The 72,089-nt window shown below is 35.0% G+C and overlaps 4 protein-coding genes and 1 pseudogene across 4 annotated transcripts; all 5 read right to left on the bottom strand.

Moving 5' to 3' along the window:
- Positions 1-10,005: 10,005 nt before the first annotated feature.
- LOC125586026 (fatty acyl-CoA reductase 6, chloroplastic-like) lies at positions 10,006-11,681 on the bottom strand. Its single transcript, XM_048755801.1, has 5 exons — positions 11,551-11,681; positions 10,806-10,906; positions 10,512-10,738; positions 10,241-10,251; positions 10,006-10,192 (listed from the first exon to the last, which is right to left on the bottom strand). The coding sequence occupies exons 1-5, from the start codon at positions 11,679-11,681 to the stop codon at positions 10,006-10,008; spliced, it is 657 nt and encodes a 218-aa protein (XP_048611758.1).
- Positions 11,682-35,891: 24,210 nt separating this feature from the next.
- On the bottom strand, positions 35,892-37,457 carry LOC106447879. The gene is made up of 4 exons (XM_048755800.1): positions 37,272-37,457; positions 36,796-36,955; positions 36,303-36,649; positions 35,892-36,170 (listed from the first exon to the last, which is right to left on the bottom strand). The coding sequence occupies exons 1-3, from the start codon at positions 37,455-37,457 to the stop codon at positions 36,366-36,368; spliced, it is 630 nt and encodes a 209-aa protein (XP_048611757.1). The 3' UTR covers positions 35,892-36,170; positions 36,303-36,365.
- Positions 37,458-43,324: 5,867 nt separating this feature from the next.
- Positions 43,325-44,588, bottom strand: LOC106445238 (annotated as a pseudogene).
- A 228-nt stretch (positions 44,589-44,816) lies between these two features.
- Positions 44,817-45,516, bottom strand: LOC106445239 (sigma factor binding protein 1, chloroplastic). The gene has a single exon (XM_013886753.3). The coding sequence runs from the start codon at positions 45,421-45,423 to the stop codon at positions 44,971-44,973; it is 453 nt and encodes a 150-aa protein (XP_013742207.1). The 5' UTR covers positions 45,424-45,516; the 3' UTR covers positions 44,817-44,970.
- Positions 45,517-49,403: 3,887 nt separating this feature from the next.
- LOC106445240 (CDPK-related kinase 7) lies at positions 49,404-55,696 on the bottom strand. The gene is made up of 11 exons (XM_013886754.3): positions 54,687-55,696; positions 54,356-54,486; positions 54,195-54,236; positions 53,990-54,098; positions 53,813-53,891; positions 53,051-53,347; positions 52,859-52,971; positions 52,665-52,772; positions 52,187-52,249; positions 51,930-52,097; positions 49,404-51,845 (listed from the first exon to the last, which is right to left on the bottom strand). The coding sequence occupies exons 1-11, from the start codon at positions 55,161-55,163 to the stop codon at positions 51,708-51,710; spliced, it is 1,725 nt and encodes a 574-aa protein (XP_013742208.1). The 5' UTR covers positions 55,164-55,696; the 3' UTR covers positions 49,404-51,707.
- Between the last annotated feature and the right edge of the window lie 16,393 nt (positions 55,697-72,089).

Genomic DNA, 72,089 nt, shown 5'->3' with positions numbered 1-72,089 from the left:
TCAACTTGATTCTTTTAGGCAATCATAAGTCTCATATTCCATAAGATCATCTTGATCATGTTCGAAATTATTTTCACCATCTTTATACACCAAGTGAGTTTCCGGATTCTTCCCTTTCAGACTCTCTTTGATAGAGGTCACAAAAATGTTTGGGAGTCCTTCGTATCTTAGCCCAATGGTTCCCCATTACACATCTATGGCACACTGATTTGGTCGAGCTTTGTGGTTTAAAGGATATACCACGGCCACTGCCTTGACCATGGCTCAAATTGGGTTGATACCCACGGCCTCTGCCATAGTGATTCCCACGGCCAAATGTGTTATAGTGGCCATGGCCACGTCCTTTCCATCCTCCACGGCCATGACCGTGTGGTCTATCATTCTGGACGTGGTTACTTTTTTTTTTCTTATGCGGCCTTATTGGTATCAGGTAATGGGATTAATCCATGAGGTCTCAATTCACTGTTTCTCATCAGTAATCCATTATTTTGCCCAACTAGCAATAGACTCATCCACGGACTTATAATCCTGGATTCTGGGATTCCTCCAATCAAATAGGGCCTTTGGTAATAACACCGTTCTTTGGTGATCATATTTTGATTTTTAACTCTGTCCAAAGGTATAGAAGATTCTCTATAGTCAGATACTGATCTTTGAGACTCTTAATAAGATGATGGCTAATAATTAATATTGCCATGTATCAATCTTTCTCATTGGCATTATTGCCTTCTATGATACATTCACCAAGTCTTTTTGACTTTAGGATAATCTTTGTATCCAATGCCCACTGTAAATAATTATCTCCAGAGAGATTTAGGGCAGCAAAATTCATGTTGATTTTCGACATCTCAAATCATATATCACTCAATATTTAGGTATAATTTTCATGCGGCCTTACTCTTAAAAACAATCAATCCGGATTTCAATCTTGTGAGGACAATGAGACTATCAATCTTAAAGGCATTTAATCAATCAATCAATTTCTAGCAAGTTTCAGCAATACTATTTCTATGTGCTCATAATATTATGGTTTATCAAGACTAGCAACATGTATTCAATTAATCATGCAATTAGGTTTTAACAATCAATGGATTTTAGCAAGACTAGTAAAAAGATTTATTAATCACTTAATCAGATTCAAGTTTGATTTTAGCAATACTAGAATACAGATTTCAAGCATGAATTTCAATGAATCAATTTCAAAGCTGATTTTAGCAATACTAGAATATAGATTTCAAGCATGAATTTCAATGAATCAGTTTCAAGGCTGATTGGTATTTAGCATAAACCATGTGTAAATAATTTATCTAGTATCTAAATTTATCAAACCTCAAAAACATATAATCAGATCAATCAATTTAATCGAACTTAGCATACAATCTTAAACCTCAAGACATTAGATTTTATCATGAATCTATCAACCTAGCATACAGATTCTCAATTCTCAAAGACATCCAAATCAGATCAATATAACCTATCATACAGATTATTTAGGGTTTCTATTTAAAACAGATCAGATTACAAAACTATCAATCCTAGCAGATGATATTAAACCTCAAGAATCATGCAATCAGATCATTCGGATTTTAAACAAGTAAACCTCAATCAATCTATCAACCTATCGGATTATATAAGCAAAGCAAGCTAGCAACCTATCGGATTCAATCAATGTTTTAACAGGCTGGTCGGTTTTAACAATTTTAAATCAGATGAACAATTAACCAAGCAGGATGAGAAAATAAATCTATCAATTTAACGGTCAAACAATTCTAGCAACATAGCATCAGCATTCAATCAGATTTAAAACCTCAATGATCAAAACCGAAAACAGTTTTGATTTCAAAATATTCGATTAGGGTTTTAATATGTGATTTGATAATTATAGTATAATTAATTCTGATACTTATATTATGTAGGGTTTATAGATATAGGGTTAGGGTTTATCGGATTTTAACTTGTAAAAACCGATTTGGGGTTTTAATCATGTAGGAACATGATTTAGGGTTTGGGGTATCGAAATTTTAGAGCTTCGATTTACTCAATTAGGATTTTTGATCTATTACCCTATGGTTTTGATTCATAAAGATTAGGGTTTTAGGGTTTTAGGGTTTCATTCTTTATCAATCAATCCATGTTAGATTATGGATTCTTAGGTTTTAAATTACCTTTTAACCTTAGATGATTGTTGAATCGGACCACCAAAGGAGTTGAGCCGCGAGCTGGACACGAACGGGACGCAAGCTAGAATGGATCGAGTCGCTTCTATCGGGTCGCGGACGTCCTTTGTTGCTTGATCGGGAACGCCTTGATCGTCGAACGCGAGCTGTATGATGCTGTCGCGAACGAGGAAGAAGTCGCGTGCTGGAGCTGCTCTCGGGTCGCGAACGTCTGAGCTAGCATCAGGAATGCCTCGGGCTGAAGCTGATCGGGGACGCGAGCTGGAACAGATGCGGGAACAAGAGACGCGATCGGGGTTTAGGGTTTGTCGGATCGCCGGCTAGGGTTAGGGTTTTAGGGTTTTTCGATTTGGGTATTAGCTTAGGGATTTAGAGTTTCGTGTTGATAACGTGCTATAAAAGTAATGGAAAAGTCTATCTTTATTCATAACATAGAGGTTCTTTATATAGGAGATTACACCGTCATAGATAAATGGAAAGATTACAAATCATAATCTCTTGATTATGAGACATCCAAAATCTGGTTCATAACAGGTAGAAAAATAATGTGATAATTTGTCACAATCTTTGACAATATTTTTTTATTGCAATGAGAGGTAGAGAGAGACATAGAGAAAGAGAGATAGAGAGATTGTAAAATTACAATTTCTATTTCATTCTTGGTAAATATAATAGAACACAATACTATTGTAATATTACATGTCAGACAGAGAGAGAGAAATTGTACAATTACAATTCTATTATATATTTATAGATAGAATATAATATAATAATAATTTATTGTAAAATTACATATTAAATTTTATAATTATATGTTTGTTTTTATAATTCAAAACATGTAATATAATAAGAAATCTATATATTTTTAGAGATAAATAAAATATTTGAATAAGTAACTTTTAAACTGATAAAAATAATTAAAAATGAGAGGTAAATATAATGAATGATGAAATGGTAACTATACAAGTAACAACAAAAAAACATTCCAAACCAACTCTTTAATATACACATAACCATCATGAGCAAGCAAAAATAAATCATACCACATATAATCTCTTTTCCAATCAAAGCATCCACGTCAAGCATATTTTAAACACAAAATATATCAATTCCATTCACAGTTTTAACACACAAATAACAAAATATAAAAATAATTATACAAATCAGAATAACAAGAAATTCATATCTACCGCGTAGTTATAAAAAGAAAAACAGTCACCGAAATAATGCTTCATGCATAATATAGCCAAACCTTCAATTTAAAAACAAAAGTTCAGCAAAACACACAAAAAATGATATTTGTTCATTCCTCTCATCAACTTATATAATTTCCAATAAAAAAAATGGATACTAACAATTTTGAAATTTTTAAAAAGAAACAATGAATAATTTAAAATAATTTTATAATTGCTTAACTACTTATATATTTATAATAGATTATAATATTTAAATATATTAAAATTAACATACTAAATATATAATCAAAATTAAATTTTAAACAAAAATATCGGACGTAGCCCGGGCCTATCCTAGTAGAAGATAAAGTATAGAACTGGACATAGATGGAATATTATGATAGTGTTGGGGGTTTTATTCCCTAAATTAATCATGATAATTGTTAAGTATGCGGGTTCGGTTAGTTTGGGTTCTTTTGGGCCGGTTAGTTTGGGTCGGTCTATATCTCGCTGAATTGAACAAAAAAGTTCAGTTTGGTTTGGTTTTCGGTTAATTCAGTTTCAAAAATTTCTACCAAACTTCGGTAAGGTTTATAAGTTAGGTTAAATTTTGGTTTAAATTAGTTTAAAAAAATTGGTTAATTCGGTTATTTTGGTTCAAATTTTGGATAATTCAGTTAGATTAGTTCGGAATTTTGGTTAAAATTAGTATAGTTTGGTAAAAAACATTTTTTTTTTGAAAACTGAAATAACTAGTTACGAAACTGACCCAAAACCCAATTTTTTTAAACTTTCCGAATAGAACCGAATCTCCTAACCAAACAGAACCGTTAACCGAACATTTTGGTCTCGTTAACCGTATGCCTAATTATTGTATTAAGGAAAAATATAATTTGTGGTCTGGAACTTGAAATGTAACTTCACTTTTTGGTTCGAATGGATTTTAGGTGATTCATATCCGAGAGTCAAACGTTGATTGATTAACTTCAAAATTCATAAAGATAGGTGACACACTTTATGAAACACAAGTAAAGAAGTCTGTGATGGAGTACTAGAAGCTATGTAACAAATTGGATTAAGAGATCTTCGAGGAACTCTCACAATACTTCGGATATGTTGGAGATGGTTAGGAATCGAAGAGGACAAAGGGTGAGATAGTACTGTGCAACACCAAGCTCTTATAGATTTTATTTTTTTCACTAAAGGATTCATTGATTTCTAACCAAAGTAGTACACAAGGTGGGATACAAGGCTAACGAGTCATGATGACTCTTAGAAGCTAAGCCGGCAGGAAACAACTTTCTTCCGGAAGCATTAGCCGGCTGATTTACAGAATTTCCTGAGACAAACATAAACATTGCCAACAGAGTTTTAAGAACATACAGAAAACTAGTCTAGATCAAACAAAATAAATTACACTAGAAAGTGGAACCACCGAAGGAGGAAGAAGAGGATAAGCGCACATCAACCGGTCATACTTTATTTGGGAAGTGTTGGACATGGACTTTGTCCCCACAAGGTTTATAAGATAATGGGCTCAGCCCATTTAAAAGGGGTGTCAATAGGAAATCCTAAACCTCTTTTTTCTATAAATAAGGAGTCAACCTCCTTTGAGACGCTGGAGGACTCTCTTTTGGTTTCTCCTCCATCTCTCTCTACTTCTAGAGAGAGAAACACTTCAACACATGCTTTCATCTAGGCACTTGTGATCCTTTGTTGTAGAACTAAGATTGGCTTGATCCCCTTTCGGGGTACATAGGCAACCCTTCGTCGGGTCCAGCTATAATCATTAAACACTTTTTTTTATTCTCTTCGAGTTGGCTCCATCAAGTTCAAGCTCAGCATGAAGACTTCTCCTAACCCCACCGACGAGTCCTCGTCTCTTTCATTCACTAGTTTGTTGACAGTTCTCAGATCAAACAGTTGGCCCGAGAGAACGATCCGAGTGACTGCGATAGAGCGATCCAAGCCGAGTAACTGCGAGAGAGCTATCCATGACGAGTAACCACAAAGAGCGAGTCGAGTGACCGCAAGAGAGCGAAACGAGTGACCGCGACAGACCGAGTCGAGTGACCGTGAGAGAGATCCGTGCGACTGCGAGAGAACGATCTGTGCCGAATAACTGCAAGATAGATCGATCCGAGTAACTGCGAGAGAACGATCTGCGCCGAGTGAGGAGAGCGAGCGATTGACTGCGAGAGATCGAGCCAAGCGACTGCGAGAGATCGTGTCGAGCGACTGCGAGAGATCGAATAGAGCGACTGCGAGAGAACGACATGCGCCGAGTGAGGAGATCGAGCGAGTGACCGCGAGAGATCGAGCCAAGCGACTGCGCGAGAACGATCTGCACCGAGTGACCGCGAGAGAACGATCTGCACCGAGTGACGACAGAACGGTCGAGTGACGACAAAATGATCGAGTGATGACAGAACGGTCGAGTGACGACAGAACAGTCGAGTGACGACAAAACGGTCGATTGATGACAGAACGGTCGAGTGACGACAGAACGGTCGACTAACGACCGAACGATCTGCACCGAGTGAGGAGAGCGAGCGAGTGACCGCGAGAGATCGAGCCAAGCGACTGTGCGGGAATGATCTGCACCGAGTGACCGCGAGAGATCGAGTCGAGCGACCGCGAGAGAAAGATCTGCGCCGAGTGACGACAGAACGGTCGAGTGACGACACAACGATCGAGTGATGACAGAACGGTCTAGTGACGACAGAACGGTCAAGTGACGATAGAACGGTCGAGTGACGAAAGAACGATCTGCGCCGAGTGAGGAGATCGAGCGAGTGACCGTGAGAGATCGAGCCAAGCGACTGCACGAGAACGATATGCACCGAGTGACCGCGAGAGATCGAGTCGAGTGACTGCGAGAGAATGATCTGCGCCGAGTTACGACAGAACGGTCGAGGGACGACAAAACGATCGAGTGATGACAGAACGGTCGAGTGACGAAAGAACGGTCGAGTGACGACAGAACGATCTGCGCCTAGGGCGCCCACCGTGGGACTCGAATCCACGACCACACGGTTTATAAGAAAATGGACTCAGTGCTTTACCCATGTCGCAGACGATTATCATGAATGGGCCGTTATGGTTAGGTTGCCATAGATGAAGTGTCATAGACAGACCGTCTCGGGCGAGCTGTCATCGACATACTTCTGATTCCGATCAGACTTCTTACTCCGGGATGGTTGCGCGAACGATCTGTGAGGAGAGTGTTCTGAACCATCGGAGCAAGTTGCCATGGATGAAGTGTCAATCGACAAACTGCCAAAGACAAGTCGCCATAGACATCATCATGAACGTACCGTCATGAGCGAACCATCACAATCAAATCGTCACGGGTGGACATGTCTTCGCGGTATCACGTCATGCTCGAGACTTGCGAGCAATCCGAGTGACTGCGAGAGATCGATCCGAGGGACTGCGAGAGAACGATCTGCGCCGAGTAACTGCGAGAGAGCTATCCATGACGAGTAACCGCAAAGAGCGAGTCGGGTGACCGAAAGAGAGCGAGTCGAGTGACCGCGAGAGATCGATCCGAGTGACTGCGAGAGAGCGATCCAAGCCGAGTATCTGTGAGAGAGATATCCATGACGAGTAACCGCAAAGAGCGTGTCGAGTGACCGTAAGAGAGCAAGTCGAGTGACCGCCATCTGCACCGAGTAACTGCGAGAGAGCTATCCATGACGAGTAACCGCAAAGAGCGAGTCGAGTGACCGCAAGAAAGCGAGTCGAGTGATCGCTAGAGATCGATCCGAGTGACTGTGATAGAGCGATCCAAGCCGTAACTGTGAGAGAGCTATCCATAACGAGTAACCGCAAAGAGCGAGTCGAGTGACCGCAAGAGAGCGAGGCGAGTGACTGCGACAGAGCGATCCAAGCCGAGTAACTGTGAGAGAGCTATCCATGACGAGTAACCGCAACGAGCTAGTCGAGTGACCGCAAGAGAGCGAGTCGAGTGACTGCGAGAGAGAGAGATCCGAGCGACTGCGAGAGAATGATCTGTGCCGAATAACTGCAAGATAGATCGATCCGAGTAACTGGGAGAGAACGATCTGCGCCGAGTGAGGAGAGCGAGCGAGTGACTGCGAGAGATCGAGCCAAGCGACTGCAAGAGATCGAGTCGAGCGACTGCGAGAGATCGAATCGAGCGACTGCGAGAGAACGATCTGCGCCGAGTGAGGAGATCGAGCGAGTGACCACGAGAGATCGAGCCAAGCGACTGCACGAGAACGATCTGCACCGAGTGACCGCGAGAGATCGAGTCGAGCGACCACGAGAGAACGATCTGCGCCGAGTGACGATAGAACGGTCGAGTGACGATAAAACGATCGATTGATGACAGAACGGTCGAGTGACGACAGAACGGTCGAGTGACGACAGAACGGTTGAGTGACGAGAGAACGATCTGCGCCGAGTGAGGAGAGCGAGCGAGTGACCGCGAGAGATCGAGCCAAGCGACTGCGCGAGAACGATCTGCGTCGAGTGATACTGAGAGATCGAGTCGAGCGACTGCGAGAGAACGATCTGCGCCGAGTGACGACAGAACGGTCGAGTGACGACAAAACGATCAAACGACGACAGAACGGACTCCAGTTTAATCTTTTTCGAAGATATTTCCCCATGCCCCACAGTGGACGCCAACTGTTTGATCTGAGAACTGTCAACAAACTAGTTAATGAAAGAGACGAGGACTCGTCGGTGGGGTTAAGAGAAGTCTTCATGCTGAGCTTGAACTTGATGGAGCCGGCTCGAAGAGAATAAAAAAAGTGTTTAATGATTATAGTTGGACCCGGCGAAAGGTTGCCTACGTACCCCGAAAGGGGATCAAGCCAATCGTAGTTCTACAACAAAGGATCACAAGTGTCTAGATGAAAGCATGTGTTGAAGTGTTTCTCTCTCTAGAAGTAGAGAAAGATAGAGGAGAGACCAAAAGAGAGTTCTCCGTTGTCTCAAATAAGGTTGACTCCTTATTCATAGAAAGAAGAGGTCTAGGGTTTCCTAATGACACCCCTTTTAAATGAGTTGAGCCCATTATCTTATAAGCAGGTACAAAGTACATGTCCAACAGACAGCAAACGCATGTTGCACCTCACTAGATTGCTCTGAAGATCACTTCAACGAACCACAAGGAACAGCCGCAGACAAGCTCTTATAGATTATGTACAATAATATTTTGTTTTCAACATCTAATTTCTTCTTCTTCTTTTCAATCCAAATCATCTTATCTTTCTTCCACTTCATAGTTCAATAAATATTTTATTTTATATCATACAATGGTTTTACAAAATAAAATTCAGTATATTAATCTATTATTTTATTTGATTTTTATTATGTATATTCAAATTAAAAACAAGTTTATATTTGTATAATATAAAAATGAGGAATTTGCTGTATAAAGAATATAAATAAAGTAACCTGTTATAAAAACGGTTTTAAATAACTAGAAGGAATTAAAAATACTAAAAATTACAGTAAGAAAAAGGAACATGTCATGTGGTCTTGGTGGTTTCATTCTTTGTTTTCATTTAACATATTGAAAGAATTCAACTCAGTTTAACCCACATCATTTTATTTTCTTTTTCAACACTTTTATCGCGTTATTGTATATATGAAAGATTTGAGTTCTCTTTTCAAGTTAAGTTTTTTCAAAAACAATATTGAATGTAAAACAAAGACTCGCGTTCCTTGTACAGTTTATAAATTTTTTTAAAGCTATAAATAAACTTTTTTTTAAAAGGAAACAACACTTTCTAGAACAAAAGGAAAATACAAAACCAATTTAAATTGGAGAGCACATCAAAACACCTAAACATAACTGGATAAGGATGCGATGCATCAATTTGTCTCTTAAATCACTTTCTTTAACTGGATCTTTGACGAAAGAGTTCCCTTTTGAGACTTGGAAGATGAATGTTGATAAAGTAATGCTCCCAATCAATGCAACTGCCATCAAAGTCAAACATCTGTCTCTCTTCCATTGACAACTCATGTATTAGACTCCTTGTATTGGACTCGTCAAACCTGGTATATATATACTTACTATAAGTCAGTAATATGAAGCTTATAAATCAACCAGGCCCGTGAAATATTATTTACCGACCTTGAAAGAACATGTAAGGCTGATATGTTTTTGCTAAGGACACAAAATACTTTAGCTTCCTCTTCCCCTTCATGCTCAACGTGGTATGTGACTCTGTTTCTTCTTCTCCATTCTTCATCGCTCTTTCTTGTTTCCTTATTGCTTTGGAAACAGAAGAGGTGAACTCCTCTAAGGAACTGTGGAATTTCATAAGCTCAAATACTTTTGTTGTGGTCTCAGTCAGTGGAGAGTCACACAGATGTTGATAAGAGAAGTCCATAATCTCGCCCATTCGCAGGGGATGCGCATGAGATGTTGAAGTAACATTGTAAACTTTGACCTCTGGTACATTACCACAACCATGTTTCGCCATGACTGCTATTATTGCATTAGCAACCATATCAACAGGTATAACATCACAAGAAGATTGATAATCTCCCAACAAGTCAGGAATCTGGTCTTTTCCATTTCCCAATATTAATGGAGCAGTCATCCTATTTTTATTTTGTTTAATACAAAATCCAAATAAATATGTCAATTAAAACAAAAGGCTAATTTACTAAGTCAGAAAATCATTAACCTTAATTATTCCTTGGAGCCAGCCAGGGAAAGGCTCCTTGTAGGAGCTTTCTATAACACTAGGCCTTATGATCACTACAGGCAAGTCTCCTCGATTGCTGTGAAGTAAAGACTCACCCATGGCTTTTGTGAATCTGTAAGCCTTTTCCCATCCATAGCTTTGAGCTCTGATTTCTCATCATAATATCACACCGAAATTTTCAGATGAAACATACGCTTTGATCCTCTAAATCAAATTTTAAAGAGTTAACACTAAATTAAAATGTTTATAGTATCCAAAATTTCAGGACCAGCTATTAAGTAGATACATAAAGTAATTCTCTCTTTTGATTTTCACCTTTCAAAACCAAGTTCTTTCAGTTTCTTGGATTTCACTGCCATGGAACATTTTTTTTTTTTTTTGATTAACTTGGAGGGATCTCAACCCCCCAGGGGACTAACCACTCGGCGCGAGGCAGCCCATTTGTTACTATGGGAATTAGATACCCAATTGCTTGGCCAAACACTTGGGCATATCTGAGAGGGAGGATCGAACCCGCGGCCCTTAGGACCAACGAACTCGTCTCGCGCCACTCGACCACAAGCGCCATGGAACTTTCTTGCAGCTTCTGAAGCTAGTTTCACCTCGTTTTCGATTTTTAACTCAGAAGTTATGTTTTTTCCTATGCAGAGAGGAGTCTCTAGTACTGTTCCCTCTTTACCAGTCACAAAAGCTAGATAACAAAACATGACATCAGTTTCCTAAACTTCTTTTTAACCAAACATATTCTAGCTCAATACCAGTTGAAACGTGGAGGAAAAGTTTCAGTTTCTTGCATTCCTTTGCGAAGCTTAAGAGCCTATCAGGGCCAAGAGCATTGACACTTAGGGCAGCGTCGTATCTGTTTCAGTTTGGTTGTTAGTGTAAGCATTAAAAATCTAGTTGAGCAAGAAGAAACACCTGTCGTCAAAGTTGTACGTCCAGCACTGTTTATTTTGACATCAATCTCGTCACTAATCTTGTCTGCTGTTTCGACATCTATCCCCAGATTCTCCTCTCCAATGTCTCCAATTACTGGAATCAACTTGCTCTTCATGAAAGCTTCATAAGAGCTCCCGTGCATTTGCTTCTGAAGCTTGAACAGATCCGAGCTGATGATCTAAAGCGATAAAAAAATATAATATATATATATATATAAATATATTTTTTTATTTATATTTTTTTTTGAAACACAAGCGATACAAAATATATAAAAAACGAACAAAGGAAACTAGAGAGTTGAGAATGTAAATGTTTAACCAAGAAACCTCATCATAGAGTCTTTTGTTGGCTGATTCTTCATCTTTGGATTTCAACAGAATAAAAATCTTCCCAATCTCAGGACTTGCCCTTAATAGTTTCTAAATCAACACTGCATCAAATAATGTTTTTTTTGGTGCATCAAATAATGTTCCAAGTAAAAAAAAAAAATCAGTTCACTTGGACAAGAAGAAAAGTCTCTGCTTTTTTTTTTTTTTTTTTAAGTCTCTGTTTTAGGTTTAGAACCCTTTTTGACCTTTGCCTAGAAACCCTGTTGCACCTGTAACAAAATAGCTCTTCCCTCTCAAGAAACGGACGATTCCAATGCCATCACTGGTCTCAGGCATAACAACCGGCTTCACAGCTTTCAACGACATCTCGCGGTACTGTTTGATTAGGTTTAATCCAATCGATGATTGGTCTCATTCTATTGATATCATTATATAGTATACTTTGTACAAAGGAGCCGTTAGAGGCACATAACTATACCACTACAAGAAAACGTGTCCATAACAACGAACATTTACGACGAAAATATTTCGTCGTAAATTTACATGGTGTTTACAACGCAGTTACGAGAAATCCAACTTTCGTCGTAAACGCCATGTAAATTTACGACGAATAGTTTTCGTCGTAAACTCCATGTAAGTTTACGACGAATGTACGTGGAATGAGAAATACGTCGTAATCATTACATCGACATTAAAACGAAACATGTTACCGTTATATTTAGGTGAAAACGTGTATTCAATGTGCTTTAACTTACCTAATTTCGTCGTAAAGTCGTTGTAAATATTATGTTAAAACCATGTAAAATCCATGTAAAATATTCCTTGTAAAATCGTTGTTATATTTCAACTACCCAACTCGAAAATTTCTCTATATATATGTCATTTCCCACAACTCTCTTCCTCACAACACACAAACGGGAGAAAAAAAAATCTGAAAAAAAATCTGAAAAAAAAGATTTCAAAAAAAAATCTAAGAAAAAAATGGCCGGTGGCGGTAGTATTTACGAGTTACGGAGTTGGATGTATTTGCACAAAGATTCCGACGGGAGGGTGACGAACGCATTTCTGAGCGGGCTAGAGACATTCATGCACCAGGCGGGCTATAAACCGATCACACAGGAAAGCGGTAAGATGTTCTGCCCCTGTCGGAAATGCAAGAATTCAAAATTTGCACGTAGTGAAACTGTATGGAAGCATTTAGTAAACAGAGGATTTACACCACAGTACTACATTTGGTATCAACATGGAGAGGGTTATGGGGAAATGAAGCTAGTAGTAGTAATAATAATTTTGAGGATGGTCATCATAGTGAAGAACCGAATCATTTGCATAATGAATATAATTATCATCAAGATCATGAGCAGATGGTAGATCATGATAGGGTTCAAGATATGATTAGTGATGCATTTTTAGAAACAACTACAACAATAGCTGATGGAACTGGAAATGTAGAAGAACCTAATTTGGATGCAAAAAGGTTTTATGAAATGCTAGATGCTGCAAATCAACCAATCTACACTGGTTGTAGAGAAGGTCTCTCTAAATTGTCTCTAGCAGCTAGGATGATGAATATTAAAACGGATCATAATTTACCTGAGAATTGCATGGATGCATGGGCGGAGTTGTTTAAAGAGTATTTGCCAGAAGACAACGTGTCTGCTGAATCTTATTATGAGATTCAGAAATTGGTTTATAGTCTTGGGTTGCCTTCGGAGATGATTGATGTTTGCATCGACAACTGCATGATCTACTGGAAAGAAGATGACAAGTTAGAAGAGTGTCGATTCTGCAAAAAACCACGATTCAAACCGCAAGGCCGTGGGAGGAATAGGGTACCGTACCAAAGGATGTGGTACCTACCAATTACAGACAGATTGAAAAGATTATATCAATCTGAGAGGACTGCTGCGTCGATGAGGTGGCATGCGGAACATGTCCAGAGAGATGGTGAGGTTGCACATCCATCAGACGCAAGAGCGTGGAAACATTTCAACAAGGTACACGCAGATTTTGCTACAAATATTCGGAATGTCTATCTTGGGTTATGCACCGATGGATTTAGTCCATTTGGAATGTCTGGTAGACAATATTCTTTGTGGCCAGTCATTCTTACGCCGTACAATTTACCGCCGGATATGTGCATGGAACAAGAATTTCTATTTTTGACCATATTAATCCCTGGGCCGAAGCATCCAAAACGGTCTCTTGATGTTTTTCTTCAACCGTTGATAGAAGAGCTAAAGCAATTGTGGTCAGAAGGGGTGAGGACGTACGATTGTTCCTTGAAAAACAATTTTACGATGCGAGCAGTTCTGCTGTGGACGATAAGTGATTTCCCTGCTTATGGGATGTTGTCTGGCTGGACAACACATGGAAGATTATCTTGTCCATATTGTCTTGGATCGACGGATGCTTTTCAACTGAAGAATGGTAGGAAGAGTTGTTGGTTTGATTGTCATCGTCGCTTTCTTCCACTTGCCCATCCGTACAGAAGAAATAAGACATTGTTTCGGCACAAAAAAATTGTCAGAGACGGTCCTCCTCCATATCTCACCGGCCAGCAGATCGAAGCAGACATTGATTATTACGGAGCTCAGGAAACAGTTAAAGTTGGAGGAAATTGGCATGTTCCTGGAAATATGCCTGATGGGTATGGTGTGTCTCACAATTGGCATAAGAAGAGTATATTTTGGGAGCTACCCTATTGGAAGGATCTTCTCTTACGCCACAATCTGGATGTCATGCATATTGAGAAGAACTTTTTTGAGAACATCATGAATACATTACTTAACGTCCCTGGGAAGACAAAAGATAACAAAAAGTCAAGGATGGACTTACCTGATATTTGCTCAAGAAGTGAGTTACATATCAAGAGCAATGGAAACGTTCATGTTCTCATCTTCCGGTTGTCATCAGACGCCAAAACAACCTTGTTTGACTGGGTTGCATCAGAAGTTAAGTTTCCTGATGGTTATGTTTCAAATCTGTCAAGATGTGTTGAACGAGGTCAAAAGTTCTCTGGAATGAAGAGTCATGATTGTCATGTGTTTATGCAACGACTACTTCCATTTGCTTTTGCCGAGCTCCTTCCAGCAAATGTCCATGAAGCACTTGCAGGTAATTATAAATTTATAATATATATATATATATATATGTTATGAAATGTTATTAATTTGATTACTTTTGCAATATACAGCCATCGGCGCTTTTTTCAGAGATCTTAGCACACGTACGTTCAAGGAAGAAGTCATCGAACAACTTCATCATAACATTCCGATCATATTGTGCAACCTGGAGAAGATATTTCCTCCTTCATTTTTTGACGTCATGGAGCATCTAGTTGTCCACCTACCGTATGAAGCATTGCTTCGTGGACCTGTTCACAACGGATGGATGTATCCGTATGAGCGACAGATGAAACATTTGAAGGGGAAAGCAAGAAATCTTGCAAAGGTGGAAGGTTCAATAGTTGCGGGGAGTTTGACAGCCGAAACATCTAACTTCACATCATACTACTTTGCTCCAACTGTTCGTACGAGGAAAAGAGTTCCTAGAAGATATGATGATGGTGGAGTACCGACATCATATCCAATTGATGGTGTTCCTGACATTTTCTGCGAAATTGCACGGTTTGGTGGTAAAACGAAAGAAGTATGGTGGTCATGTGAAGAGGATAAACATAGTGCCCACACTTATATTCTGCTCAACTGCGAGGATGCAGTGACCCGTTACTTTGAAAGGTAAATATTTTTGTGAATGTTAATTATATGAATTGAAGTTAATTATGTATGACTTGATTATTTGTTTAATTTGCAGCATGTTTGTATCTCAAGTTGAAGAAGCAATACCAGGAATATCTGCAACTGATGTGGACACACGTAAAGATAAGCACTTTGTCAAGTGGTTAAAATCACAGGTACGTAATATATCTCATACATTGATTAATTAAGTAAGTGTTTTGATACTTCAATATTAATTAAGAATAACTGCTTTTTGCAGGTTGATTATGACGATCCTTATTATCCCGTATGGTTTCACGAATTGGTTCAAGGTCCAGTTGCAAAGGTCACCACATCACCTATGTATTTCACACGAGGATTTACCTTTCACACATACGAGTATGGGAGACATCGGGCAACGAGTAACTACGGAATATGTGTGAAAGGTGAAACGGACTTTTACGGGATCTTGCAGGAGATTATTGAAGTGGAATTTCCGGGGTTATTGAAGCTAAAATGCGTCCTCTTCAAATGTGAATGGTTCGATCCTGTTGTGAACCGAGGGATTCGGTATAACAGATTTGGTGTTGTGGATGTCAATTTTGGGAGAAGATACAACAAATTTGAGCCTTTCATTTTAGCTTCACAAGCCGAGCAAGTTAGCTTTGTTCCTTATCTTCGGCTTCGAACTTCCGGGATAAACTGGTTAGCTGCTATCAAAATTACACCTCGTGGACGCATTGTCGCTGGAGAAGAACCGCCCTTGCAAGAAGAAGACGCTATCAATGAAGTTGAGGTACCAGAACAACCAACTGATGAAATCCTTTTGAGCGACCCGAAAACTTTCAATATGAAGATATTCCCGAAGATGCGACAGATGAAGCACGTGAAGACGAGTTCGAAAGAAGCGACGATGATGATTGTAATGATAGTGATGAAAACGATTTAGAGTGATGTAATATTGATGAGAACGAAAACGATTTAGAGTGATGTAATATATGTAACAAATGTTGTATTTCTCTATTGTAACGTATGTTTAAAGAAATATTGTTTTTTTACCATCCTAATGTATGTGTAACAAATGTTGTTTTATATAATATGTATTTGTTTAGTTTTTAAAAAATTATTTGGAGTTTTAGGGTTTTAGAGTTTAAGTTGGAGAAAGAGCACAAAGTAGTAGAGAAGAGATATGATATTAGATGATATGTGACTTTGGGGTTTAGGGATTTCATTCTCGGTGTTTAGGGTTAAGCGTTGTAAAATCGTCGTAAATGGTTATCTATTCCACGTAATTTCGTCGTAAATGGAAAAACGCGGGCCTGGTAACTTCGTCGTAAATGCGGGCCTGGTAAATTCGTCGTAAACCGACGTTTCGACGTAATTTCGTCGTAAATCGAAAAACGCGGACCTGGTAACATTGTCGTAAATGAAAAAACGCAGGCCTGGTAAATTCGTCGTAAAAGCGGGCCTGGTAAATTCGTCGTAAACCGATGTTTCGACGTAATTTCATCGTAAATCGAAAAACGCGGGCCTGGTAACTTCGTCGTAAATGAAAAAACGCGGGCATGGTAACTTCGTCGTAATATTACGTCGCGTTTACGACGAATCCTTTTCTATATATTGAGATGCCGAGACGAGGCTGCCTCGTTCATTCCTCCCAAACTCCTCTCCTCTCCCTCTAAGGTACATTCTCTTTCCTCCTTTTTTTTTTTTTTAAGTTAGTTTAGGTTATTAATTAGTTAGGTAATTAGTTTAGGTGATTAGTTAGATAATTAGTTTAGGTGATTAGTTAGATGACGGAATACTATAGTTTAAGTAATTAGTTAGGTAACGGAATAATTTTTTAATTATGTCGTCATAATTGATTAAATTTATTTAAATTTTTTTTAGATGGCTCCTAGAAGGAAACCAGCAGCACCTACTTATGCCCAGTTGTTTGGCGATGGTTCCGGTACATCTTCTTCCGGTCCATCGTCTTCCGATGCAGTTCCAGACTCTCAGACTTCTCAGAGAGTTTTTTCGAGTCCTCCTCTTCCACCGCAGATGCCTCCACCTCCTCCTCCGGCGCCTGCACCTGAGCCTGTCCCAGAAGGTGCAGTTCATCCGGATTTGCGTGTGCCTTCATATGCTCCCTTCGCGAGATATACGGTGGAGGATTTGCTTGCCCAGCCTGGACGGGAGGGTTTGGATGTTCTAGACCCCGATAGACCCCGAGGAACTTATTGGTAAGTTATTAATTTTTATTACATTAAAATTTAATTAATTTTTATTTTCTAACGGTTAAATTGTTTTTTTTTTCAGGTTTGGGGCTAACAACCGTGTTAGCCGGAGCGTTTCGGCGACGATTAAGGGTTACTACGACGGGGCATACCCGAACTGGAGCAAGACACCAAATCACGTTAAGATCACGTGGTTTAAATGTTTTGCGGTAAGATTTTTAAATTTAATTAAATTTTCACTTTTAAATATATATATATATATTTTTAATATTTATTATTAATTGTAATATTTTCAAAAATTTTATGTTTCAGCAAAAGTGGCATTGGTCTTTGGGAATCACCGAGAGGGTGAAGGCGGAATTCGTTGCAAAGGCAAAGATACGCCTCTGCAACACAGTCTCTGATTGGAAGGACAAGTGGGAGATCTACGGGTATGAGGGAAAGCCCACTGAGCTCACGACGGATGTGTGGGATGGCCTCATCGCCTATTGGGAGCACCCCTCTTCGATCAAAAAGGCCAATTCGTGCTCGGCTTCTCGAAGGACGAAGGATAAAGATGGTCATTTGCCCATGCTTCACAGAACCGGACAAAAACCTCATGCAGGAGTCCGTCTAGAAGCTGTAAGTTTTGTTTTAAATATATATTTTAAAATATTCAATTAATATAATTTATAATATTTAATTTAATTTTTTTTTTGTAGTTCGAGAAGACGGGAGTCTTACCTTCTCTGTCTGACCTATTCAAGATGACTCACGCCACATCCGACGGAGTTTTTGTGGATCCTGCATCTGAGAAACTCTTCCAAACAGTGGCTGGTCGGATTGAAGAACGGGAGACGCAACTAACCCAGGAGTCTTCCGATGGATTACCAGTCACATTGTCCACCGAAGAGGTCGACAGAATCTTCGAAGAGGTACAACTTAAAATTTTTGTTTACATTATTTTAAATATTTTAACATAATTAACTATATTAATATATGTTTTGATTTTATAGGTGGCTCCTAAAAAGAAGGGACGGATAGTCGGTATAGGCTCTGTTAACGAAGTTGCAAGGGCAACTTCGTCATACACTTCGAGACGGGATGAAGAGACTGCTCAGATGAAGGCTCGAATGGATAGCCAGCAGGTTCGTTTAGACTCTCTTGAGGATTTGCTAGACGTGATGGCCGTGGGAAACCCGGTTATGCAGAGAATGTTGAGTGAGAGACGAGCCGCTCTTGGAATGCCACCACGAGATCCCCAAGAGTCCGATCCAACCCGTCAACAGCCGAGCAACCCCACCAACTACTTCGAGAATATGTAGTTTTTTTTATTTTTCTGTTTGTATTATGAATTTAAATATTATTGTACGACTTTTTAAAATATGTTTTCCAATTTCATATTTCGTTTTAAAATTTAAATTATTTTAAATTCTGAATATTAAATATAAATTAAAATCTATTATATACAAATTAATAATAATATAATAAGAAACGATGTAAACTCCTCGTAAACATTACATGGAGTTTACATCGAATGTTTACGAGTGATTAACATCGAAATATTTACGAGGGTTTTACATCGAAATGTTTACGACTGATTTACAACGAAAGTATTTACGTGTGCTTTACATCGAAATAATTACGTGTCGTTTACGACGAATCCTTTCCCTGCGCTTTACGAGGAATATATTCCGTCGTAAACGTAACGAGTCGTTTACGACGAAACCTCCGTTACGACAGACGTTTAACAACGAAACGTCTTTCGACGTTAATTCGTCGTAACACCCCGTTTACGACGAATTTACAACGAATACTGCCCTAGTAAAAAATATGTTTTCTTGTAGTGTACTACCTTAAATGAATATAAGAATATATACTTTCCTATGCTAATACCCTCCCGCAGTCGATACGTGGTGATCTCGTACGTGAAGACTGTACTTGAATTATTTGAATAGAGAGGTACGGAGGCCTTTTGTGAAGATATCAGCATATTGATGCGCAGAGGGGACATGTAGGACACAAACCTGGCCGAGAGCCACTCTTTCGCGGACAAACAAAATGTCTAGCTCGATATGTTTTGTTCGATGGTGTTGTACTGGGTTCGTGGAGAGGTATACCGCGCTTACATTGTCACAATAGACAATTGTTGCTGTTGAAAGGGGGCAGCAGAGTTCGGTAAGAAGGTTGCGCATCCATATTGTTTCAGCTACTGCGTTTGCCACACCGCGGTATTCGGCTTCTGCACTAGATCGAGAGACCGTTGGTTGGCGTTTAGAAGACCATGAAATGAGGTTATCACCTAGGAACACTGCAAAACCGGATGTGGAGCGTCGTGTTGTCGGACAACCCGCCCAATCTGCGTCTGTATAAGCTGTTAGTGTCGCCGTCTTGGACGGAGAAATATGTAAGCCTTCTGCTATGGTTCCTTTTAGGTAACGAAGGATGCGTTTGATGGCAGTGAAATGCGGCTCGCGAGGATCATGCATGTGCAGACATATTTGTTGTACGGCATACGCGATATCAGGGCGAGTGAAAGTGAGATATTGTAGAGCACCGGCGAGGCTACGATAGAGCGTTGGATCTTCGACTGGAGGCCCATCAGCGGCATGTAGTTTTGCGGATGTGTCCACCGGGGTTGAAGATGGATTGCAGTTGGACATATTAGCGCGATGTAATATATCTGCCGCGTAGTTTCGTTGGTCCAAGAAGAGCCATTGTTGTCCATGCGAACCGAAATGCCAAGAAAATAGTGAAGCAGACCAAGATCTGTCATTGAGAATTCAGATTTGAGAGAGGAGAGAATAGACCTTAGAATAGTGGAAGAAGAGGCTGTGAGGATGATATCATCCACATAGAGGAGAAGATATGCAAGTTCTGAGCCTTGGCGATAGACGAACAAAGATGTGTCGCTCTTGCTGTTTTTGAAACCAATCTTTGTAGCGTACTGGGTGAAACGTTGAAACCATGCACGTGGGGATTGCTTAAGGCCATATAACGATTTCTTGAGAAGGCGGACATGATTTGGTTTTTCTGGATCAACGAAACCTGGTGGCTGGTGCATATAGACTGTTTCCTTAAGAGTCTCGTGTAAAAATGCTTTTTTGACGTCAAGTTGGTGTAGTGGCCAGTTCCAAGAGACCGCAAGGTGGAGGACAGTGCGGATTGTTGTTGGCTTAATGACTGGACTGAAAGTCTCCTCACAATCAACACCGACTTGTTGAGATTTTCCATTTGCGACGAGCCGTGATTTATGTCGTCGTAGCGTACCATCTGCATTAAATTTATGACTAAACAACCACATGGAACGCACAACATTAGTGTTTAAAGGACGCGGCACAAGATCCCATGTGCCACTTTCAACTTGGGCGTCATATTCAGACTTCATTGAGGCATTCCAGTTTGGGTCACGAGCAGCTTGAATATGAGACCGAGGAAGAGGAGAGACGAGGTCTGTGTGCAAAGAGACAATATTCTTGGCTTTGTTGATCCCGCTTTTACTCCTGGTTTGCATTTGGTGAGGGTGGACAGGAACAGAGATAGCAGGAGAAGGGGCAACATTAGTAGAAGAGGTATCATGAGAAGGAATGGGTTCAGGTGTAACAGAGGAAGGATTTTCCGAAGGCAGAGATGAGGGTTGGGGAGGTGAAGTGTTTGTTACCGGTGAAGCAGAGGAAGGAAGAGTGGATAATGATGAACCAAGATTAAAAAGCGAAGGGTGATAAGAAGTGGGAGCGATGGGAGTGTTGATAGATGAAGGTGTTGATGTAGAGAAGAAAGGGAAGGTAGCTTCATCGAAGATGACATGCCGAGATAGAATAATGTGTCGAGAGTCAAGGTCAAGACATCGGTAGCCACGATGGTGTGAGGGATATCCCAAGAAAACACACCTTGTAGATCGGGGAGAAAGCTTATTAGATGAAGTTGCTAAAAGGCTGGGATAACACAAGCAACCAAAAACGCGAAGATGATCATACGAAGGTGTTTTGTTAAAAAGACGAGTGAAAGGAATTTGGTTATCAATGGCAGTAGAAGGTAGTATGTTAAAAAGATGAGCAGCCATGTGCAATGCTTCAACCCAATAGGTGTTTGGCATATGAGACTGAAAAAGAAGGACACGCACTAGATTGTTGATGGTGCGGAGGGTTCGTTCAGCACGGCCATTTTGAGGAGAAGTGTATGGACAGGAAAAACGTGGCTGAATACCATGAGAAGAAAAGAAATCCAACATTTCTCGATTATTAAATTCGCCACCATTGTCACACTGAAAACTTTTTATAGGAATTTTAAACTGAGTTTTGACAAAGTTGTAAAATGTAAAAATTTTGCAAAAACCTCACTTTTTTGACGAAGAGGATAAATCCAAACAAAATGTGAGAATTGATCTAAGAAAATAACATAATATTTAATTCCACTAATACTGGACATTGGAGACGTCCAAATGTCGGAATGAATTATTTCAAAGGGAGAAGAAACAACTGATGAAGAAGAATAAAACGGTTGTCTAATATGTTTTCCAAGTTGACAAGCATGGCACAAAGAAGAAATATCAGTTTGCGAGCAATCAAATAAACCAGAAGAAACAAGACGACGAAGAACAGAATGACCGGGGTGTCCTAAACGGTGATGCCAAGTTGAAGCAGTGGCAGAGGAAATGAATGCTTGTGGTGAAGAAGGAGCAGAGGGAGACGAGATAGAGTAAAGCGGGCCTTTGCTATCACATCGGATGAGAGGAGTCCGAGTACGAAGGTCCTTAACAAGAAAACCAAGAGGGTCAAATTCGACAGAGCAAGAATTGTCAATGGTAAATTGACGCACAGAAATTAGATTTTTTAAAATTTTTGGACAGGGAAGAACGTTGTTAAGATGCAGAGGACGAGAAGTTGATGGAAAGGATGTTCGACCAAAAGCAGTGACCGGTAAAATAGAACCATTACCAACAGTAACAAGCGGAAGTGACGTATGCGAAGAAGAAGATATAGTTGAGAGAGTACCTGGCTGAGAAGTGAGATGAGCAGTCGCACCTGAATCCATGTACCAGCCAGCATCAGATGGATCAGTGAGAGTCATGGTATTGAAGGCGTTAGCAAGAGTTGTGGGTATGAGATCGTTAGATTCCACAGAAGGGGCTTGGTGCATTCCTGCAAGATAAGCTGAACCAGTGGAAGGAGGTGCTGGACCTAAGATCCCTGGGGACGGACGGGACTATCTCTGCAGTGTATGAGGCGCAGCCGCAGCTCTTACTTGAGGGTTTGACTGAGACCACGGCGAACCAGGCCACATCGGCATGTTGGCCCATTGTGGGTACATGGACCACGGAGGAAGAGCAGGCCACTGCAGCTGATTGTGTCCATTCCAAAAAGTTGGCTGTTGTTGATTCCAGTTGCCACTATTCCAATTTGAGTTGCCACGTCCCCTATTATGGCGACCACCTCCTCTATTTACACGGTTGTTGCGACCACTGTTTCGGTTATTTTGGTATTGAGGAGCTGAGGATGCTGTTCTGTTGTCATAGGTCTGTGGTGATGCAGCAAGAAGAACTTGGGGAGAGGAGGCATGATCAACGTGCGAAGGATCTGGTCGTCGTTGCGTCTTGAGACGGTCTTCCTCATCTTTGAGCATTGAGCGAGCATCATTGAAAGAACATGGAGGAGATCGATGTTTGATGACGTTAACAATATTATCAAATTTGGAACTAAGACCATTTAGGAGATGCATCACGAGGACACATTCTGTGATAGGCGAGTTGACATTGGCTAGAAGATCAGAAAGAGTTTTCAGTTTCTGACAGTACTCATGAACGGACAGGTCGCCAATCGTCAATGACCGGAGCTCGTTTTTGAGCTGGATGGCTCGAGCTTCCTTGTTATCACGAAACAGATTCTCAATGGTGGTCCATAGCTCACGTGCAGAGCACTTGGTTTTGAGAACAGATTTGAGAAGCGATTCAGATATTGTTCCGTAGATCCACATCTTGACAGTGCCGTCGACTTGGGACCAAGCTGTGTCTGTCGGACCCGTCGGGAGAGAAATGCCATCGAGATGGCCAAGAACGGTGAAGCTATGACAGTGTGTCTCGAAGAGTTCACGCCAAAGATCATAGTTCATCTGGTTCATGTCCAAAATGATTGGAATATGATTCTTAATTTGGGTGAGACTCAAGGTACGGTGGGAGATTTGAGTTGGTTGTGCCACCATCGTTACGTTTGTAACTTGTGAAAAGAAAAAAAAAACACAGGAAGAAGAAACGTAGAGTTTGAGAAGTGAGAGAGGGAAGAGATGTTTAGAACCAGAGGAGAGAGAGATTTAGAAACAGATGAAGAAGATGATGAACAGTAAAGAGCAGAAATAATAATGAGAGGTTTAGGAGGCGGTTATTAGAGCACAAGCTCTGATACCATGTTTGATTAGGTTTAATCCAATCGATGATTGGTCTCATTCTATTGATATCATTATATAGTATACTTCGTACAAAGGAGCCATTAGAGGACTCTACCTCTATGAGTCGTCGGTAACAAACGACGAGACAAGAAGTAGTTTGGTTTGCCGGAGAAGGAGGAGAAGAATCTGACGGCGTTGCTTGTGGCTATGAGGTTTGTCGTAGCCATTTTTAGTAACCAACAAGTACAAAAAAAAAAGTTGATTCTTTTGATTTGGAAGGGGCTTTGCGTGGGAATCATTTATATATAGCACGCACATCTCATTGTTTTACATTATACAACTTTTTCCATATTGAAAGTTTTTTTTTGATACTTAGAATTATATACCTAATTTATCTCTCTATTACTATACTATACTATTAGGTTAATATCCGCGCTTTGCGTGGAATAAACATTGTATATAAAAATTATTTTTACATACTATAATTTATCTTATGTTTTTACATATTACAATACTAACAAAATAATAAATATATATTAAATAATTAAAAAAATTAATTATTAAATGGAAAATACACGGTAAAATCAGGATATCAAGTAGAACGGGTCTATCCTGATAAGGAAAAATCACCCGAATTTTATGGATCCACTGTGGACATATTGAAAGCATTCTGTTGGAAGGTGCGGTGCCCTCCAAAAATAAAGCATTTCTTATGGAAACTTCTATCAGAGTGTATAGCGGTACTGAAAAATCTAAAAGCAAGAGAAATACAAGGGGACATTTGTTGTGCAAGATGTGGAGCTCCAGAGAAATCCATAAATCATGTTTTCTTCGAATGCCCTCCGGCACGACAGGTGTGAGCACTTTCAAGGATACCATTGAATCCTCATCTCTTCCCTCTCTGTTCTCTTTTTGCAAATATGGATCATCTTTTTTGGAGAGTTAGTCCAAAAATGGAGGATCACCAATTTGCATGGATATTATGGTATATTTGGAAATGTCGAAACAACAAAGTTTTTAGCAATTTGGATGTTGATCCAAGAGATACGCTTAAACTAGCAGAACTAAAATCAACACTTTGGGCGGAGGCACATGTAACAAGTAATCAGAGGGTTTCAAATCAAGTACAGGAAAGAATTGTACCAACAATACCAGGGAGATGGTGTTTCATAGATGGCTCATGGAAAGATAAGGAACAATTCTCATGACAAGGCTGGTACAACACTTTAGCGGGTTTTGATGGATTGCTAGGGGCACAAAATGTCATGGCAAGTCTTTCACCTCTTCATTCGGAGGTAGAAGCGCTAATATGGGCAATAGAATGCATGAGGAATTTACGGCAATTTCAGGTCACATTTGCGACTGATTGTTCTCAATTGGTAAAGATGGTTTCAGAACCAGAAGAATGACCAGCATTTGACAATTACCTGGAAGACATTAAGCTTCTGAAAAGAAGCTTTCTAAACTCAGAGATCGTTCATGTACCTCGGACGGAAAATCAAAAGGCGGATAGCTTAGCACGCAGTGCTAGGAAACAACCGTCTTTCGTCGTTCACATGGATGCAGAGTTACCGGTTTGGTTTATAGAGTCAGTATGAGTCTGTAGATGATTGATGTCAAAAAAAAAATTAAATTGGTGCAAACACGTCAAAGCAGTCACTTTTGTTTATTTATAATAATTTTATGGTAAATTAATTTATGCAATCACTTTGATATATTTTGTATCGATATAAATAAATTTAAATTATATTAACATAGATATATAATATATTTTAATATGGATATCTATTAAATGAGACTTATTTATCATATGGTTTTATGATTATATATTTATATGTATCATTGTAAACTCATGATAACAATTTTTTAATGTGAAACTTTTAATAGTTTTAATTGTTTAACCGTTCTTGAATATTTACTGTGAACTTCAAAATTAAAATTATAAGTTCTCGAGAATTGTTCAATTAAAATTTTTGAAATTCAAATATTTGTGTAGTTTTATATACTTTAATATATATTATTTTAAATATCTATTAAATGAGAATTTTTACTTATATGGTTTTACAAACATTTATATTTTTATAATATATTTTTTGAACCCTTGATTACAAATTTTTTAATGTTGGACTTTTAATAGTTTATTTATAGTCATTTTAAAAAATTCAAATTATGACACATATGAAAAATGTAAGTTTTTATTATATAGTTAATATGATTGTTTATTTTATGTTAATAATATAATTTTAAACATAAATGATAGAGAATAAACATTTTTTAGTAAATCTTTATTATTAAAATCATTAATTCTCATATATATGCTATAATCATTTAAAGTTATTTTGTAGCTTTTATTTAGGAAAAGAAGAAAAAATATTAATTGTACATTATTAATTATTTTTTGATTAGTTTAATGAAGATTGCTGACAAAAAAAATGAAGACTATAATATATATTTAATGAACCAACATATATCTCTATAAACTTTGAGAAGCATTTTAGTGATAACATGTATCATAGTTAAAATATTGTAATGTTTATCTTTTAATATATACGAAAATTATAAGTGTGTTCTAATGTTGTTAGCTCCTCCGTTACACTTGCATCTTCTTCTTCTTTGTCCTCTTGCATACTCTCTTGAAACCCTACACCTAGTATCAAAACTACCAGAACCGGTCATGGACATAGGCACATAACGAGATGAAATATTAGTCTACAACCTTCAAAAAAAAAACATATATATATATATATATATATATATATATTTATAACCTCCAAAATATTAGTGGTTAATAAGTAAATATTATTCAAGTCTCATGAATCTATCTGAACTTTTTTTTTTTTTGAAAAAGGGCATAATCTATCTGAACTTAGTCTCCCGTAGGAGGAATATATCGAGCACAGTGGCTCGTGCCCTCTCTGGAAGGTTTTGACGCTGTTGTTGACTTATCTCACACTCAATGATTCTTGCCTTTTCGCTTACTTTACGGGTCAAAACTCTGACGAAAATCACACGGCCTACCCAACTATTTTATATTTTGATTCGATCGCGAATCCAATTAAAGAATAGTTTTGTGATAGTTAGTTGGGAAGATATGGTAAATTGAAATTCTATATTGTCCATGCGTGATTCTCAAGTCCGCCAGAATGACCTGTTCATCAATAAATTAGCATATTTTAGTAACGGAAATGAAAAATATTTGTTTCAGATCTTGGTACGCCATCAAATCTCTTTGCTACTTTTGGCCATTTTTGCTTTTGGTCCCACTGTTGTTGCCAAATCTGGATCTACTCAAGTCAAGCATCTCTGGCCATTTTTACTTTTGGTCCCACTGTCGTAGCGTTTAATTTTTTTCAATCAACTGGGTTAGGGCAGTGGTACTCAAAGAGAACTCCAATACGGTGAATCCGCACTTCGATTCTCAACTTGACAAAAACTGATGAAACCCCACGCTATATAAAGGAGGGCAAGTGATATTACGTGAACACGCATATCAATTAACCTACACTATGTCGATGTAACACTTTAAGATCGAATCTAGAAAGAACAACGGTTACACTTTATTTTTACGAGATCAATATTAAATTAAAAAAATAAGGGGATTTCAAGATTAAAGTATTGTAACAAGTAAGTAACATATTGGTTTAAAAAATTTAGATGATTAAGACTGCTAGTCTAGAGTGGATTGATCGGGGTATTAAACAAGCGTGAGCCAAACAATTATTCAAGTTCAATTTAGCACTAGTCCAGAACTCAGATCACTTAGAGTCATGTACCTAATATTTATATTTATATACTATAGTGTATTATAAAATGTGTTCTAATTGTGTTAGCTCCTCCGTCACAGTCCTTCAATAAGAACCCCTTATGGGTTCTAATCAATAAATTAGTAATAAATATAGTGATTTGAAAGGTTTAGAACTTTTGTTAATCTAATTTAATTTTTTCTCGTCCAATGGTAAAACCTCATTGAGGTTCTTAAATTTTTTTTTAAGTAGAATGATTGGATTTCATAACATAACATGAAAGAATATAATTTTTTTTAAAACGAAGACATTACAACATATTGAAAATACAAATAGTAATCGTAAACGAGAAAAAACCAATTTCTGATGTATTTTGTTTTCACGGACTCGATTCCGAATGCTCATCATATTCCCGAGATTTCACTACAAGAAAACACGCTATATTCCGACGGACGTTCCGACGGACAACAAATTCGTCGGACAAATTTGACGATTTTCCGACGGCATTCCGACGAAACCAAAAAATACAACTTCGTCAGAAATTCGTCGGAATATACCGACGACTTTCCGATCAAAGAGTGAGCATCGGTATATACCGACGCAATTCTGACGACATTCCGATTTAATATATAAACTTTACGTTCGTCCAAAATTCGTCGGTATATACCGACGACTTTCCGACGACCTTGCGATCAATAATATAACTGTCGCTGTCGTCGGAAGTTCGTCGGTATATACCGACAAATTTCAGACGAACCTTTTGACCATTGCCGACAAATACATATGATCGTTTTATAGCCGTTGAGATAGGAAAATACCGACGAAATTCCAACGGATATGACCGTTAGGGTCGTCGGAATTCCGTCGGAATGCCATCGGACTGCCGTAAGCAATTTCCTATAAATACAACCTCTCCTCATTCAACTCATTCACTCCTCATTCACTCCTCATTCTCTCTTCACTCTCTCTAATCACAACAATTCCGAGAAAATCATGTCTTCAGGAGTTTATTATCGTTCGTGGATGGATAAACCTCATATGGATCCCAACACCAATTTACTTACGGAAGAATACAGTCAAGGGATTGGAGTATTCATGAAGCTTGTTGAACAGCAACCGGATGCAAAAACCAGTATGTTAAGATGTCCCTGCTCTACTTGCAATAATAATAGGATTATAAGAAAATTCGATGTTTGGACTCATTTGTATATGAGAGGATTTTCACGTAATTATAAAGTTTGGTATCTTCATGGGGAAACTGGTTATGAATATGGTAGTAATAGCGAACCTCAGCCTGTTAGCGAACCTCAGCCTGATACTAGGTTAGAAGAACCTAAATCGGATATAGATTATGGTGTAGGTACTGTGCAGATGGTACATGATCATTACAGAGGGGAAGAACCAAATCCCGAATCTAGGAGAGTTTTTGACATGTTGGATGCCGGAAAACAATCTTTGTATAAAGGTTGTAGAGATGGTCATTCACCCTTATCATCTGCAACTAGATTGATGGGTATTAAGACAGACTATAATTTGGCTGAAGAATGTGTGGATGCGATTACTGATTTTGTCAAAGGTATTCTACCTGAGGATAATCTTGCACCGGGTTCATACTAATAGGTTCAGAAACTTGTTGCGGGTCTTCAACTACCGTACGAAGTGATAGATGTATGTATTGACAACTGCATGATCTACTGGGGAGCGGATAAGGAACGGGATAACTGCAAATTTTGTAGGAAACCTCATTATCAGGAGACGAGGGGAAGAGTTCCGATCCCGTTCAAAAGGATGTGGTATTTGCCTTTGACGGAAAGATTGCAGAGGTTGTATCAGTGTGAGCGCACAGCAAAAGCAATGAGATGGCACGCATAGCATTCCACAAATGGTGAGATTAAACATCCTTCAGATGCGAAGGCTTGGAAACATTTCCAATCAACATATCCAGAATTTGCGGAAGAGAGAAGAAATATTTATCTTGGATTATGTACTGATGGTTTCAGCCCATTTGGAAAGAGTGGAAGACAGTATTCTCTATGGCCAGTTATTGTGACACCGTACAACTTACTGCCAAGCTTGTGCATGCGACGAGAGTTTTTGTTCCTCTTAATTCTCGTCCCCGGGCCAGAGCATCCTAAGAGATCACTAGACGTGTTTCTTCAACCACAGATATATGAGTTGCAACAACTATGGGCGCATGGTTTTGAGACATATGATGTTTCGTGCAAAGAAAACTTTTATATGCGGGCAGTACTTATGTGGACAATAAGTGACTTTCCAGCATATGGTATGTTATCCGGATGGACAACACATGAAAGGCTATCATGTCCATATTGTCAAGATGACACAGATGCTTTCCAACTAAAGCACGGAAGGAAAACATGTTGGTTTGACTGTCACAGAAGATTTCTACCACCTGATCATCCATACCGTAGGAGTAAGACTTTGTTTAAGAAGAACAAGCCGGTGTTTGATGGTCCACCTGAGGAAGTTAGTGGGGAAAAATTGTGGAAGCAGTTGAGGGATTTTGGTGCAGGGAGGACGCCAGACGTAGGTAGACATGAAAACATTCGAGTCAATGCGGTTGGAGAGCTACATAACTAGCACAAAAAGAATATTTTCTGAGATCTGCCATATTGGGAGGATCATCCATTGCGGCATAATTTAGATGTCATGCATATCGAGAAGAACTTTTTCGACAATCTGATGAACACAATCCTTAACATCCAAGGTAAAACGAAGGATAATTTGAAGTCAAGGTTGGATTTAGTCGATATCTGTGATCGTTCTGAACTTCACGTTGATGAGAACGGTACGGCCCCTTTTCCCATTTATCGGCTAGATGGTACTGGAAAAGAAGAGTTCTTTGATTGGATTACAGATAGAGTAAAATTTCCAGACGGTTATTCATCAAATTTGCGAAACTGCGTTGATAGAAGCGAAGGAAAGTTTACTGGCTTGAAGAGTCATGATTGTCATGTAATTATACAGCGCCTCCTTCCGTTTGCTTTTTCCGCACTATTGCCACGTAATGTTCATGAAGCAATTGCAGGTATAACTGTTTTTTCGCGATTTATGCACCAGAGCAGTGACTGCAGAGGGTATTAGTAATCTGAAGGCAAACATACCAGTCAGCATGTGCAACCTCGAAAATATATTTCCTCCATCATTCTCTGATGTAATGGAACATCTTGCTATTTATCTCGCAAGAGAATTGGAACATGGTGGTCCTGTGCAGTACCGATGGATGTATCTTTTTGAGCGTTATATGCATCATCTGAAGAAGAAGGTCAAAAATTTAAGTAAGGTGGAAGGATCTATAGTCGCCCAGGTGATCAATGAAGAAACTGCAATCTTTGCTGAAAACTATTTTCCATCAGAAGTGCATACAAAAAAACCGAAGACCTGCTCGGAATGATGACAGAGGGGAGAGGGAAACATATCATGTTACTGTCCCAAGCATGTTCACGGAAATAGGACGACTTAGTGGAAAACCCACGAATCGGAGACTTACGGAGACTGAGCAAGCTCATTTGCAAATATATTTGCTCACCAACTGTGAAGAAGTTCTATAATATGAGAGGTAAAAATAGTTATTCATTTAAATTTTTTGATTAATATAAAATAATTTTATTTTATATTGATGATATCTTTTTATATAGTGTTTATATGGCAGAGTTGCGTATGACTCACAGGCATGCGATAGAAGATGAGCTTCAACAACTCAGACATAACGGATTTGCTGCATGGCTTCTTAGTTATGTGAGTCATATATCATATTACCCTATGCATATGATTAGTTTATATTTAATATAAAGTAATTAACTTTTCACTCATATATATATGTTTTTAATTTATAGGTGAATGATGTTTTGGCCAGAGGTTTTGTGTTCGATGATTGGATATGCGAATTTGTGCGGGGACCAAACTATGTGGTCAAATCATATCTAAAATATTGTACGCGAGGATTTGCATTCACAAGGAAAGGTCATTCTAGGACAACATATGATGATGGTGTTTCGTCTTGTTCCGGTGACGATGTCTACTACGGTAACATAGAAGAAATATTGGAAATCCAGTTTCCTGGTATGGTTGGAATGCGGTGTGTAGTATTCTATTGTGATTGGTATGACACCACCCCAGATAGAGGAGTGAAGACTGATGCGTTTGGTGGTACATCGGTTCATTCGCGGCGGAAACTTCAATATTATGATCCCTTCATTCTTGCTTCGCAAGCTGATCAGGTATGTCAATTTATTCATAATTAATGGTTTATATTTTACTAATACCTTGTATAATTGATAGGTGTGCTACATCAGTTACCCTCGGGTGACGTACAGAGACGATCCATGGATGACTGTAACGCAAATCAACCCAAGAGGACGAGTGGATGGAACTTCTGTTAATGAACCATTACAACCAGACTCTACCAGCAACTTGAGTGCAGTTGAAGATTTGGCAGATGTTGAACTCATTGAGAATTTTACCGAGTTTGGACTTGATGCTGTTGTACATTCAGAGGACGAAGCTGAGGTTGAGGAGTTTGATGAAGATTCTGATGATTCTGATTAGGAATTCTTATTAGTTGACTTGTATTTACTAGTTGTTGTAATTACATAAGTTGTTTTTTTTTTAAACAAGTCCGTCGGTATTCCGTCACTATATACCGACGACATAGCGACGAAAAATGGTTTCATTCTAAGTGGACAAGTTCCTCGGAAATACCTCGGAATATACCGAGGACATTCCGACAAACTCGTTAAATTCGTCGGAATGTCCTCGGTAATCCGAGGTATTTCCGAGGACTTATGTTTTTAAAAATTTTCATATCAAAATATATATAAATTTGGATACCGAAACTATGAAAATAACACATAATAAGTGTTTAGTATGGTATTAGATCGTAACCGTTCAAATATAACAACTCATTAAAATATTTATGTATGTATATCATGGTTTTCATAACATCTCATCATAACACTCATATACTTATACAATCATATTCATCTAATCTTATACTACAAAAATGTTTTTGTGAAAAATCGTGTTATGTAAACATTTTTATAGTTAAATCTTTATGCAAATACCATATATTTTATCAAAGATTTGGATTTTTCATTTAGAAACTTGTGTTCAACCCCTAAACACTACGTCGTCGGAATTCCGTAGGAAAAACTCGTCAGTAATCCGTCGGAAAATACCGATGACATTCCGACGGATTTAATATGCGGCGAAATTCTGACGACATTACTAATTCCGTCGGAAATCCGTCGGAATATCAAATTACCCGGGAAAAAGAAACCGCGTGAAAATATTCGCGAACATATATTTAATGATTCCGACGAAATTCCGACGGATACATGTCCGTCGAAATCATTAAAGATAAAAACCCTGGACGTTTCCTTCTTCGTCATTTCCGCCTCTCTCTCTCAACTCTCTCCGATTTCTCTCTCTTTGACGGTGACTCCGGCGATTTGCGAGCTCCCATCTCCGGCGATTCCTCTTCCCACCGTCAGATCTCTTCCCCCACTCCACAAATCATGTAAGATTCTATAAAACCTTTGTGTATTTCAATTTTTTAGGGTTTAGGAAGTTAGATCTTAGGATTTAAGGTTGTTTGATTGAAAACTTTAAGATTGAATGGATAGTTTAGGATCTATTAGTTAGGATTGTTGTTTGGATAGTTGTTTTAATTTTTTTTGGATTGAAAACGTTTTTGTATTTTTAAAATTGTTTTTGGGGTTTCCAGTAATATATTATATATAATAAAACGTTTTTTAAAAGTTTTATATATATTTAACAACCTTTTCTATATTTATAAACATTTTATAAATATTTTGTTTTAGATAAAATGATTTTATATTTGTTTATATAGATAAAAACGTATATATATATTTATTATTATTTAACAACTAGTTCTATATTTATGAACATTTTTAAAAATATTTATAATTTTTTTTATACATACATATATATATATACATATATATATCATTTTTAGATGTAAAAATAATTTTTAATATATTTAACAACCATTTCTATATTTATAGTTTTTTTAAAACATTTATAATTTTTTTATACATACATATATATATATATCATTTTTAGATTTAAATATATAAATTAAAACATTTTAAATAGAAAATCATTTTTAATATATTTAACAATCTTTTGATGTTTTAACATTTATTTTTTAGGTCAGAGGAAGCACGCCATTCCGCATCCCGTCGTTCTGCACCCCGTGGCGGCCGAGGTAGTTCGGCGAGCAGTTCCCGTCCATCGGGATCATCTCACGAACAAAACTCGGTTCCCGCATATGTTCCCGCTCCCGCTCCATATGTTCCCGCTCCCGCTCCATATGTTCCCGCTCCAGCTGCTCAGGAGGATCCGGGGGTCATGTCAGTTCAACAATTGGTTCAACAACCAGGTCGAGAGCATCTCCCGGTTCTCCATCCCAACCCACGACCGGGACATACAACTTGGTTAGTATTTTTATTTTATTTGTAGTGTTTTTCCATTAATTAACTTTCTAACATGCATTTTTTTTTTAAAGGTTCAACAAGTCGAGCAATGGCATTAGCAGGAGCATCAACAATATGATGTATTCCATTCTCCATACCAGATATTCGAAGTGGAGTGTGATTCCTGGCGAGGACCGGGAGTTGTGGTTTCGTCAGTTTGTGGTAACTCTTCCGTTTTTTTTTAAAGCATTTTCCAATTTTTTTTATATATATCTACTTATTAAATTATGTGTGTTTTGTAGCAAGAGTTCAATTGGGAGTCCGGTCTCACGGAAACAGTCCGTCAGAAATTCAATGAAAATGCCATGGACTCTTATACGAAGCAGATCAACGCTTGGAAGACAGTATGGCAGAAGAACAAGAGGCCACGGTACATCAACGGGACGGTGTGGGAGCAGTTGATAGTCCATTGGGAGAAGGACGACACTGCAGCGACGTCTCTTAAGAACTCCAAGAAGTGGAAGAGCGATCGTGGCAGGAAAGGTATGTATGTGCACAACCTCGGCGCTTGCTCTATGTCTTCTAAGGAGGATCAACTTGTAAGTTATATTTTTTTTTTATCTTTATATTTATTTAAATAAATATTTTTATATATTCTTTGGCTAATGACTCTTTTTTAGATTGAAGCAAATGACGGTTATCCCGTTGATCATCTTCAACTTATTAAGGAGGCTCACACTAACAAGAAGAAGGGTCAAATTCAGGACGCCGTGATCAGATCCGTCGTTGACTTGGTGGAAACTCAAAAAGAAGATCTTCTATCTTCTCAGCCTCTCTCTGATGACGGTGATTCTACGGGAGCTTCAACCAACATGTTCTGATTGCAAATAAATGAGATGGTCGAAAAGGTAATTTTTTTATTAATATATTTATTTTATAATGTAGTTTACTAACTTTAAATATTTTTGTAGGCGGTTCCTAAAAGGAAAGGAGGATGTTTAGTTGGGTTGGCCTGCCGTGCTACTTCGTATCCGGCGTCTTCTTCGCAAGTTCTGTATACCGATCCCATGATTCTAGAGCAGCTACAGAACAAAGATGAACGGATTGTGGCATTGGAGGAGCAGAACACCACTATTCTTTCTGAGAATGCCACTATCCTTGCTCAGCTGGAATCCCAAAAGAAGACCAACGCCGAGATTTTGGAAAAGCTAGATCGTTTGTTGCCTTAGGATTCTTAGTTTTTTATGAATTTTAAAACTTGATGAATGTTTTTTTTTCTATTTAAGTTTCTATGAATTTAAATTCTATAATATTATTAGTTTGAAATTTCAGATTTTGTGTATATATTAATTTTTAATATAAAAAAATATTTATAAATGCAAAATTTATAAATATTTAAAAATGGTATATTCTGACGAATCAGAGTCGTCAGAATATACCGACAAACCGGTTCGTCCAAATATACTGACGAATCATAGTCGTCGGAATATACCGACGAGTACGAACCTGCTTGTCGTTATATTCCGACGACTCTAATTCGTCAGTATATTCTGACGACCTAATTCGTCGGAATATAGTGTTTCCGATGAATTCTGTTCTCGGAATATGTTATCGGAGTGTCGTCAGAAGTTCGTCAGAATGTGGTTTATCGTTATTCGTCAGAAAGTCGTCGGAAACTCTGACGAAATTCCGACGAATTTTTTTTCCGACGAAATGATACCGACAACCACTGTCGTCAGAAATTCGTCAGTATCCGCCTATTCCGACGAACTTCGGACGATTTTGTCCGTCAGTATCCGCCTGTTTTCTTGTAGTGTTTGAAGGCATATCTGATGATCAAAAATTTGGTTGAATCTTTCATCCATCATTTCTTCAAGATTATTAGAAGAGGAAGAAGACATTTAGAATAAATGTTTTTGGTGAAATGGTAAAAGAAACACAATATTTTAGGATTTTTTTGGTGAAATGGTTTGGTGCAATGATAATAGAAACACAATAATATACTCCTTTTGTCTTAAAGATAGACTCGGAAGAGGAAAAAAGAAATGGTTTGTTGAAAAGGTAAAGAGAAACACAATACACTCGGAAGAGAAAAATATAAATGGTTTGTTCATAACATCGATCAATATTGCATAGCTTATAAAGAGTTAATACCAATGACTATATCAAGACATGGTCAGCGAAACTGTTAGTTTCAGGTTTCATACTGTTGTACATGGACAATATGAGTTGCTAAAAAGACAGAATTTCCAAGAAATGGTGGATGGAGTCTTGAATCCCTGCAAATGCGACCACAAACTCTGCTGTATCTGTTTGATTCAGCAGCTTCTTCATCACCAGTTCCAACACTTTATACCTGCACATCACCAGTTTCTGCTATTCAAATCTTTCACTTAACTCAACCGGACTATAAAGAAAATAACATCCCCTATGTCTTTCAGTTCATCACTAACATTCCTTATTTTTGTGATGGAGAGAAAAGCAAAACCTGAGTCAGCTCATGAGGCGGTATCCAAGCCAGGACACAGCAGCCAGCTCATGAGGCGGTATCTTATTTCTGTGGAAGGTCAAGAATGGAAGTGGGATGCCAATCTCCAAGCCAGGACACAGCAGCCAGCTCATGAGGCGGTATCCAGGTGGGCATGAGAAGGTTAGAGACATCCTTCAAGGAGGTTGAAACCATGGTCTTGAAGTAATGCGACTGGTATCTGCTCAGCTGTTCTTCAATCAGCTCATCAAGCTCCCACCTGGATTTAAGCTCCTTGTCTAGTCTTGCAGCTATGATATTCTGTTCTTGCCTCCACAGTTCGTACAAGTCTCCAGGTGATTCGTCATCTAAGCAATCAGGTAACATCAGTTACTTTATAATGATGGCAAAAACAGATAACACTACAATGCAATTATCAAAAGTTTCACCCATCTACATTACTATATAAGTAACTCAAAAAACTTAGTCAAATAATGAAACTTTATGCGGATACCTTTTCTAGAAGAGTCGTGCTGGTGAGATCTCCAGGAGTGATGTCTTTTAGAACAACCACCGGCTTTACTAGCAGCGTTTCTCTCAAGATCATCCCATGAAACTGATTCCACAATGTGGGTTTCCTCAAATCCACTCTCTTCACTATAATCAATAAGAGACTAACCCAACCTGGAAAAAGAACTGAAAATTGTTAGTGTCTAAATAACAGATGGATTTCAACGAGGGAAGAATCCATAACAAACTTAATCAAATGATCCAAAACACTTGAACCTCTTCACAAACGAGATCGTAACACTAATACCAATTACAAGTCTTGGAACCAAACAATGCAAACTCGAAAGGTGGAGCTAGCTGGAATAAATGCATGAAGCGCGCACACACACACACACATGGATGCACATGCTCTCATAAATACACTCCTCCTCCAAAAAAGAAAACTTTTTTAGATTCAGACAAAAGAGAAAAATATCAAACCTTTACGGCAAGAGAAGGTCCTAATCGATCAGCGAAGACACTGGAACCGACCCAGCAAGCGAAACACATGAGAGCCACAACGAACCCAGATTTCTTATCCAAGCAGATGTGGATTACGATGTTGATTGGGTTGCTGTGGTAAGCACCGTAGAAGGCGAAGTGCTTCTCGAGATCGAGCAATCCCATCATGCAAAGAGTGAACCTCCAAGGTGATTTCATTGACAGATTTGGAGGAGATGCTGGAGTGATCGATAGATTTTGTAACATGCAAAGAGAAGAAGGAAGAAGATGAAAGAAACAGACAGAAAAATAAATGGGATTTTTTTCCCTTTTGTTTTTAAGGCATATCCAATACAAGAAGGACACGTTAGGGGTTTTTAGCATTTCTTAAAACTCCTTTTTTGACACCGGTTTTCTTGTATTTAGCATTTTTGATTTTTTTTTTTTTTTTTATTTTCCTTGGTAACTCTTCTTAGAACCACCAATGGAGGTGGTCTTAGGCTCCGAATGGGAAAAACGGATCAAACGTTACGGATCTAGCGGATCGAGTGGAACAAGAGTGGATCTAGCGGATCTAGTGTGGTTCAAGCGGATCTAGCGGTCTAAAATATATGTTTGAATGGTGAAAGTGGATAAAAAGCGGTCTAAAATACTGTACAAATTTAAAAAATATTTAAAATGTTGTATTATTTATTATTTTCATAGTGAAAAGTATTTTTAATAATTTATTAATGTCATAAAAATAAATTTATATTCATATTCTAATAATTTATATAAGTATTATTTATAAATTTTATTAAATTTAAAACTCATTAATTTTAATTGTTTTTGTCATAGAAATAATTCATTTATTATTTACTCATATCATTTAGTTTTTATGTACATTATATAATATTAATTTGTTGTAAATTAAAATAATATAATATATAAAGAAAACCGCTTGTACCACTCCAAATATGAAAACTGTTTATTAGTGGTTCTTACTAAATCATATAAATATTTAATAAAACCATCTCCAATAATTCTTTTTTTTTTCAAAATAGTGTAACTCTATAATAGAGTTGGATTATATTACAATGGTACTATATTTTAGAATAAAAAGTAAAGTGATTAACAAAAACTATTATAGCATATTGCAAATATTAAATTATTATAGATGTAAAATAAAATAATGAATATATATCTAGAACAATATAATTTGTAAATACTGAATAAATTATAAAATATTCTGTTTGATAATATTAATTCAAATAGTAATAAAAAGTAAATAGTGGATATAGGATAGTTTAAATTAAAAAAACTATGCAACATTAACAAATCATGATATTTCAAATTTATTTTTAAAAAAGTTTGGACTGCCTACTACACTCCCTTTATCTTGTAAAACCAGTCCTCCACTTTTTTTTGGCTAAAAGACAAAAAAATCTGATACACTAGTGTATCTTCCACAAATGTAATGTGTTAAGAAAATTTTACTGAATGGGATGAAAAAGTGGAGGGACCACTTGAGGTGTATGGCACACCATTTGCCCCGTCTCTCATTCATTGCCTTAGTTGGGAAGATTCTCGTGTGTCAGAATACTTGATAACAAAAAGTTTTTTACTCCAACTACCATGGGCCCATGTGAATAATATTTACTCCGGTTTACTCAAAAATGTTTACCAATCACACTCATTGTTCTTGCCAAATCTGGATCTGGAGAATCATAAATTGAGAGCGTGAATGGGAAGGCATGATAAAAGCAGATCATATGCATCTGCCTTTTCTCTGTAATTTATTGTCAATCACCTTTTTTATAACAATTTAAATAGCAGGACAGGAGAACGGCACATATCCAATTTTTTTTGTCCTCTTCTGCTAAAAAGCAGTTGTCCTGCATGTCCTGCAGTTTACTCCACTTTTGTAGCTGTTCAACTATTTTTATTTTTTCTTACCATTACGTGATTTTTTCTAAATTAACTTAATTGAAACTCTTTAATTAAATAACATCAACTATTAAAAATATATTCACTCTCGCACACTCCACGTTGAAGCTGTTTGTCACACCTTCTCTTAGTATGTGTCAATCAAAATGATAAAAGGGATCTATTTTTTTAAAGGGATCCATTTCTCATCTTTATATGTTCGTATTTAATATATGTATGTATTAAATTAGAATAAAATATATATATATATATGAGAATACTTATTTAAGAAAAAAAATATACAATAAATATTAATAAAATATATATCATTAATTAAAAATTAATATGATTTTGTATTAGTCAACTAAAGTAATAAATCTAATTTTTATAGACGTAGTTTTACCTTATATATAATAATTATTCTAATAAATATATTCATAAACTATACATATATAGATTTTGTTTCTTTCACTTTATTCATATAAATATAGTTCACAAAGTTTGACATTAAAAGTTGTAAATACATAATATGATAAAATTGTTATAACATACTTAATAATATAATTTTCTCTAATTTGTTAATGGTTATCTCACACTAATATTATGTATGTTGTTTTTAATTTATAGATATTATGTCTAATAACCGACAAACACACAATATTTTTCGATATTGTTTATATTTTTTTATACATTATGTATTTTAGTGTAATTTTATTATTTAAATATATATTATATATTTTGAATTGTTTTTTTCATTCATAATTATAATAAATTATTTGATATGCTTTGATATTTACTTGATCTGCTTTGATCTGTATCTCTCACGCATCATTCGCTTGATATAAATCTCTCCTGCATGATCTGCATCTCTCCTGCATGATCTGCTTGATCTGCACTTGTTCTGCTTGATCTGCATGATCCGCTTGATCTGCACTGCTTGAACTGCATTTACCATTCGAAGCCTCATGTTTAAATCATATAAAACTATAACAAGTGCCTTTTGTCATAATCTAGGCGGCCAAATTTCATTCAAAAAAAAAAAAATATCAGACTACTGTTTTTTCTTTATTAAACCAAGTTAACACACTGGCTCCGAATGGTAATAGTGGGTTGGACAGTGCGGGACAAGCAGATTGGTTAGTGCGGTGCGGCTTAAGAGCGGCTTGTGTTAGAAAAACGCATACTGCAGGACAAGTGCGGTTCATCTAGTAGAAGTGGTTTAAAAAATATGTGAGTGGTGACCAAAATAATAAAAAGTGCGGGACAAATACTTGATTGATATTAATAAACTAAATAATGCTGAAAATATAAAATAATATTCTACTTGATATTATAAATATATTATAAATATTTTTATAAAGTACAAAAAAATTATAATTAGAAAATAACTTTATTTTATTGATTTTCCCATAGCATATTTGCAATATTATCTCTTATTTTCCCTACCCCATCTAAGGGCATGACTGGTTCAAACGCATCGGTTGCGGGAGTTTGCGGATGCGGATGGTTGCGGTTTCTAACGGTTTTAAAAGATTTGTACAACTGGTTCTGCGGTTAGAAATTAGTACATTTGCGGGATACTTATGACTGGTTAACTACCAAATGCATCAGTTGTTAAATAATAAATTAACAATATTTATATTTTATATAATTATAAAAATATCAAAAATAATAACATTATAATAAATATAAAAAATATATTTAGAAAGTTATAGTTCTAATTTTTTAAAAAATTTTAGAAAATATTTTTATTTTAAAATTGTATAATATTAATTAAAATAGAATTGATATATTTTAGTATTTTTATAATTCTAATTTAAAATTTTTATTGAATATTTTTATTTTTGTATTTATATTGTTTTAAAAAACGAAAAAAAATTATCGTTCCGCAACTGCCCGCAACCGCAAACGCTAACTGGAACCAGCGTTTGAATTTATGAGGTTTAGAACGGTTTGAAACGGTTTAGAGCGGTTTGAGTGATTGTTGCAAAACGCCAACAACCGCTACCAATCGCAAAAGCTACGTTTGCGGGTGGTAGCGAGAAAACCAGTCATACCCTAAATTTATATCTCAGCTGTCGCTTGTTGATATATTATACCAAAAATAATCCTATTACCTTATTCAATCCAGATATTTCGAATATAATTAGTTATACGACGATACATATAAAATATATAACACTAATAATGAAAAACGAATATAAAAATATAAAAAAATACAAAAATCAATATCCGCGCATGCGCCAAAGTCAAACACTAGTTAATAATTAAAACAACAAAAATAACTGATACACCTAACCAAACCACATCATATTACATGCTTTCCATATCTAGGTGCGGTACAAGACTCAACCCGTCCCGCACTATTCTCTTTTTAAAATTTATTATTTTTTATTTGTAAAATTCAGTAGTAAAAGAAAAATGAATGGTGACCTATATACTGTCCCGCAGTGCGTTCCCCCTCATCCCGCCGTCAACACTCAAGGCCAAAAAAAAAAAAAAAACAAGTTAATACAGTAATTGATTGTTGGAGAGTAAATTTTTCAATAGCTCTTTTTAATTTTTGTTCACTGAATAATTTCCAAAGATCAAAGTAACGAGATTAGATTTTAATAAAATAGATAAATGACAATTATATCCACATTTATAATTTTTATTAATTATTTATCAACAAAAACTAAATTCTTAAACTTCATAATTTTATAGAGATTATACATACAAAAAGGTAGTACAAAACCAAATAATAAGACATACTAATCACAATATTTTTGTTATATTCGTAAGATGCACTTAGGATTAAAACCAGTGTTTTTAAAACCGGACCGCAAGTTGAACCGGATAATTTTTGGATCACGGTTCAATATGGTTCGACCGGGTCAAACCTGGATCTTTAATATATTTTTAGTGTTTAAATTTAAAATAATATTAGTAAATATGATACATAATTAAAATATAAATGAATTTAAAACATAAACATAACCAAAATAAACTAGTTTTATGTTTATATGGATAGTTTATATATATTTTTATAGTTTTAATGGTTTTTATCATTTTCATAACTTTGAAATCCAATCCGGTTATGTGACCGGTTCATGGTCGAACCAATTATTTGATCCAACCCGGTTATGTAGCCGGTTCATAGTCGAACCCGGTTCATGGTCGAATCCGGTTCAACCATCAGGTCGGTCTGGTTTAAAAACATTGATTAAAACTATTATTTTGGTCATAATTAATTATCAAAATTAATAAATTTATACTATTATTTAAAAGTTAAAGATAATAATACTTTTAAACTAATAATGTATATATTAATAAATAACTATAAGATAATTATGTCGAAACATGTGGACAAAACACCTAGTAACTTATATACATACTAGATGATAATCCGTGCATGTATGAGGTGAGTTATTATGATAATGTTTGTTCATTAAATGGTTTTAACATTTTGCAACACTACAATCTTTATCGATTGTAAAATAATGAATACAAATATTGGTATCTTAAATATTAGAAAATCAGTTAAGTTAAAAGAATATTTTAAATACAAAAAACTTAAACAATGAATAATTTTTTTATTTTTTCTTCAAAATTTAAATATCTAAACCCGACCTAAAATATCCGAACCCGAACGTAATATACCGGAAATAGACCTGAAGTATAGAAATACCTGAATGGTTTCTATACCATTATACTGAAATACCCGATACGAATTTGAACGGGTATCCGAATGCCCACCCCTACGATATATGATCATTTGTATTTTGCTTGAACAAAAAAATAAATAAACCATTGATCACAAAATTTTCAATGTGAGATTTTTACCATTTTTAGTAATTTATAGTCATTTTTAAAAAAATTAAATATAACATATAAGAAAAAATATAAATTTTTTTATTATATGTTTAATATAATTGTTTTATTTTTTAAAAATATAAAATTAAAAAAAAAATATTATACAAAAATTGTTATCAAATATGTATTATTCATAATCATTAATTGTTATATATATGCTAATCATATTAGAGAATTTCATAGATTTTATTTAAGGAAAGAAAAAATATTTTTTCGCACATTACTAATTAATTTAATAGTTACTTCAATAAAAAATATAGTATATATTTATATGTACCAATTTATTTTTCTAATAAATTTAAAAATCATCTTCACCATTCATGACAGGCAGATACGAAAACATGTTTTAATGTTTCAATATTAATATACAGAGGATATCAGTTTAAACATATGTACCATAATGGCATTTGATAATTGTATAGATATGTACTCGAAACCCTTAAATACTCCGAGTATTTCACATAGATAGATTTTTCCAAAGCCATTCACATTCACATTGTAAAACTCATTCGAGAAATATCCAGAAAAACCTCCCGACATCTGCTACACAAACATCTCTTCCCCATCCAACGGCTCATAGTAGCCAGTCACCCGATCATCGAACGGCTCCTGATGAAGATCACGTGGCGCAAGATTCTCCGGCGGCGGCCGAGAAGAGCTGTCGTCGGATACCGCGCGCAGAAGGGGAAAACTCGGCCTCAAGCTCAAGATCGACGGCGTCTTGGCCGGTGAGCTCTTGTACGAGCTCTCTAAACTTGGAGGCACAAGTTTTGACTCTCATGGTATTCGATATGTAACGCACTTTGATGGGTTTGTTGCTTGAAGCCGTCTTCTTCATTTGCTTCGGTGTTTTCTCTGGTCTACGCTTGTGGTCGTGAGAAACGTCCATGATGATGATGACTTCATGTTGTTTTAATCCAGATGTGTTTGTATCGTATACCTTTAAATTAACCTCTAGCATCATCATCATATATAACATTTTAACTTAGCTCTTTGGAAGGAGAGTGGAAATTAATGGGAAAGACCAAAGGAGAAACGAAACAAGACAGGTTCGTGTACCTCACGTGCCTTCGGATAGGTGGAATCATTCGAAAAATCTGCACTTGGATGGTCATGGAGCTATCTCGTTGAAGCTCCTCCACGTGAATACCGGTTTCACATAACATATGACGTCTTTTATGACATCACCGCCTATCATATGAGATGACGCCACGCCACCAGTCGTTAACGGAAAATTCGATCATTGTTGAAAAAAAACACCGCATACGTGTTTGGAGAAACTTTTTAATGTTTGCACAGATTCGTTTGATATTTTAGTAGTCCAATAGATTCGAGAATAGGCGACACCATTAACTTTCTCCTAAAAGACTTCTGTTTCTATACAAATATAAATTTCGTAGTACACGTATATCTCTAAGTTTCTTTATAGGTAGATTTTCACGTAACATAAAAGTAAAACTAGCAAGCTCACCATGATAATGATGTCTCAATTAGTACTTGTCGCGTTATCGAAAAATTAGAAGATCGAACAAATAAATTATTGAGTTAATAGTTTTCAAACCACTAGTTTATAATTAACATATTTGTCTTGATATCAAGGATATCCAAAAATTTAAAATTGTCGCTTTAATTAAAATTTGAGTTTGATATATTTACAAAATGTAGTATCATTTTCTGCTGGCTTGTGACATTTTGTTCATTTATAACTTTTCAGGCATTTAAATAAACATTTTTTCGAAAAAAATATTAAAATAATCTAACAAAAACAATAAATCAAGAGGTTCGTTCAAATCTTTTAGAAGTGACTTAATTTCCCTTATAATTCTCTTCACAAACCTTGGTATAAGTAATTAATAAACATGTATCAATTTAAATGTATGTATGGCAATTCATAATTGTATAGATATGTACTTGAAACCCCTAAATACTCCGAATTTTTTCACAAAGAATCGATTCTTCCAAGGTAGTCATTCACATTGTAAAACTCATTCGAGAAATATCCAGAAAAACCTCTCGACATCTGCGACAAGAACATCTCTTCCCCATCCAACGGCTCATAGTAGCCAGCTACCAGATCATCGAACGGCTCCTGATGAGGAATATGTGGCGCAAAAGTCTCCGGCGGCGGCGGAGAAGGGCTGTGGTCGGATACAGCGGAAGGGGAAAACTCGGGTTCAAGCTCAAGATCGACGGCGTCTTGGCCGGTGAGTTCTTGTACGAGTTCTCTAAACTTGGACGCACAAGTTTTGACTCTCATGGGGTTTGATATGTAACGCACTTTGATGGGTTTGTTCCTTGAAGCCCTCTTCTTCATTTGCTTTGGTGTAGCCGGAGATGGGTTTTTCTGGTCTAAGCTTGTGGTGGTGAGAAACGTCCATGATGATGACTTCATGTTGTTTTCCGGTGAGAGAATCCAGATGAGCTTATATCTCCTGTTTATACTTGTACAGTTATTTATAAATTTTAATTAATCTCTAGCATCATCATAAGTATATATATAACATTTTCTTGATGGGTTTTGGAAGGAGAGTGGAAATTAATGGGAAAGACCGAAGGAGAAACGAAACAAGAGATAGGTTCGTGTACCTCACGTGCCCTCGGATAGGTGGAATCATTCCAAATATCCACATGTGGATAGTGAAGCGTGTATCCCACGCATGATGAGAAATAGAAGGAATCAATGGTGAACATGGCCAGGCGGCTCATGGTCATGGATCTCCTTCACGTGATACGTGAATACTGAATACCGCTTTCACATAAAATATGACGTCTCTTTTATGACATCACCGTATATCATACGAGATCACGTCACGCGACCAGTGATTATGAATTTAAGATGGAAAATTACATCATTGTTGGAAGAAAAAGCAACGTATACATGATTGCAGAAACATTTTAATGTTGGTACAGATTCGTTGTTCTTGAATAGTCAAATAGATTCGAGAATAGGGGACACATTAAGTTTTTTCCAAAAAGCAAGCTTGAAAAATTTACAGGGTCCTGAAAACTGTCCAAATCCGATCTAAAAATTTCAAACCAATATTGAACCGAAATATAAAAATACCCTAAACAGATTCCGAGTTAGGGGATATTAGATATTCAAACCTGAATTGATATCTGAAAATAACTGAATATATGTATACTTAAACTTATATTCTTAGTTTACATTTTATTCAAAATATTTATATGGATGATGCATATGCTCAAAATCAGATAATATACATTTAATTGCGGACAAAGTGGTTTTCTACTCATTTGAAATGTATGTCAAACTTCTTGTTTCGTGTATTAACAAAAGTTGCATCCAAATTCTCAAATAACAACCATATCATTGTCTTTTTATTTTCAAAGTTTTGTTGTCAAACTTATTAATCTTCTAATCTATTAAAAATTAAAAATCAATTAAGTTAGCGGTAAATTTTTAACTACAAGAAACTTAAGAAATGAAGAATCTGATTTTTTTTTTTCAAAATCTAAATATCTGAACCCGTTCCAAAATAACCAAAATCGAATTAAAACTATGCGAACCCGATCCAATATTTAAAAATACTCAAAAGGATTCTAAACCCCTATACTGAAATACCCAATATCCGAAATACCCAACCCGGACCCGAACATATACAAAAACGTTCAAGCCTACAAAACTCAAAATAGTATCACTTTTACCAATTGCCATCTCTAACAAAAGAGTATCATTTTTACATGAACATAAATTTCGTAACAATACATGCCATCTATATTGTTTTTTTCTTCCGTATATACATATAGTTAGTTTCTAATACATATTATTGTAGATTTGATAAGTATTTAAATATTTGTAGATGCTCTCAAATAGATTGGAAGATATTTTTTTACAATTAAGAAATTCAATTGTATGGACCTTAAAACGTTTGAGATGCATCGTATTTTTAACTACCTCCTAATCTCTACATGAGACTCAATTTAATAATTTGAAATTTTTGTTGAAGTTCCCATGATCAAATGAAGCAGTTCGATTGAAAGTTCATTAATGTTTCTATATTAAGAGATTTAAGGCTCAAATTTCGGAGAAGATACGTTATTAAGCAATTGTGCAAGATTATTGGAGAAAAACTTACATCAAATCTTCACCAATAGTGAAAGTAAAATTGTTAAACTAGATATTCATAAGACAAGTAAAATTATCAGTTATAAAGTTGACAATATAATTTTCATAATTTGTAATAAATAATCGTGAAATTTTGCATTTTGTATAACTGACTGAATTATAGTAAAAAACAATTTCTATTTTTGGTAAGAAATTGTGAGAAAACAATGTTCAAAAAACTGTTAGGCGGTAATTATAGAGGACTAACAACTATGCGGATTATTTGGGGTCTAAGTAAGCCTTAGGTATTAACAAATTATTGATTTATTATATATATATATATATATATATGTATATTTATATAAGATATTTTAGTTTTTGGGTTTAGTTGTAAAATTATTCTGATGAATTATCATAACTGGATATACAAAAAAAAAGACAAATGTACAGAATTTTACTAACGTTATTATTTAATTTAACAGATTTAAATTAATGTAAATCGATTTAAACTGATTTAAAACAATTTAAACCGATTTAAAACAATTTAAACCGATTGAAAATGGTTTGAATCCTATTAATCGGATTTTAAGAAAAAATGTTTTGGGTAAAACCGATTTGTCGTTTAAGCAGACGCTTAGAAAGCGTCTAGGTCGATTTTTAGAATTATAGAAAAATATTTTAATGGGTTAATTTTTGGGAAATTTGCCCCTATAACTACAAAAAAAAAACTCAAATTTGTTAAATAATCAAAAACACACTCTCTCTCCAGTTCTATCTTCCTATCTCTCTCTTTCTTCTCTCTAGAAAACCAATTTTCCTTTTTTATTTGTGGTTAGTACACAAATAATTTTTTTATGGTTAGTACACAAATAGGCCCTTAATTTTTTTGGTCACCATTTACTTAATAAAAATTTTGATAAACAAAAGTTATACGCAGTGAACTCTGAAAGTGAGCACGAGCGTTGACGTTCAAGTAAACGGTCCAAACGATTTTTGTGTTCCTTGTGGAAAAAAATGATGCTAGAGTATTTTTCTTTCCTTAGTTTCCTTCAAGGTGTAAAAGTTAGATTACATCGAAGGTGTCACAATAATACAATATTAGTAATGTCCACATAGGCACATACGACCTAGATAATTTCTAAAAAGTTGCAGAAGCTGGTATAACAAAGTTGATTTTCCAAAAATCAACATCGTACCATCGATGAATGTATGGACAAGGTTTTACAAATATATCTGTACCAATATCCCAAAATAAGAAAAAAAAAATGAAGGTTGACCATACTAGTCAATTATAAGAAAATCTGTTTCTCATCCCACATCCCTCAAATTTATACTAAACATCACATTACCTATATACCTTTTTTTGTTCAAAATCTTACCTATATACAAATTGAGATATATTTGCAAGAACTCTCTGGAATTTAGTTTGAGTTATCAAAATATCAAGGTCACAGTCGTGTTAGCTCATAGTTGTCTTGCCAAAATGTTAGTTTAAAATGATAATTCATTGAAAGATTTATCTTGTTTAAAATTTTTTGATGATTACTAAATCCGTTTCATAATACAAATACCTTTGTTCCCTCTCTTTTTTTTTTTTTTGTGCAACAACCTTTAATTTTGATCGACTTGTCAGATATATTGGGCTCTATGGAATTTTCCCATTTTCTCCCTCGATCGAGATATCCTCTGTTTCTCTCAAAAAAATTGATTGAATTATCAAAAATTTGTAACGTGAAGTGGAAAAAATTAATTAGAATTAAATGCAGGGAGTATTTAGATTGATATTAGATTATCAAAAAAAATTATGGTTTACGTGATCGGACTAATAAAATTAAGTATCCAGGCTCCGTTTAGCAAAAATCCAATTGATAATTAATATATCATATTTTTATAATTACTACTTGACATAAATATGATATCAAAATTATGATAAAATTTTTATTAAAAAATAAAAAAAAATACAAAAAATTGAAACAGGGTGATCTAAAACTGTTGATCAAATAAAATAATACAATTAAAAATTTGCTGACTATTTGACAGAAGACATGTGAAAGAAATGAATTGAAAAAAAAAAAGGAGTAGTAAAAAAAAAACAAAGACGCGGTATTTTGTTCATTTGTCCTATATGTGCAAATCAAAATCGGGCAAATTTTTCCTTTTCTCGGAGTAGAGCATAAACCTAAAAAAACGGAATAAAAAAGGAAGAAGCCCATTCAGGAACAAGAAAAAACCATCCCCATTTCAACTGAATCTCGATGAAAAAAAATATCAATGAATCAAGTTAGTCTGACAGGCCTAATTAATCGTTTTATTATTAGGATTATAATATCTAATAAATAAAAGGGGCCAAAACTTATTTATTTTTTCTTTTACTTTTAAAAGGGAAGCAAGCCATTCCCTTATTAAGTTAGAAAGAAAAGTCTTCTCTGAAAAAAAGGGGGTTGGAATCGACACATTGATTTTTTAACAATTTTTGTTGAACCGTATGCATCAAAAGGTGCATGTACGGCTCCTAAGGAATAAAATTTTATCCTAATCAACCGACTTTATCGAGAAAGATTTTTTTTTTTAGGCCAAGAGGTTGATACCGAAATCTCGAATCAACTTATTAGTCTTATGATATATCTCAGTATAGAAAACGATACCAAAGATCTTTATTTGTTATAAACTCTCCTGGTGGATGGGTAATATCTGGAATGGCTATTTATGATACTATGCAATTTGTGCGACCCGATGTACAGACAATATGCATGGGATTGGCCGCTTCAATAGCATCCTTTATCCTAGTCGGAGGAGAAATTACCAAACGTATAGCATTCCCTCACGCTTGGCGCCAATGAGTTTTTTTTTTATTTTATAGAAAAAATACTATGCCTTCGCCCTCGGAAATATGAATTAGTTAATAATAGCATGGCACTTCGAATTCGATATGAAATTTTTTTAGATTAAAAAAATTAGATTATATATTGAAGGAGTAGTATGGGATAAGAAAGGGGTATTTAAAATGATATCTTCCCTATTCTGGCACATCTCAGCGTCACAAACTTTGTTTTCACACCGGAAGCTTATTTACAAAAACAAAAAAAAAGACACTTTGGGATTGCTGAATCATAGACGGATCAAAAAAAAAGATATATAAAGCAACGAAACCATCATAGTATTTTTTTAACTCCTACAAAACAAAAAAAAAGGATGGTAATTGGATCATTTATGGATCTGCGTATAATAGAACCTATATTTTGTTTTCTTTCGCCGAAAGGAAAGATCAAAAACGTAAATTCCATTCTAGAGCCGTATGCAACGCACAAAAAAAGCATGTACGATTATTCAAATTTCTCTGTTTTTTTTGTTATCTCGTCTCATTCTGCGAAATAGAAAAAGCTTTTCTATTATATCATCAGGGTAATGATCCATCAACCCGCTAATTCGTTTTATGAGGCACAAACGGGAGAAGTTATCTTGGAAGTGGAAGAACTACTAAAACTTCGCGAAACCATCACAATGGTTTATGTACAAAGAACGGGCAAACCTATATGGGTTGTATCCGAAGACATGGAAAGAGATGTTTTTATGTCAGCAACAGAAGTCTAAGCTCATGGAATTGTTGATCTTGTAGCGGTTCAATAAAAATAGGAGCGATTTCATGCAAATCTACCACCGATAATTTTATATCCCTCTTTTAACCTGTTTTCTTTGTGGTTTAGTTTTTAGCTAATTATCAGCTAACTTTTCTTGTTGTACCAGAACATGGCTTCTCACAATTTTTTTTTTTTTTTGCCCTGAGAGGTATGCGTCTATCATATAGCTATTGTAAGTTGTAACAATTCTCTTTTGGTTTTATAATTCACATTTTTTGAACAACAAAACAACATTTTGTCACTAAACTCAGTTTTTTATCAACTCCATCAATATACCTTTCTTGTTATGTATTGGATTGATGCACATTCCCGAAGGCATTCGGAAGGGCCTATAAAAGAAATCTCACTGAGTCTATCACATTAGAACTCTTAGTCAGAAACCAGAGAGGACTACTCAGTTACCTGTTAAGAAACATGGCTTCTTCAAGTGCACACCTTAGGCTAGATTCTTGATGACTTACTTAAGCCTGCACAAGTCTCGCAGTGTCCCCAATAGAAGTACTTGTCCGAAAGCGTATGCTGTCTCTTACAATGAAGAGATGTCACGAAATAATCGGTTAGGGATGATTGTTGATAAACCAAGGTATCTTGCTCATTGATGAGCATCAAATATAAATTGCTACTTTTGTTAAGGTAAGAACTAAGAACTGAGGTAAGAAGAAAGAGACCACTTTAATGGGGAAGTGGGTATGTTTCTTCTTCTGTACAACCCCTTTAATATCATTATAACACCATTCTTGAACCATAAAGACTCTTATCTTTAACCAAAACAAAGAGAAAAAAAAAGACTATCATGAAACAGAGCAAAAAGAACCCATATCAATTCCTAGACTGCAACTTCATCTGACAAATGTGGTAGCTCTGCAGCGGTTGAGTTCCTCTCGAGTTACCTTTAAGGTCATAATTTTTAGACTTGGTGTAAGGTTCATCTCCTAGAGGCAGGCTAAGGAGAAGTAGATGTGTGAGTCAAGGTTACGCTTTCTGCAATGTCCGAGAGGACACACCGTGTAAGAGTTTGACAAAACCCAAGAAACTTAGCTTGCCATCAGAATGTCTTATCCAATCCTGAAGAACAACATGAACTGGGACTGATGGACCAAGACCGAGCTCCTGTCAACCAAACACATTTGCATAAACACATCAAGAATCACAGCAGACATATAATTTAAGAAAAAAGGTAAAAATGGTTCATACCGATGCAAGTTCCTCGATCATGATGACTCTGTTTCCATCCTTCTCAAACAGCTCATAAGCACGGCGTGCGTGTTTCTCCCAAGTTCCCATTGCTTCTAGCTGATGAACACTTAAAGCCGAAGCGCAAAACTCTTCAAAGTCTAGTTTCTTGTACTGAAGACAACTAATCTACAAATCCAAAAATGTAAACTATTACCTTCTTAACCCAACAAAACATACTGAATGGAGTATTAACTTAATCCCTTATAGCGCCTTACCATGTCTACAAAATCCAAGATTCTTGAATCCTTCGTAGCCTCTGTCGAACTCTTCATGATCGCCTGCAAATTTTGTAATGACTCTGTAAGAAAACAGAAAAATACCAAAGAGAGGTTGGAAGTAGGTCTAGGCCTGCGGTTATTAACCGAACCGAACCTGCCTGACCAAACCGAGAAGTTCGGGTTTGTTCAGTAACTGGTTAGTTCGGTTATCTTAAAAAAATAAAAAATTACCAAACAAATACCAATCTTAACCAAAATCTGAATTAAGATAACCAACTTAACCGGTTTTTTGGATTTTATTCAATTTCAAACCGAAAATTTAACCAAAAATCAAACACTACTGTAGAAAATTTTGAAGCCGAACTAACAGAAAACTGTAACGAATTTCTTTTCGGTTCGCTTCAAGATTTCGACCGAACTAACCGAAGAAACCGAGCCCTCAGGCCTAGTTGGAAAAAAGAAAACAGAAACTCACAGTTTTGTAGTTCTGCATTGAGATATATCCGTTTTTGCTTGGTCCCAACAGATTAAATTGCTCACGCAGATAAGTCAGCTGCGGTACAGTTAATGTTTTGGCAAGCGCCTGTAAACATGAAAAGAAGAATCAGTTAACGGCTTTCCATCAATAAGGCTTGAGGTTCACGGTAACTACTGAAAACTCCAGCTTACCGATAAAGCTGTTTTCCTCAAAGAAGAAGACATAATGTATACTTTGACGAGCTTGTAAATGATCATATCAGATGGTATCTTTAATTCATGTGAACCCGCCAGCCACGGATGACCTGGACATAAAGCCAAGTCTATGTTAAAAAGTGAGAATAATACAAAATTAGAAGCATTAAGATGGTTATAGAGACTTACACAAAGCTTGTGCAGCAGTTAGTCTCTTACGGTAGTCTTTGTTCAGCAAAAGTTTCACGAAATCTACAGCATCAGGTGAAAGAGATGGCCAAGGAGCTTCTTCAAAATTGGGTTCTGTTTTAAGAACAGCTCTGAAGATTCCAGATTCAGAACGGGCCCAAAAGGGTCTGCTACCACAGAGAAGTATATAAGCAATCACTCCAATGCTCCACATATCTGCTTCAGTTCCATATGTACGGTGTAACACTTCAGGGGCCACGTAGTAAGCACTTCCTACAATGTCATTCAACCTCTCATCTGCAGAAAGAACAAAAATGTTAATTTTTACTTCTACCATTGTGATAAGTAGGCATGCGGGTTCAGTTAATTCGGAGTTTTGTTTTCGGATCGGTTAGTTTGGAATTCAGCTAGTACAGCTCAGCTAAAATCTCGCTGAATTGAACCAGAAAAGTTTGGTTCAGTTCAGTTTTAGGTAAATTTCTACCGAAGTTTCAAATTTGGCTAAATTGGTTAAACTTTCGAAAATTTTCTGTTAAGTTTGGTTTGGATTTTGGTTAGTTTGGTTAATTCGGTTTAGAAATTTGGTTAAAGATTGGTATACCTTGTTAAAAAAATATTTACAAAACCGAACAAACCAGTTACCGAACCGAAATTTTTTTAAGTTGATGAATCAAACCGAACAGAACTTTTCGGTTTAGATCGGTAGGTTCGGTTCAGGCCTAGTGTTAAGCTTCAGAAGGATACACATTTGAAACCTCTTACCAGGTCTGACATAGTCGGAGAGACCAAAATCAATGGCTTTCAGAGGAGAAGTCTCGTCCTTTGTACGGAAGAGAAAATTCTGCAAGCAAAGAAAACCGAACATAGAAAAAGAAACAGTAAGGATAAGAGAACAATCTGCAAAACTGAAGCAACACAGCGAAGATTAGGTTCTATTACCTCAGGTTTGAGGTCACGGTGAACCACACCTTGAAGATGACAGTATGCTACTACACTAAGAATCTGAACCATTACTTTCTTAGCATCCTCTTCTGAGTATTTGCCTCCCCTGATGAGAGCCCAAGGAAAAAAAAAAACTCAACCAGTCAGACAACAATACAGTTGATACATTGGAGACAAGACAGAATCATGTATTTGCAGTTACCTTTGAAGTATTTTGTCCAGTAGTTCACCTCCTTTCAATAACCTGACAACAAAATAGAAAGAAAATAGATTTTATTCACTTTTATCTCAATAAAATGAACTGGCAGATGATTCTTCAAAAGCTTGGTAATAGGAAATCTATGAAGCAACGTTTTTGCTTACTCCATGACAATGTAAACATTCTCATCATCTTCAAAGGCATCATAGAACTGGACTAGGTTCTTGTGACCAGTCAACGCCTTCAATATCTTAACTTCTCTTCTAACATCCTCAATTGCAATTGCCGTAGTCATCTACCAAAGAACACAAACAATTAATCATAATTATATATCAATCCGTGAATCCAGAAAGAATCTCAGGGAGACAATTGGTTTATCAAACACCAACATAACAAAATTGCATCCAACAACACTTCAGCATTCCAACTAAACCTAAGCCTAAGAACTAGACAAGGCAAATGACAAGTAGAACCTTAATCACAAGATGAACGAACCTTTGATTTGGGAATAACTTTGACAGCCACATGATGACCTTTCAAGCTACCTTTCTTCCCCTTAGCAGAGCAAGTAAACCCAAAATGACCACGACCCACCTCACCATCAATCTCATAGTACGAACCAAACTGCTTGGAGAATCCGAAAGCCTTATCAAGGCCAACCTCACACTCACTCCCTTCAGGGATCGAAGCTTGGTCAGGCTTAGTGGAGGAGCCGTGACGACGCGCGAGGAAGGCGCGTATGTGCTTAGCGGGTGAAGGAGGTGGGAAAGGTCGCTTGAAGATGCGAAGTGGCGTGGAGCTCACGCTAGAGGAGGATACGGCAGGTGATGAGGTTTTGAAGAGGCTAGGGAATGGGCTAAACAGATTGAGAGGAGTCTTGGGTGCCTCCTCCTCCTCCTCCTCCTCGTTGGTGGTGATTGAGAGGCTCTGTTTCGATTGGTGTTCGTTAGGTTTTCCGTGACAGAGACCCATCAAAGTTCGATGCTTTTCGGACAAGGTAATGTCGTCTGAAGAAACCCAGAGATTGAAATCACGTAAAGGTGACAACTTGACGTAAGCAGGAGAAGAAGAAAGTAGGAAGCTTTCACACAATAACAACAAGGTAATGTCCAGGTGAGAACTTTCCGGGAAAAGATGCGATTTTTTTCCCGGGAAAAGAGAAGGAAAAGGAATTGTACTTTACAGAATCGAGAGAGAATGCGAGATCAAGGGAGAAGATAACTGAAAAACAGAGCAGGAAAAAGGAGAAGGGGAAAGGATGGAAGCTAAATTCACTCCAATGAGAAGGAAAGTAGAGACAAGGGGAATAAAAAAGCAAAAGGCGGTAAGAATAAAAGTTGAGAGAGAGAAGAGGGTGGTACAAAAGTAAAAGAAGATGCTTAGCAATAAATTATAAACCTAAACCCGATTCCGAAAACAAAAATAAAAATAAAACCTAAAATCTGTATATGATATATAAGCTGTGAAAATACATATGACTATATATTTTGTACGGTGATATGAAATAAATCTGAAGTATTATTGACGAATCGATAACCTCAAACATGCGAAAATCTGCAAAACTTGATAAGAATTCAGAATAAATAGTTGAAATCTAAAGAAATATTTAAATATTTAATTTTATGTTTATTTTGATATGATAACTAAAAATATTTAAATTCAAAATATTATTGAACCTTAAATGAATTCAAATAAGATACAAAATATACTCAGCCCTAAAATAATAGTAATAATTAACTGAATCAATCCGAACATATGTTATAAAATGACCTACAAAACTGAAACCAAAAACCAATATTTTCAATATGAACTTCAACGAATATATGAATGTTAAACCTATTTGACAAAAATAGAGCAACTGTTGTGAAATTAAGAGATTAGAAACTATAAGTTCTCGTTATTATTACTCAATCATAAGATGTCCTTATATATGGGAGTTACAAAGAAATAAAAGAAAATACATAAATATGGAAAGTATACAAATACAAAGAAAAAAAAATAAGGTTTCATTTTCTCTAACTAGGTAAGCCGCCTCTCTCTCTCTCTCTCCATGCGTGGCCGTCTCTCTCTCTCTCTAGGTATTGGACCAGTTATGGACTGAGCTGGTTATGGACATCCATCATATGATTTATAACACTCCCCCTTGGATGCCATAACCATACAGGGATTGTATACGCTTTGGATGTTGCCTCATTAAAACCTTACCAGGAAAACCCAGTGGAACAAAACCATGGTGAAGGAAAAAGAGTACAACATGTATACTCCCCATGTTCTGATTATCACTGAAGATCCTTCATTCTACGCATCCCAATCTGATGCGTGAGCCTCCTGAATGTAGAAGTCGGAAGTGACTTGGTGAACAGGTCGGCTGAGTTATCGATGGAACGTACTTGGACCACTTGGACCTCTCCAGCCTTTTGCAAATCGAGAGTGAAGAAGAACTTGGGAAAAATATGTTTTGTTCTGTCTCCTTTGATGTAGCCATCTTTGAGCTGAGCAATGCATGCTGCATTGTCCTCAAACATCTCGGTCGGTTTCTTGCACTCGACCATCCCACAATCTGATTGGACATGTTGGGTCATCGACCTCAACCAGACACATTCGCGGCTGGCTTCATGTATGGCCAATATTTCTGAATGGTTCGAAGATGTGGCCGCGATCGTCTTCTTCATGGAACGCCGTGATATGGCCGTACCTCCAAGTGTAAAGACATATCATGTCTGTGATCGAGCATTGTGTGGATCTGATAGAAAGCCTGCATTAGCAAAGCCAACTAAACAATCTTTGTTATGGTTAGTATAAAATAGACCCAAGTCTTTCGTTCCTTGCAGGTAACGAAGAACATGTTTAATCCCGTTCCAGTGCCTTTGGGTCGGACATGAGCTAAACCTAGACAGTAGGTTCACGGCAAAGGATATATCAGGCCATGTATGAGTTGCTAAATACATTAAAGCTCCTATGGCACTGAGATATGACACTTCGGGACCAAGGACATCCTCATCGTCCATCTTGGGTGACCATGAAATATCAAAATGCCCCACAAGGTGGGTGTATTGGTCCACAGATGTCTCCTTGAATTCTTTCCAGAAAGTTTATAGTCTCCTTAGTGACTTTAACTGGTGATGGCCTAGAAATGAGTTTCCCTTGGGAACAAGCAACACAAGATAGGTGCTTAGGGATGATTCTTTTCTCTTTAAGAGAATGGCCGTTTGAGTTCAGGATCAGTTTACGCATCATGGTCGAACCGGGATGGCCAAGCCGGTGATGCCATAGAGTGAAATTGTCGATTGCCTCTTTGTTAAAAGTGGCATTTGCCTCGATCATACTGACTTTAGCATGGTAAAGACCAGTAGATAGTGCGGGTATGGATTCTAAAACTTTCTTATGACCTTGGGCGAGATCAATGATCTGGAGGAATTCTTTGTTTCCTTCGCCCTTGGTTTCAATATGAAATCCATTCATTCGAATGTCTTTAAAGCTTAATAGACTTCTCTTAGAGTTGGGTGAATACAAAGCATCTGATATCTTAAGATGTGTACCCATAGGCAACATGATATTGGCCTGGATGTGACCCTCTATGAGACTAGTTATACCCGCAATGGTTGAGATGTTGGCGTTTTTAAGGGTTAGGTTTATGAAGTATCTCTTGTCTTTTAAGATTGTGTGGCTTGACTCACTGTCAACAACGAGTACATCCTTGTTCTCGTTCATTTCTAAAACAAGATTCATAGGATGATACTTAGAGACTTCATATAAAAAATCATTCATTTATTATTAAGTTTTAAAATAAGTTCAAAGAAATGACAACATAGAAATTAAAAAGACCAAAACAAAGAATCATAGATTTTAGATTACAAATGTCGAAATCAATCTTCAGTCTTTTAGACAATCTGAAGTTTCATAATCCATAAGATCGTCCTTCTCATGATTGAAGTCATTTTTATTATCTTGATAAGTCATATGGGCTTTCAGGATTCTTCCCTTTCAAACTCTCTTGATAGAGGTCAACTAGATGCTTGGGAGTCATACAAGTCTTAGCCCAATGATTGCCCATACCATATCTATGGCACACTGATTTGCTTGAATTGGTCGAGTGTTGAGGTTTGAATGAAGATCCACGGCCGCGACCATGACCTCTTCCAAATGAGCCACGGTCACGCCCATGGTCTCGACCATGTTGATTTCCTCGCCCGCGGCCAAAAGAGATTCGGCCACAGCCACGTCCGTTTCAATTACCTCGACCACGGCCATGATGGCCGTTTCCTTGGACATGGTGGGACTCTTTATTTTCCTCAGTGGTGTGTGCTTCAGGTGGTGGTGCTGAGCCAGAAGGTCTCATCTCACTGTTTCTCATCAATAATTCATTGTTCTGCTCAGCGAGCAAGAGACAAGAAATAAGATTAGCATAGGTTTTGAAACCTTTCTCATGGTACTGTTGTTGTAACAGCACATTGATTGTGTGGAAAGTGGAAAAGGTTTCCTCAAGCATATCCTGATCTGTAATACTTTCACCACACAGTTTCAATTTTGAAACAATCTTAAACAGTGCCGAGTTATACTCGTCCACGGACTTATAGTCATGGATTCTGAGATTCGTCCAATCAAACCTAACCTTAGGTAAAATCACCGTTCTCTGGTGATCATATCTCGATTTCAATTCATTCCAAAGATCTAGTGGATTCTCAATGGTCAGATACTGATCTTTGAGACTCTCAGCTAGATGATGGCGAATGATCAAGATGGCTCTTTATCGATCTTTTTCACTGGCATTATTGTCCTCGGTAATACACTCACCGAGTCCCTTGGATTTAAGGATGATCTTAGCATCAAACGTCCATTGAAGGTAATTATCTCCAGAGAGATTTTAGGCAGCAAAATCCAAGTTGTTGATTTTCGACATCTGAGATCATAGATTTTAATTATTTTAGGTCTTTTAGGAATATTATTAATGTTTAAACAATCAATATGCCTCACGGCCAAAGATGATGCCTCTCGGCGAAGAAGAAGCCACACGGCCAAAGATAAGAAACAAGCCGCACGGCCATGGATTCAATTTAGTATTAATGCATTCAGTTTGTTGTGTAATTGCAATCCTAGCATAGATGATTTCTATCAGTTCATGATGCAATCAATACAAACAAACCTCTCGGCCAAGCAAAAGAACAATCATACGGCCACTTGTTTTTTAATTCAATACCATCCTAGCATAAGGTTCTAAGTGTAATTGCAATCAATCAATGAGATTATGTTATGGTATGAATGCAACAAGGCCGCACGGCCGCGAGATGATATGGTCTAGTGATTTTAATCAAAGCTATCAATATTAGGGTTTCAATCAATTCAATACCAAATTCGAGATTAAACAATCTTAGCAACAGTTCTATGTGATAAAACAATCAATCAAGATTTCAAATTCAAATAATCAAAACCGATTTTTAAAATTAGGGTTTAGGGTTTCGATTTGATCTTATATCAAAGGGGTTTGATTTGAGATTCAAAACCATTTAGGAATTTGATTTTAATTGATCAATAGATCAATCTCGATTTTAGGGTTTGGGGTATCGAACTTTAGAGCTTCGATTTACTCATTAGGGTTTGATCTATTATCCTATGGCTTTATCTTAAAGATTAGGTTTTAGGGTTTCATTCTTTATCAAACAATCCAAATTCGATTATTAGGTTCTTAGATTTCGAATTACCTTTAGATTAGTAGATTGTTGAAACCGGACCACCAAGATGGATGAAACCGCGAGCTGGACACGAACGGATTGAGGCTGATGTCGCGAGCTACTGATGTCGCGAGCTGATGCTGTCGCGAACGGGGTAGCGTCTATCGGGTCGCGAATCGTCTGATCGGGAACGCGAGCTGAACCGGATGCGAGCTGAGGCTTAGGGCGTCTGAGCTGAGATCGTTTGATGCTGAGACGGGTTGGGAACGCCTCGGATCGGAACGCAAGAGACGCGATCGGGATTAGGGTTCGTCGGGTTCGCCGGCTAGGGTTAGGATTTTTAGGGTTTTGACGATTTGGGTTTTAGCTTAGGGATTTAGAGTTTCGTGCTGATAACGTGTTGTGAACTTAAGAGATTAGAAACTATAAGTTCTTGTTATTATTACTCAATCATAAGGTGCCCTTATATATGAGAGTTACAAAGAGATAAAAAGAAAGACATAAATATGGAAAGTATACAAATACAAAGAAAATGAAATAGGGTTTCATTTTCTCTAACTAGGTAAGCCGCCTCTCTCTCTCTCCATGCGTGGCCGCCTCTCTCTCTCTAGATATTGGACCGGTTATGGACATCCATCTTATGATTTATAACAGCAACAAGAAAAAGAGCATCAAAGAAAGAGAATCTAACGAAAGAAAGATTTGCTTTTTGTTTTTCTTTCTTCGAAACATTTTATTTCATTGAAATGAACTCACTGTGGAGTTTTAGTTGCTAAGTAAAAAAGTCATATTCCTCATTACATACATTGAAATAACAATGATAACATTGAGAGTGGGGTTTGCTAGTTTGTGGGATCCTACCTTAACCAAACCAGCCTGTCCTCATTCAACACAAAACTCAATGTTTCATTCATTGGTTTATTATTCTTAAATCCTTCCCCCCATATCATGAACATGATGAACTAATAATATAGTAAAATATGAAGTTGGTGTGGACTTTGTTATTATTTTATATGCTATGTGAACATGGCAAGCTGTGTGATTGTGTAAAACACAAGTATTGACAGACTTTTGCTTGTTTGTTGAATTCCAACTTTGACAAACTTAACTACTTAAGGGTATTTTGGATGGTATATGTGTTTTGGCCCCTCGTTCTTTTACTTAATTGTCAACTGGCGCCCATCATCTCTTTCTATCATTTGTGTTTTCTCAAATCCTTATTTGGTTAATCATACATTTGGAAATAGTTTAAAATTTTTATTTTGCAATTTATGATTTGGATCAGTGATTGCTTTGGATAATCTATATATCATCATTTTTTGTTTGTATTTTACCTTTTTAAATTTTGAATAATGAACACTCCTTGGATTTTATTTTTTATATATTGGATATATATTGGATTGTGTTGATCATTACTATGAGCGTGCTTACATACTTAGTTTTTGTATTACCGCTAATAATATAGGGTGCACAAATGATTTATTCCATTAAGCATACATTCTACACATTGTCCCTAATGCAGTGTCTATGAATTGCTTGTAGAAGATTTGATTATTTCTATATATGTTCAAAAATTCTTTTTCTAAATATGTGTCCTTGAATGTTTTTTTTTTGACAAATCCTTGAATGTATATATTACAAAATGAGACGGTGGTAATTAACTATATATAGCGACCATCTTTACGAGTATTTAATTAAACAAACGTATTAATCATTGGATTAGATTAAGTAAACATAAATAATAGTAAGAATAACCTTATTTGGTATGGCGAATAATAAAAGATACTGAAGAATACGAGGAGAAGATGGCTAGAAAGCACATGCACGTTGGAGATATTCATATTCCCTCTTCATTATTGATCATTAAAAAATTCCTCGCCAGAGTATAACAGAGTACGTATTTAGGCATTTGCGTTGTAACAGTTTTTTACTAAACTACAATATATTTGTTTTTGGTGGAAAATTAAACTCTATATTACTCTATCAGTAACCAACAATCACCACTTACAAGATTGCTAAAATGGAAAAAAACTAATATTTCAATCTTATATCTATTGTAACATATGACAACTTTAAATTTGTGATGTTGGTTTTGCAATTCCCCATGTATATAATGTAAAAGCAACGGACTAAAATTTCTTGATCGTCAAGAAAACTCGCTCTGAAGACGCATACCATTACATAGCATAATCAGACAAATAAATACTATACTATACGATTAGATCTACAGATTATTTCCCCCTTTTTCTGTCAGCTATTGTGTTATAACCCATGAGTTATAACCCATATAATTACTATAATATAATATAATGGGATAACATTGTCACAGATTCTTTCCTTTTTCTTTTATAGACTATACAAATATATTTTCCTTGACGACAAGACATAAAAACTACATATTCCAATCTACTGATCTAGTCATCATCGTTAATAATAAATAGATCTTGACCGTCCGAGTTTTCTTTAATACTAAAATATTTTGGATTATACAATAAAATATATCAATAAATTAATATAATTTGGCGTTATATATTATCTAATTTTATAATAATATTTGTGTGGCGTATAATATTACTACTATAAAATTTATAAATTTTGTATTTTTGTGAACAAAATTTATTTTGAAAACATTATTATGTAACAATACTGACTTATATAATTTTTGTTTTATTTCTAAATTTGAAACATATGTGAAAATTAAATTAATTTAAACCTACGTAATAGAGTGTTTGGTATATAATTATTAATTAAACCAATTTAGTATAGTTGTTTAAATAAAAAACCGAATTGCTTTTTAACGTTGCATAATACGCAAACATTAATAACAGTAGAGTAAAGTATTATATATAAGACATGAATAAAGATCAAATGTTTCATCTATAAAAGGAGGTCTAAATTAGTTGTATTGTGTGGTAAACATATTCAAAGGTATGATTTCTAAGTGGTCTATCACATAGGAAATAGGTCATAATTTCTTTACTAAATAGAAAAGAAAATTTTATTTTTAAATTAGAAATAGAAATAAATATTTTTTAAAAACATTTTTTAAAATATTTCTTAAATGTAATTTTGAAAAGTAAATCAATTTAATTTTTTATTATCATTAAAATATTATTAAAATTATTTTATATAATTATTGATTTTTTTTACAATCAAAACTAAACTAAAATTTAGTTTCTAATTATACTTTGTGATAATTAAAATTTTAATTAACTAATTTTGAAAGATTTTGTTAGACATTTTTTAAGGTATTTATTAGTATTTTAAATAAAATAAAATTATTAAAAGATATTATAATTAAGTTATGTTAAATTTAATAAATTTTCTAAAGATGATACAAATAAAAATATCATACATGAAAAAAATCATGACTTCTATTTTAATAGTATAAATTAATCTGAATGATACATAGCATATGAATTGAAAAGACCAGATAAAATGATTGTAACCTTCTTACCACTTCCAGAACATATTCATGAGTGCTAATTAGTGTTCTTCGTATTTGTTAGATCATTATACTAATTACGTTTATTTGGGTTTTCTAAATTGCATTTACATGTTTTATATGTTAAAATATATACTAATCAAGGTTTATGTATATATACACATACACATGCACGTAATGACGATAAAATCAAAGAATTCTTATTAGGGGTGTTCAATCCGGATATCGGTTCGGTTTAGGTTCGACTTTTTTTGGTTTTCGGTATTTCAGTTAGTAAAATATAACTACCATTCTAAATCCATATTTACTTCGGTTCGGTTCGGTTTATATACCGTCGGTTTTCGGTTTATTCGGTTTTATACCAAAAAACATAATTATTTAGTTTGAGATCATATTATATGAATTTTAGAGTCATATTGTCAACACAGTCATTTATTAAAAATATATTACATGTTCAAATAAATGAACAAAAAAGTAAAAATGCTTCTACCATCAAATAAAATAATCAAATCTATAACTAAAATCAAAGCTTGAAATTTTGAAAATAAAAATATGAAACAAAACAGAAACACGAAAGAAAAGTTTTTCCACTTCCATATTTAGTGTTCATTAAAGTCATGTTTTTTTAATTGAACATGAAACTCTGTATGTTTACAGATAAGAAAAAAATTGTGAAATTTTTTTTTATTAATTATTGTCCATCAAATTTATAATCTTCATATTAATTTAGTGCAGAATAAAATAAAGCAAAAAGATCAAAAGAAGACTTAGAAAATAAGATGTCTGAATTGCGATTAATTGTTATTTAATTATAGTTCAAGTGTTGTACAAATTAAGGATCTTTATTACTATAAAATTATGGTAATAATTATTAACACAAATTTAACTTATGTAACATCTAGATTTTCATGTATTGTTATAAAATAGATACATATTTAATTACATGTTTCTACTTTTAATCGGTTTTGTTCGGTTTATTTGGTTTAATCGGTTATATATCAAACCATATATATCCAAATCCTACGGTTTTTATAAAATTATATCCATTTGGTTTATATGGTATATACCAAAACCAAACCATATTGTCTATTTCGGTTCAGTTCGGTACGGTTCGGTTTTACCATATTGAACAGCCCTAATTCTTATTCCTTGATACCTTCATCTCCTCCACTTCTTTACGATAAGACCATTTCCAATGTATTTCCCTATTTTTTTTCTCTATAATAGAGATTGATGCTTCTCTAATGTGTTCTCCTATTTTTTTTCCTAAAAAAGAATATATCTTTTGTTTATAATCACAAAAAGTTAAAGCGCTATTTTGTAAATAAAAAGTATATATCTATTATAGAGGAATGCTATTTTTTCTCTAAATGTAGAGATAAAAAAAGCAATTTATATTTTAGGAGAAGAAATGGTGGTGGGACTCTATTATAGCATATAGAGACAAAAATAGCATAGGGTTACAGATGCTCTAAGAGAGACTTACACAGAAAGACAATTTATGTCTTCTCTTTTCATTTGAAGACACACAACCATTTTTTTTTCTCTTGCTCATACTCGGCAGCAGTCTGGGGCAAATTAGCTCGAAACCTGATGGAAAACCACTTTTCCACGACCTGGAGCGACATAGTCATCTATGCATCGCAGAAGCAGTCTGACGGAGTCAAGCTCTTCCTCACTCGCTATGTGTTGCAGGCAACCACATACTCAATTTGGAGAGAAAGGAACACTAGGAAGCACGGAGATACCAAGACTCCATCTGAAGTACTTTTTAGAAACATTGACAGACTTGTCAAGAACAAGATAATGTCGTTGACCTCTCCTCATGTTCAGAGATTTGCGACGGCGTACCAAGTATGGATCGGAGCAGTGCTTTAGTTTAGTATATGTTTCCTGAAATGTTGTCATCAAGAAAGTCATGAAAAACTGGCAAATGCTGTAAAAAAGTACATTTTCTTTTGAATCAAATTTAACATTTTATTCAAAAAAAATAAGACACATTGTGTCTTTGACACACTTTGTGTGTACTTTGTATGAACAGTTGTCTTTTTTAGACAAAAATAACCTCGCTTTTGTATAAGTAGAAGGATATTTTTTTCAAAAGAATCAACCGTAAGCTAACTAAAGTTTTGATGGAGTGTTTCTTAGTTGGAGAGAGAGAGAAATAAGATTTTTTCTATGATTAGAATTTTTTATTCACCTTTATTTGTATTTGCTTATTTTAAAAAGTTAAAGATATATAAATCAACTTTATTTAATAACATAAACTATAACTTCTTATTTTCTACATTTTAACATCCATTTTGATATATAATTTCTATGTTTTAATTTTCTTACGGAAACATATAAAGAAGAAAGACGTAAATGGAAACACATGGATGAAGAAGACGTGGACAGAGAAACATAGATATAAAAACATGAACTCGAGAGAAATAGATTTGAAAATTTATGGATGAAAACTCGTTCAAGTTTGAGTTTTCATATTTTCTTAAGATTTTTGAGATTTTTGGCTAATTCAAGCATAAAGACAAGTGAGAACAAGCGAATCGTGGGTGTAGATATGTGGATGCGCCTTAAGAAATAGATGTGTGCGACCGATTTGTGAACTTAGTGGATGAGCTAGGTGGAATATATGAAGTACAATGGATGGTGTTTGAATAATAATAATGCAAAAATACAAGTTCAATAACTTTTACTATGAAAAGCATACAAGTTCTTGTGGACGGACGATTGTGGACGGATTATGAATAAATGTTCAATCTTCATTTTCCCTCCCACATATTGAGAAATAAAGATTCAAGAGACTATTCAATTCAAAAGATTTAGTATAACTCCTATCAAAATCATTATTGTCTCTATCTTTAAATAATTTTACAGTTAGTTAAGCTGGAAACAACAAAAAACGTTAAAACATTACGTAAGCTGATAGTAACCACGTGGACAAGTTCTTGTGGATGGATACTTATGGACGGATCATGTATACATGTTTGTGAGTACGAGGTTTGAATGGGCAGCTGCCGTCCACACCGATCACATCCACAAAACTGTCGTCCACACCGATCACATCCACACATTCTCTGTCCACATCACGAGCGCTCGATGTCACGTCGTCCTTTCCACACTGGAGCTCAAACCTGCTCACCATCGTCGTCCCTACCTCTCCTCCTGCTTCTTCCTTCCTCTCCCAAGACATTCGCCACTGAAACTGCGGCGTCGACGACATAAGTCCTTGTCGTCTCTCTTTTCGATTCATCTCGGATCTCGGATCCGCCGAAGCTTTTCATGGTGACTACAGGCGCATATGAGCTCTGTCTGAGGCGTGGTTAGTGGCTACGGCTTCGCTTCGTTGAGAGGAACACGGTTATGGTTTCAGAATTTGATACGATCAACGAGCTTAGACACTGAGTCAAAATTCTATTTGGAACACGAAGCTTCTCACGACGATTACAAATGCGTATGAGCTATGTTTGAGGCGTGATTGGGAGCTACGATTTCATTTCATCGAGAGGAACACAGTGGTGGTCTCGGATTTTTGATACAATCGATACAATCAACAAGTTGAGAGATCAAGTCGAAAGAGATGAAATTGGGGAAAATAAATCTAAAAAATAGAAAGTGGGGATAGGAGAGAAAATACACAGGTTTGTATTTTAATTGTTTTTTTATTTTTGTCTGAATGTGTGGACAGTAACGATGAGTTGAGACTAGTTAAGAGAGTTATGAATGTGTAGTTAGAGTTTAGTTGAGGGTAGAAAAGACAAATCATATATGAAAAGTGTGTGGTATGGGAAAAGTGTCTTCAAGTGTAATTATAAAGTGGAAATGTGTCATACAGAGTAAATTTTTCTTATAATAAGCACGTAGATTCGTCAATAAACCTAAATTGGTAGTCTACAAAGCTACATTTGAGCTTACATTTATCTCAAAAACATACTTATATTATTTATTATAGCATAATGTAGTTATACTTTGAACTAACTATATATAGACGATATTTTTGTACTTGTTAATTGATTCTATCTACAGAACTCTGATATTCAATTTTATGTTCAGGAGATTTCTGTCGTATTAAGACTAAATATGTAAAACATAGGATATAGTGATTTGAGTTTTCTTATGCGACCATTCCTCGCAAGTACTCTAACTGTATATTATCCATGATACATCTAATGCTCGTGTACTGTATTTTGACAAATTTTATCTCCAAAACAAGGTTGGCTAATCCCATTTACTTCAAGAGTACGTTATACGTACTACCATAATACTTTCAAATTTGAACTCAATTATTAAGATTAAGTACGTAAAACATGGGATATGGTGATCTCGATTTTCTTATGAGACCATTATTAATCTAAGTATAGCTCGAGGCTTCGAGTAGTGAGTGTGAATGGCATGTAAAATAAACGCATCTCCATATAGTGTATTTGATCAATCTTTATCTTCAGATCAAATTGGGCTAGACCCATTTATTTAAAAAGCACTATAAGCCCAAACCCTAATGGCTACTTATAAGGAGATGATATCCACGTCTATATTATTAAAAGAGAAGTACCATTTAAAAATGTTCTTACTTCATTAATTAAACTCCTTATTTTTTGCTTGTCTTTTTCAATTGCATTTATGAAATATCCTAAAACGAATAAAACTGCCTAATTTATTACTTGTCTTTTCAGTTACATTAATGAAATATGCTTAAATGAATTTAAACTTCATATTTTATTGTTTGTCTTTTTCAGTTACCTTAATGAAATATCCTTAAATAAATTTGGACATAATATCATTTAATCAACCAAAAAAAATCATGAGTTATCCTTACGTGCATAATTTTAATAATGGAGATTTAAAAAAACGTGGATCATTAAAATGTTACCTAAAACATACATCACTAATATATAACATGCATCAATAAAACTAGAATTTGACTCACACAATTGTACGGATATTATTTTCAGTTGATTAAATTAAAAAATATTTATTTATTAAAAAAATATTTAAGAATGACTATGTTTTTAAAAATTATATAGTATTATTTGCTCATAACTCATTTGTCATTTGCTAAATTGTTAGAAATAAAATTTTAGCATAATATAACTCAGTTGTCATTTGCTAAATTTATAGTTTTCATTTATATTTTTTTATTATTTAATTATAATATTTTCATTTTATATTTGAAAGAGAAATGAATTTTCTTTCAAACAATATTTTTGTAAATGTATTTTTAAAAAAATAATCAATTTAAATTGTTATTATCATTGAATATAATTATTTTTAACATAATTTGAGTTTTTCGTTTACATCAAAACTTATCATATTTTAAGATAATCTATATTATTAAAAGAGAAGTATCCATTTGAAAATGTTCTTACTTCATTAATTAAACTCCCTAATTTTCTGCTTGTCTTTTTCAGTTGCATTTATGAAATATCCTAAAACGAATAAAACTGCCTAATTTATTACTTATATTTTCAGTTATATTATTGAAATATGCTTAAATGAATTTAAATTTCCTATTTTATTGTTTGTCTTTTTCAGTTACCTTAATGAAATATCCGTAAATAAATTTAGACATAATGTCAATTAATCAACAAAAAAAACTCATGAGTTATCCTTACGCGCATAATTTTAATAATGGAGATTTTAAAAAACGTGCATCATTAAAATGTTACCTAAAACATACAGCACTAATATATAACATGCATCAATAAAACTAGAATTTGACTCACACAATTGTACAGATATTATTTTCAGTTGATTAAATTAAAAAATATTTATTTATTCAAAAAATATTTAAGAATGGCTAGGTTTTTAAAAATTATACGGTATTATTTGCTCATAACTCATTTGTCATTTGCTAAATTGTTAGAAATAAAATTTTAGCATAATATAACTCAGTTGTCATTTGCTAAATTTATGGGTTTTTTTTTATTATTATTTAATTATAATATTTTCATTTTATATTTGAAAGAGAAATAAATTTTCTTTCAAACAATATTTTTGTAAATGTATTTTTTAAAAAATAATCAATTTAAATTGTTATTATCATTGAATATAATTATTTTTGACATAATTTGAGTTTTCGTTTCCATCAAAACTTATTATATTTTAGGATAATTTTAATTTAAAATGTAATTTTCATATTTTTCAAACAAATTCTAAAAATATTTTTTAAATATTTTGTTATAATTTTTTTAAAAATATTGAGTTGCATTTCAAATAAAAAGATAAATATATTAAAAATATCTAAAATTTAATATAGTTTTAAGGAAATTGTCAAAAAAAAAAAATTACACATAAAAAAAAAATCATGATTTTTGTTAACTGGGCGGATCATTATTTATACGATATCGCAAACGAAAGAAAAATTTATGTTTTTACAATTATCTAATTAACTATGTATACTCATTTTTTTTATATTTTTTTATATGATATCACACATTCGTAAAAAAATAGATAGTTTAAGATGCAAAAAAAAAATATTTACTTAATGAATATAATATGAATAAATTTTACAAATACATCATTTAATAAAATTAATAATTAAAAACTGAATATTCATATCCGCGCTGGTGCGCGGATCAGGATCTAGTCTATATTATTAAAAGAGAAGTACCCATTTGAAAATACTCTTATTTCATTAATTAAACTTCCTATTTTTTGTTTGTCTTTTTCAGTTACATTAATGAAATATCCTTAAATGAATTTAAATTACCTATTTTATTTCTTGTCTTTTTACTTACTTTAATGAAATATCCTTAAATGAATTTAAATTACCTATTTTATTGATTGTCTTTTTCAGTAACGTTAATGAAATATCTTTAAATGAATTTGGACGTAATGTCATTTAATCAACAAAAAAAACTCATAAGTTATCTTTACGTGCATAATTTTAATAATAGAGATTTTTCAAAACGTGCATCATTAAAATGTTATCTAAAATTTGCAGCACTAATATATAACATGCATCAATAAAACTAGATTTTAACCCACATAATCGTGCGGGTATTATTTTTCAATTGATTAAATTTAAAAATTATTATTTATTCAAAAAATATTTAAGAATTGATATGTTTTTAAAAAAATTATATGGTATTTGCTCCTATCGGAAGTATAACTTTTTAAAAAAAAATTAGCATAATATAATTCATTTGTCGTTTGCTAAATTTATGGCTTTTATTTATAAGTTTTATTATTTAACTATACTATTTTCATTTTATATTTGAAAGATGAATGAATACTTCTTTCTAACAATATTTTTTGTATATATATTTTTTTAAAAAAATCAATTTAAATTGTTATTATCATTGAATATAATTATTTTTGACATAATTTTAGTTTTCGTTTACATCAAAACTAATCATATTTTAGGATAATTATAATTTAAAATGTTAATTTTCAGATTTTTCAAAAAACATCTAAAAATATTTTCAAAGGTTTTGTTATAATTGTTTTTAAAAAATATTGAGTTGCATTTCAAATAAAAAGGTAAAGATATTTAAAAATATTCTAATTAAAATATGTACAATTTAATATATTTTTTACGAAATGATTCAAATAAAAAAATCACACATGAAAGAAATCATGATTTCTGTTAACTGGGCGGATCATTCTTTATATGATATTGCACACGCAAGAAAAATTATGTTTTTACAATTTTCTAATTAACTCTATATACTTAATTTTTTATATGATATCGCACATTCGTCAAAAAATAGATAGTTTAAGATGCAAAAAAATATTTATTTAGTGAACATAATATGATCAAATATTACAAATAGATCATTTAATAAATTAAATAATCAAAAACCAAAAATTCATATTTGCGCTAGTGCGCGGATCAGGGTCTAGTCTATATTATTAAAAGAGAATTAACCATTTGAAAATGTTCTTACTTCATTAATTAAACTCCCTATTTTTTGCTTGTCTTTTTCAGTTGCATTTATGAAATATACTAAAACGAATAAAACTGCATAATTTATTACTTGTCTTTTCAGTTACATTGATGAAATTTTCTTAAATAAATCTATATTATTAAAAGAGAAGTATCCATTTGAAAATGTTCTTACTTCATTAATTAAACTCCCTATTTTTCTGCTTGTCTTTTTCAGTTGCATTTATGAAATATCCTAAAACGAATAAAACTGCCTAATTTATTACTTGTCTTTTCAGTTACATTAATGAAATATGCTTAAATGAATTTAAACTTCCTATTTTATTGTTTGTCTTTTTCGGTTACCTTAATGAAATATTCTTAAATAAATTTGGACATAATGTCATTTAATCAACAAAAAAAACTCATGAGTTATCCTTACGTGCATAATTTTAATAATGGAGATTTTTAAAAACGTGCATCGTTAAAATGTTACATAAAACATACAACACTAATATATAACATGCATCAATAAAACTAGAATTTGACTCACAAAATTGTACGGATATTATTTTCAGTTAATTAAATTAAAAAATATTTATTTATTCAAAAAATATTTAAGAATAGCTATGTTTTTAAAAATTATATGGTATTATTTGCTCATAACTCATTTGTCATTTGCTAAATTGTTAGAAATAAAATTTTAGGATAATATAACTCAATTGTCATTTGCTAAATTTATGGTTTTTATTTATATTTTTATTATTTAATTATAATATTTTCATTTTATATTTGAAAGAAAAATGAATTTCTTTCAAACAATATTTTTGTAAATGTATTTTTAAAAAAAATAATCAATTTAAATTGTTATTATCATTGAATATAATTATTTTTGACATAATTTGAGTTTTCGTTTA

This window comes from Brassica napus, chromosome C4 (assembly GCF_020379485.1).
Source record: "Brassica napus cultivar Da-Ae chromosome C4, Da-Ae, whole genome shotgun sequence".
NCBI classification, from domain to species: domain Eukaryota; kingdom Viridiplantae; phylum Streptophyta; class Magnoliopsida; order Brassicales; family Brassicaceae; genus Brassica; species Brassica napus.
This window is presented reverse-complemented; position numbering and strand designations above follow the sequence as displayed.

Bases quoted from the DNA above. Each gene is read 5' to 3' on its own strand.
- LOC125586026 (XM_048755801.1), bottom strand. From the start codon at position 11,681: ATGTCGTTGAAAGCTGTGAAGCCGGTTGTTATGCCTGAGACCAGTGAT. The intron at 10,907-11,550 runs GTTCTAAACCTA...AAACTGAAACAG, and splicing joins CTAGGCAAAGGTCAAAAAGG to ATACGACGCTGCCCTAAGTG. The intron at 10,739-10,805 runs GTATTGAGCTAG...TTTGTTATCTAG, and splicing joins TTTCCTCCACGTTTCAACTG to CTTTTGTGACTGGTAAAGAG.
- LOC106447879 (XM_048755800.1), bottom strand. From the start codon at position 37,457: ATGGGATTGCTCGATCTCGAGAAGCACTTCGCCTTCTACGGTGCTTAC. The intron at 36,956-37,271 runs GTTTGATATTTT...AGGTTGGGTTAG, and splicing joins GACCTTCTCTTGCCGTAAAG to TCTCTTATTGATTATAGTGA. The intron at 36,650-36,795 runs GTATCCGCATAA...CTGATTGCTTAG, and splicing joins GCACGACTCTTCTAGAAAAG to ATGACGAATCACCTGGAGAC.
- LOC106445239 (XM_013886753.3), bottom strand. From the start codon at position 45,423: ATGAAGTCATCATCATGGACGTTTCTCACCACCACAAGCTTAGACCAG.
- LOC106445240 (XM_013886754.3), bottom strand. From the start codon at position 55,163: ATGGGTCTCTGTCACGGAAAACCTAACGAACACCAATCGAAACAGAGC. The intron at 54,237-54,355 runs GTAAGCAAAAAC...TTTTGTTGTCAG, and splicing joins AATGTTTACATTGTCATGGA to GTTATTGAAAGGAGGTGAAC. The intron at 54,099-54,194 runs GTAACTGCAAAT...GGCTCTCATCAG, and splicing joins CTGGACAAAATACTTCAAAG to GGGAGGCAAATACTCAGAAG.